Raw genomic sequence first — 72,089 nt, 5'->3', positions numbered from 1 at the left:
TTTCTCCCGTTTTGATTTTGTGGTCTCGTACATTCCAGGTACTAAGAATGTTAAGGCGGATGCCCTCTATGAGTTTTTTTCCTGATTCCCCTGGGGTTCTTGAGCCGGTCGGCATTTTGAAGGAAGGGGTGATTCTTTCTGCCATCTCCCCTGATTTGCGACGGGTTGTTCAGGAATTTCAGGCTGATAAGCCTGACTGCTGTCCTGTGGGGAAACTGTTTGTTCCTGATAGATGGACTAGTAAAGTGATTTCTGAGGTTCATTGTTCTGTGTTGGCTGGCCATCCTGGGATTTTTGGTACCAGAGATTTGGTTAGTATGTCCTTTTGGTGGCCTTCTTTCTCACGGGATGTGCGTTCTTTTGTGCAGGTCTGTGGGATTTGTGCGCGGGCTAAGCCTTGCTGTTCCCGCGCTAGTGGGTTGCTTTTGCCATTGCCGGTCCCTGAGAGACCTTGGACGCATATTTCTATGGATTTTATTTCCGATCTTCCTGTTTTCCAAAGAATGTCGGTTATCTGGGTTGTCTGTGACCGATTTTCTAAGATGGTTCATTTGGTGCCTTTGCCTAAATTGCCTTCTTCTTCTGATTTGGTTCCGTTGTTTTTTCAGCATGTGGTACGTTTGCATGGTATTCCGGAGAATATTGTGTCCGACAGAGGTTCCCAGTTTGTTTCTAGGTTTTGGCGGGCCTTTTGTGCCAAGCTGGGCATTGATTTGTCTTTTTCCTCTGCATTTCATCCTCAGACAAATGGCCAGACTGAGCGAACTTATCAGACCTTGGAGACCTATTTGAGATGCTTTGTGTCTGCTGATCAGGATGATTGGGTGGCTTTTTTGCCATTGGCCGAGTTTGCCCTTAATAATCGGGCTAGTTCGGCTACTTTGGTTTCGCCTTTTTTTGTAATTTTGGTTTTCATCCTCGTTTTTCTTCTGGGCAGGTTGAGCCTTCTGACCTTCCTGGTGTAGATTCTGTGGTCGACAGGTTGCAGCAGATTTGGGCTTATGTGGTGGACAATTTGGTGCTGTCTCAGGAGGAGGCTCAGCGTTTTGCTAACCGTCGTCGGTGTGTTGGTTCCTGGCTTCGGGTTGGTCATCTGGTTTGGTTATCTTCCCGTCATGTTCCTATGAAGGTTTCTTCCCCTAAGTTTAAGCCTCGATTTATTGGTCCTTATAGGATTTCTGAGATTATTAATCCGGTGTCCTTTCGCCTGGCGCTTCCGGCCTCTTTTGCTATTCATAATGTCTTCCATAGATCTTTGTTACGGAAATATGTGGAGCCCGTTGTTCCCTCTGTTAATCCTCCAGCCCCTGTATTGGTCGATGGGGAGTTGGAATATGTTGTTAAGAAGATTTTGGATTCCCGTTTTTCGAGGCGGAAGCTTCAGTACCTTGTCAAGTGGAAGGGTTATGGCCAGGAGGATAATTCTTGGGTTTCTGCCTCTGATGTCCATGCCGTTGATTTGGTTCGTGCCTTTCATCGGGCTCATCCTGATCGGCCTGGGGGCTCTGGTGAGGGTTCGGTGACCCCTCCTCAAGGGGGGGGGTACTGTTGTGAATTCAGCTTTTGGGCTCCCTCCGGTGGTTGTAGAGGGTAATGCAGTTGTGCTTGGACTGCAGGAGTGGACAGGTGTATCTACTAATTGCAAAACTGACTGGGGTATATAGCTTTGCAGGATCCTTTAGTCAGTGCCAGTTGTCCATTGTTCTTGAAGGATTCACTTCCCTGCTGGTCTCTCCAGTTTGCTGTTCTTTTCTACAAAGATAAGTCCTGGCTTTGTTTTTGCTGTCCACCTGCTGTGGACCTTATAGTTCTGTGCATTTTCATGTTTATTGTCTTGTCCAGCTTAGTCTGTGAAGGATTTTTTGCAGCCTAGCTATTTCTCTGGAGATGCAGATATACCCCCCATGTCTTTAGTCAGATGTGGTGATCCGTATTTTCTGCGGTGGATATTTTCTAGTGTTTTTATACTGACCGCATAGTACTCTGTTCTATTCTTTCTTTTTAGCTAGTATGGCCTCCTATGCTAAAATCTGATTTCATATCTGCGTATGTTTTTTCCCTCTCCTCTCACAGTCAATATTTGTGGGGGGCTATCTATCCTTTGGGGATTTTCTCTGAGGCAAGAGAGGTTTCCTGTTTCTGTCTTTAGGGGTAGTTAGATCTTAGGCTGTGCCGAGGGGTCTAGGGAGTGTTAGGTACCCCCCACGGCTACTTCTAGTTGCGCTGCTAGGTTCAGGGTTTGCGGTCAGTACAGGGACCACCTTCTCCAGAGTCCGTCTCATGCTGCTCCTAGGCCACCAGATCATAACAACCCACGTAGTATATAGCGCAGCCACATATCATATAGCACAGTCACATAGTATATAACACAGCCCACGCAGTATATAGCACAACCACATAGTATATAACACTGCCCATGTAGCATAAAGCACAGCCACGTAGTATATATGACAGCCATGTAGTATATATCACAGCCCACGTAGTATATAGCACAGCCACATAGCATATAACACAGCCATGTAGTATATAACACAACCCATGTAGCATATAGCACATCCACGTATTATAAAACACAGCCCATGTTGTATATAAAACAGCCCACATACTAAATAGCACAGCCTCATAGTATATAACAGCCCACGTAGTATATAGCACAGTCAGATAGCATATAGCACAGCCACATAGGATAAAGCACACAGGTGTGGAGGAGAGGAGACTCTCTGTTAGGACTGGCGGAACGCACCAAGAAAGATGTTATAGATGCGTTCGCAGTCCGGGGTCCACCGTGCAGGAGAAACCCTGCTGCTAGTAAATAGCAGACTATATGGCGGTACACTAAAGTATATACACGTGGGTTCAACCTCACCCAGCGTGAAGGGAGCAATCCTGCTGCGTCACAGGATTGCGGCACCGCACCTAAAGCGCGAGCGAGCAGTCAGCGTACTTAACCCCAACTGGGATTAAAGTCCGATTAGACCCTCGCTGGCACTACACCACAACTGGGTGTGTAAGGAAACTAAGAATAAATATATAAATGCACAGGAGTGCGAGCAATGCCGCACTGACGGACGCCACCAACCACACTGGCTTGGGTATGGAAAGCGCAAGGCAAGCGCACGGCGCCGTACAGGCGGACACAGCAAGAGGACGCTGCAATGTGTGTTTCGTGCTGTTGGACAAGTCGGGCGCTAGATAGCAAACATACACCTTCCGCGAACAGACATTCAATAGGGAGGGTTATTTAAAGAGCGACTTTCACTCACAACACACACACATATTTACAAGACAATACTAGCGCATGGCCGTGCGGTCATGCGCAGTTTATATAGTTGCAGCACAGGAAGTGGCCACAGGACTTTTGCCCTTCCAAGACCTGTCAAGAGGACCAATGGAATGTGCCGCAGAGCCTGAGCACATGACCCTCGATCTCCAACGGGAGATCTTACCCTGGGCATGCTCAGTATGCGCAGACAAGGACTTAGTCCCAGAGAAGTCCGCTCGCTGCTGACCAGCACTGGCTTTAATGGCAGAGACTGGAGAAACAGCAGTAACTCTCAGAACAGAGTGAGAATGAGCAAGACGCTGGGACCGACGTCTTTGCTGAGCAGACTCCACTGCGGCTGGATAAGAATGGGAGACCGCAGCGGAGGTGGCTCGAGATTCCCCCTGTGCAGAAGCGGGAACTCGACCCCTAACATTACCCCCCCTCCTAGGGCCCCCCCCTCCTTGGGCCTCGCTACGTTCGAAGGCAGCAATGAGCTGCGGAGCCCGGATGTGCTCAGCAGGCTCCCAGGATCTATCCTCAGGACCGTAACCCCTCCAGTCCACCAAATAAAATTTTTTGCCACGAACCACCTTAAACCCCAAGATAGCGTTCACCTCGTAATCGTCCGTAGACGAACCCGACGTCCCAGTAGAAGACTCAGAAAACCGGGACATGTAGACGGGCTTAAGGAGGGACACATGAAAGGTGTCGGTGATACCAAGGCGTGGAGGAAGGGCCAGACGGTAAACCACAGGATTAACCTGTTCGAGGACCTTAAAAGGACCTAAGTAGCGAGGTGCAAACTTGGTTGACTCAACTCGCAGCCTGATGTTACGGGCGGAGAGCCACACCAAATCGCCAGGAGCAAAGGTTGGAGCGGGGCGCCGATGTGCGTCGGCGGAGGACCTCATTCTCTCCTTGGAAGCCCGAATGGCATCCTGAGTGCGATCCCAAATGTCCCGTGCCTCCACAGCCCAGTCTGCCACCCTGGAATCGGCGGAAGACACGGGCATGGGCACAGGTACCCGCGGATGCTGACCATAGTTAAGGAGGAATGGGGTCTGTCCAGTGGAGTCAGCTACAGCATTGTTAAGAGCAAACTCCGCCCACGGTAGCAAAGATGCCCAGTCATCTTGCTTAGCAGAGACAAAATGTCGCAGATATGTGACCAAGGTCTGGTTGGCTCTCTCCACCAACCCATTCGTCTCGGGATGATATGCCAAAGAGAGATTTAACTCAATAGTGAGAAGATGACAAAGCTCTCTCCAGAACCGAGACGCAAACTGGGGACCCCGATCACTGACAATTTTGTCTGGCATACCGTGAAGACGGAAGATATGTTTAATAAACAACGCTGCCAAGGCCCGTGCAGAAGGTAGCCGAGGAAGCGGCACCAAATGCACCATTTTAGAAAAATGGTCGGTGATTACCCAAATAATGGTACAGCCACGAGACTTGGGCAGACCCACCACAAAGTCCATCCCGACCATCTCCCAGGGCCTGTCTGCCACCGGCAGAGGGTATAACAAACCAGCTGGCCGTTGACGGAGAGACTTATTCTTGGCACAAGAGACACATGCCCGAACGTAGTCTCCGACGTCACGAACCATATGTGGCCACCAGTACATTCTCGCCAGCAACTCTGATGTCCTCTTTGCCCCAAAGTGTCCACCCACTCTAGACGAATGAGCCCAGGAGAGCACCTCCGGTCGCAAATTGATGGGAACAAAAGTTTTGCCCGGAGGCACAGACTCAAGCGAAACCGGAGCTACGGTTCTCAGACTCTCCGAAGGGACAATGAGCCGAGGCTCGTCCTCCTCCTCCTCAGTTGACACAAGGGAGCGAGAGAGAGCGTCAGCACGAATGTTCTTCTCCCCGGCGAGATAATGTAGAGTAAAGTGGAACCGGGAGAAAAACAAGGACCATCTGGCCTGACGAGAATTCAGCCGCTGGGCTGTCTGCAAATAGACCAAATTCTTGTGGTCCGTGAAGACTTGGAATGGGAACCGAGCACCCTCCAAGAGATGTCTCCACTCCGAAAAGGCCAACTTCATTGCCAGCAACTCCCTATCCCCGATGGAGTAATTTCTCTCCGCTGGTGTGAAGGTCTTTGAGAAGAAGAAGCATGGGTGCTTCCGACCTTGAGCATCCTTTTGATAGAGGACTGCTCCAGCACCAACGGATGAGGCATCCACCTCCATAAGGAATGGCTTATCTACATCGGGACGATGTAAGATGGGAGCGCTAGCAAAATGGGACTTTATAGAAGCGAAGGCCTTGGAGACCCCTTCGGACCACAATTTGGGATTCGCTCCCTTCTTGGTGAGGGATACCAAGGGAGCTACCAAAGTTGAGAAGTGGGGGATGAACTGGCGATAGTAATTTATGAACCCCATAAAGCGCTGCACCGCTTTAAGAGAATGGGGTTCCTGCCAGTCCATCACTGCCTGTAGTTTGGCAGGATCCATAGCCAATCCCTGGGCCGAGATGATATAGCCCAGAAAAGGTAAGGACTCCTGCTCAAACACACACTTCTCCAACTTTGCATATAAGGAATTCACCCGTAGGAGTTCGAAGACTCTGCCAACATCTCTCCGGTGGGAGTCAATATCTGGAGAGAAGATGAGAATATCATCCAGATAGCCTACAACCGAGGTGGAAAGCATATCCTGGAAGATATCGTTGACAAAGTCCTGAAAAACGGCTGGGGCATTGCAGAGCCCGAAGGGCATCACCAGGTACTCATAGTGCCCATCCCTGGTATTGAAAGCCGTTTTCCATTCGTCCCCCTCACGGATACGAATCAGATTATAGGCACCCCGCAGATCTAATTGGGTGAATATCTTAGCTCCCCTTAGCCTGTCAAAGAGCTCCGATATCAGGGGCAACGGGTATTTATTTTTAATGGTGATAGCATTGAGACCCCTGTAATCGATGCAAGGACGTAACTCCCCGTTCTTCTTCTGTACGAAGAAGAATCCCGCCCCTGCCGGAGACACCGACTTCCTTATAAACCCTCTTGCCAAATTCTCCTGAATGTATTGAGACATAGCCTCCGTCTCTGGGAGAGAGAGGGGATATACTCTTCCCCGAGGAGGTTCAGCTCCAGGCAAGAGGTCTATAGGACAGTCGTAGGGGCGATGAGGCGGTAGGGTCTCAGCAGCCTTCTTAGAGAATACGTCTGCATAGCACCAATAGCACCTAGGAAGAGATGAAAGGTCTGCGGGTACCTCAGTAGTAGAAACCTGTAGACACTCACTCACACACCTGCCCATACAAGACTTACTCCAACCCAATATTCTCCCTGAGGACCACTCAATATGTGGAGAGTGGAAACGGAGCCAGGGTATTCCCAGCAAAATCTCATCCATTCCCTCGGGAAGAACAAGAAGGGAAATAATCTCCTGGTGGGAAGGGGACATGGACAGCATGAACGGAACTGTCTGGTGTGTGATCTGCAGTGGAAGTGTCGCCCCATTCACAACTCTAACTGTAACTGGTTTGGCGAGCATGACTAGTGGTATAGCATGGCGTAGAGCAAAAGCAGAGGACATGAAGTTTCCCTCTGCTCCTGAATCCACACAAAGCTCGACTGTTAGAGTGGAGGAGCCTAACAGGATTGTCCCTTTAAAGGACAGTTTGGAGGAAAATGCTGCTGTGTCTAGTGAACCTCCCCCAATGGTTACTAGACGCGATCGTCTTCCCGACCGCCGCGGACATTTATTGGCGTAATGTCCAAGTTGATGACAGTTTTTACAAACCACGGGTACTCGAGCTGCCTGAGACTTAGGTCCCGCTCGAGAAACCTCCATGGCCTCATGGGAATCTGACGCCAAGACAGATAAAGTCGGAGCAGGGGTGGCAGCGGACAAACTGGCTGCGGCTACACAAGCAGCCTGAACAGCTACAGCAGTGACATCCACAGCTGAGGTTGTACGCTCAAGAGCTGCCAACCTTCCCTCCAGCTGCTGGATGTACCTCTGTAAACGCTGGTCGTCCGCCATTTACTAGCCAGACCCTGGCGCTAGTATTCTGTTAGGACTGGCGGAACGCACCAAGAAAGATGTTATAGATGCGTTCGCAGTCCGGGGTCCACCGTGCAGGAGAAACCCTGCTGCTAGTAAATAGCAGACTATATGGCGGTACACTAAAGTATATACACGTAGGGTTGAGCGAAACGGGTCGTTCATTTTCAAAAGTCGCCGACTTTTGGCAAAGTCGGGTTTCATGAAACCCGATCCGACCCCTGTGCGGGTTCGGCCATGCGGTACGCGACTTTCGCGCCAAAGTCGCGTTTCAATGACGCGAAAAGCGCCATTTCTCAGCCAATGAAGGTAAACGCAGAGTGTGGGCAGCGTGATGACATAGGTCCTGGTCCCCACCATCTTAGAGAAGGGCATTGCAGTGATTGGCTTGCTGTCTGCGGCGTCACAGGGGCTATAAAGGGGAGTTCCCGCCGACCGCCATGTTACTGCTGCTGATCTGAGCTTAGGGAGAGGTTGCTGCCGCTTCGTCAGAAGCAGGGATAGCGTTAGGCAGGGTCCATTAACCACCAAACCGCTTGTGCTGTAGCGATTTCCACTGCCCAACACCACCTTCGGTGTGCAGGGACAGTGGAAGCTACATTTTTTTTTTTTTCCCCCTCAGCGCTGTAGCTCATTGGGCTGCCCTAGAAGGCTCCCTGATAGCTGCATTGCTGTGTGTACGCCGCTGTGCAAACCAACTGCTTTTTTCAAAGCACAAATCCTCTTGTTCCTTCCTTTCTGCACAGCTATCTTTTTGGTTTGTACACACTTTTTATTTAATTTGTGCATCAGTCCACTCCTTATTGCTGCCTGCCATACCCGGCTGAGATTACTGCAGGGAGATAGTAATTGAAGGACACTCCCTGTTTTTTTTTTTTTTTTTTTTGTGGGAGATTAAGATTGACATTTCTGCTAGAGTGCCATCCCTGTCTGTGTCATCTCTCACTCAGTGGGCCATAGAAAGCCTATTTATTTTTTTGCTTGATTTTGGTTCTAAAATCTACCTGAAAAAATCACTACATCAATCAGTGGGAGAAAAATATTGGCCTCAGGGCTTGTGTGCCACTCTTGACTCCTGTGTGCATCATCACTCACTCAGTGGGCCATAGAAAGCCTATTTATTTTTTTGCTTGATTTTGGTTCTAAAATCTACCTGAAAAAATCACTACATCAATCAGTGGGAGAAAAATATTGGCCTCAGGGCTTGTGTGCCACTCTTGACTCCTGTGTGCATCATCACTCACTCAGTGGGCCATAGAAAGCCTATTTATTTTTTTGCTTGATTTTGGTTCTAAAATCTACCTGAAAAAATCACTACATCAATCAGTGGGAGAAAAATATTGGCCTCAGGGCTTGTGTGCCACTCCTGACTCCTGTGTGCATCATCACTCACTCAGTGGGCCATAGAAAGGCCATTTTTTTTTTTTTTTGCTTTATTTGGGTTCTAAATTCTACCTGAAAAAATCAATAAATCAATCAGTGGGAGATTAATATTGGCCTTTGGGCTTGTGTGCCAGTCCTAAGCGTGCCATCTCTCTCTCACAGATAGTGGGCCATAGAAAGCCTATTTATTTATTTTTTTTTTTATTGGGTTTATAAATTTTCCCTGGAAAAAAAAAAAAAAGTGGGAGATTAATATTGGCCTCTGGGCTTGTGTGCCAGTCCTGAGCGTGCCATCTCTCTCACAAATAGTGGGCCATAGAAAGCCTATTTATTTATTTTTTTTTTGGTTTTATAAATTCTCCCTTAAAAAAAAAAGGGAGATTAATATTGGCCTTTGGGCTTGTGTGCCAGTCCTAAGCGTGCCATCTCTCTCTGTCTCTCAGATAGTGGGCCATAGAAAGCTTATTTATTATTTTTTTTATTGGGTTTATAAATTTTCCCTGGAACAAAAAAAAAAAGTGGGAGATAAATATTGGCCTCTGGGCTTGTGTGCCACTCCTGACTCCTGTGTGCGTCATCTCTCACTCAGTGGGCCATAGAAAGCCTTTTTTTGTTTTATTTGTTTTCTAAATTCTCCCTGAAAAAATCATTTTATTTTATTTGGTTTCTAAATTCTTCCTGAAAAAATCATTTTATTCTATTTTTTTTTTCCTAAAGTCTCCCTGAAAAAAAAAAAAAAAAATCAGTAGGAGATTAATATTGCCCTTTCTGCTTGTGTGCCAGTCTTGACTCCTGGGTGTGCCATCTCTCTCTCTCTCTCCAATTGTGGGCCATAGAAAGCCTATTATTTTTTTAGCTTGATTTGGGTTCCAAAATCTACCTGAAAAAATCACTACATCAATCAGTGGGAGATAAATATTGGCCTCTGGGCTTGTGTGCCACTCCTGACTCCTGTGTGCGTCATCTCTCACTCAGTGGGCCATAGAAAGCCTTTTTTTGTTTTATTTGTTTTCTAAATTCTCCCTGAAAAAATCATTTTATTTTATTTGGTTTCCAAATTCTTCCTGAAAAAATCATTTTATTCTATTTTTTTTTTCCTAAAGTCTCCCTGAAAAAAAAAAAACAAAAACAAATCAGTGGGAGATTAATATTGCCCTTTCTGCTTGTGTGCCAGTCTTGACTCCTGGGTGTGCCATCTCTCTCTCTCTCCAATTGTGGGCCATAGAAAGCCTATTATTTTTTTTTAGCTTGATTTGGGTTCCAAAATCTACCTGAAAAAATCACTACATCAATCAGTGGGAGATAAATAGTGGCCTCTGGGCTTGTGTGCCACTCCTGACTCCTGTGTGCGTCATCTCTCACTCAGTGAGCCATAGAAAGCCTTTTTTTGTTTTATTTGTTTTCTAAATTCTCCCTGAAAAAATCATTTTATTTTATATGGTTTGTAAATTCTTCCTGAAAAAATCATTTTATTCAATTTTTTTTTTTTTCCTAAAGTCTCCCAGAAAAAAAAAAAAACAAATCAGTGGGAGATTAATATTGCCCTTTCTGCTTGTGTGCCAGTCTTGACTCCTGGGTGTGCCATCTCTCTCTCTCTCTCCAATTGTGGGCCATAGAAAGCCTATTATTTTTTTAGCTTGATTTGGGTTCCAAAATCTACCTGAAAAAATCACTACATCAATCAGTGGGAGATAAATATTGGCCTCTGGGCTTGTGTGCCACTCCTGACTCCTGTGTGCGTCATCTCTCACTCAGTGGGCCATAGAAAGCCTTTTTTTGTTTTATTTGTTTTCTAAATTCTCCCTGAAAAAATCATGTTATTTTATTTGGTTTCCAAATTCTTCCTGAAAAAATCATTTTATTCTATTTTTTTTTTTCTAAAGTCTCCCTGAAAAAAACAAAAAAAAACAAATCAGTGGGAGATTAATATTGCCCTTTCTGCTTGTGTGCCAGTCTTGACTCCTGGGTGTGCCATCTCTCTCTCTCTCCAATTGTGGGCCATAGAATGCCTATTATTTTTTTAGCTTGATTTGGGTTCCAAAATCTACCTGAAAAAATCACTACATCAATCAGTGGGAGATAAATATTGGCCTCTGGGCTTGTGTGCCACTCCTGACTCCTGTGTGCGTCATCTCTCACTCAGTGGGCCATAGAAAGCCTTTTTTTGTTTTATTTGTTTTCTAAATTCTCCCTGAAAAAATCATTTTATTTTCTTTGGTTTCTAAATTCTTCCTGAAAAAATCATTTTATTCTATTTTTTTTTCCTAAAGTCTCCCTGAAAAAAACAAAAACAAAAACAAATCAGTGGGAGATTAATATTGCCCTTTCTGCTTGTGTGCCAGTCTTGACTCCTGGGTGTGCCATCTCTCTCTCTCTCCAATTGTGGGCCATAGAAAGCCTATTATTTTTTTTAGCTTGATTTGGGTTCCAAAATCTACCTGAAAAAATCACTACATCAATCAGTGGGAGATAAATATTGGCCTCTGGGCTTGTGTGCCACTCCTGACTCCTGTGTGCGTCATCTCTCACTCAGTGGGCCATAGAAAGCCTTTTTTTGTTTTATTTGTTTTCTAAATTCTCCCTGAAAAAATCATTTTATTTTATTTGGTTTGTAAATTCTTCCTGAAAAAATCATTTTATTCTATTTTTTTTTTTCCTAAAGTCTCCCTGAAAAAAACAAAAACAAATCAGTGGGAGATTAATATTGCCCTTTCTGCTTGTGTGCCAGTCTTGACTCCTGGGTGTGCCATCTCTCTCTCTCTCTCCAATTGTGGGCCATAGAAAGCCTATTATTTTTTTTAGCTTGATTTGGGTTCCAAAATCTACCTGAAAAAATCACTACATCAATCAGTGGGAGATAAATATTGGCCTCTGGGCTTGTGTGCCACTCCTGACTCCTGTGTGCGTCATCTCTCACTCAGTGGGCCATAGAAAGCCTTTTTTTGTTTTATTTGTTTTCTAAATTCTCCCTGAAAAAATCATTTTATTTTATTTGGTTTCTAAATTCTTCCTGAAAAAATCATTTTATTCTATTTTTTTTTTCCTAAAGTCTCCCTGAAAAAAAAAACAAAACAACAAATCAGTGGGAGATTAATATTGCCCTTTCTGCTTGTGTGCCAGTCTTGACTCCTGGGTGTGCCATCTCTCTCTCTCTCTCCAATTGTGGGCCATAGAAAGCCTATTATTTTTTTTAGCTTGATTTGGGTTCCAAAATCTACCTGAAAAAATCACTACATCAATCAGTGGGAGATAAATATTGGCCTCTGGGCTTGTGTGCCACTCCTGACTCCTGTGTGCGTCATCTCTCACTCAGTGGGCCATAGAAAGCCTTTTTTTGTTTTATTTGTTTTCTAAATTCTCCCTGAAAAAATCATTTTATTTTCTTTGGTTTCTAAATTCTTCCTGAAAAAATCATTTTATTCTCTTTTTTTTTTTCCTAAAGTCTCCCTGAAAAAAAAAAAAAAAATCAAATCAGTGGGAGATTAATATTTACATTTGTGCTTCAGTGACAGTCCTGCGTGTGTGGCATCTCTCTCATTTGTTGCCACCAACAACAGAGTGTGTAACATTGTGCCTGATTTTCGTTGTGGTCTCACTCACCTGTAAAGGGGTAGCTAAATCATACTGAAGTTATAGCTCACCGTGTAATTTGTGTGACAGCAACAAATACCGTTAGTTTGTTTACGTTTTTAAAACAATGAGGAAGTATGGTGGAAGAGGTCGTGGCCGGGGGCGATCATTGTCAGCTGGTAATGAGGGTAGTGGTAGTGGTGGAGCATCAGCTGGTCGTGGGAAAAAAAATATTGCACCTAAGTCTGGAGCTGTGGAGCCAGGTTCATCGTCTGGCTACACAAGGCCTCGAACGCTCCCTTTTCTGGGAGTAGGAAAACCGCTTTTAAAGCCGGAGCAGCAAGAGCAAGTTTTGGCTTATCTTGCTGACTCAGCCTCTAGCTCTTTTGCCTCCTCTCGTGAAACTGGTAAATGTCAAAGCAGCGCGTCGTTAGTGGATGTTCACGGTCAGGGACAAGTCGCTTCCTTGTCCTCTTCAGCAAAAACAACAACAGAGAAGAATGCAGCAGGCGACACAACGGGTTACTCCATGGAGCTCTTTACACATACCGTCCCTGGCTTAGAAAGTGAAGCAGTTAACAGTCCATGCCCATTACAAGTTGAATCTGACATGGAGTGCACTGATGCACAGCCACAGCCAGACTACTATGCTGGTCCTTTGACTCAGACCACAACATTGCCCTCGCAGGGTGCTGATCAAGAATCAGACCCTGATGAGACTATGTTGCCCCATCACGAACGCTATACCACCGACCGACACAGTGACACAGACGAAGTTGCACACGAGCTACAAGAAGAGGTAATAGATGACCCAGTTCTTGACCCCGATTGGCAGCCATTGGGGGAACAGGGTGCAGGCGGCAGCAGTTCTGAAGCGGAGGAGGAGGGGCCGCAGCAGGCATCAACATCGCAACAGGTTCCATCTGCCGGGCCCGTATCTTGCCCAAAACGCGTGGCAAAGCTAAAACCTGTTGGAGGACAGCGTGGCCATCCGGTTAAAGCTCAGTCTGCAATGCCTGAAAAGGTATCCGATGCTAGAAAGAGTGCAGTCTGGCATTTTTTTAAACAACATCCAATTGATCAGCGCAAAGTCATCTGTCAAAAATGTTCAACTACCTTAAGCAGAGGACAGAATCTGAAAAGTCTCAATACAAGTTGCATGCATAGACATTTAACCACCATGCATTTGCAAGCCTGGACTAACTACCAAACGTCCCTTAAGGTTGTAGCACCCTCGGCCAATGAAGCTAGTCAGCAACGCAACATCCCTTCCGGCAGTGTAGGGCCACCATTTTCCGCACCACCTGCAGTATCTGTGCAGGTTTCTTTGCCAGGCCAAAGCCGTCAGGGTCAGGGAATCACCAGTTTCGTAGTAGGAAACACTGCATCTAGGGCACCGGTGGCAACAATACCATCTCCCACCGTCTCTCAGTCTGCCATGTCCACCGGCACCCCCGCTAGTTCCACGATCTCCAGCTCTCCAGTCCAGCTCACCCTACATGAGACTATGGTTAGAAAAAGGAAGTACTAAGACTCGCATCCGCGTACACAGGGTTTGAACGCACACATAGCTAGACTAATCTCGTTAGAGATGATGCCCTACCGGTTAGTTGAAAGCGAAGCTTTCAAAGCCCTGATGGACTACGCTGTACCACGCTACGAGCTACCCAGTCGACACTTTTTTTCCAGAAAAGCCATCCCAGCCCTCCACCAGCATGTTAAAGAGTGCATCGTCCATGCACTCAGGCAATCTGTGAGCACAAAGGTGCACCTGACAACAGATGCATGGACCAGTAGGCATGGCCAGGGACGTTACGTGTCCATCACGGCACACTGGGTAAATGTGGTGGATGCAGGGTCCACAGGGGACAGCAAGTTTGGGACAGTTCTGCCTAGCCCACGGTCTAGGAAACAATTGGCTGTAGCCGTTCGCACCCCCTCCTCCTCCTCTTCGTCCTCCTGCAGAAGCGAGAGCTCGTCCACAGACCACAGTCGCACAACCACTCCATCCGCAGCTGCCACTGTTGCACACCAGGTCTCCCATTATGGGGCAGCTACTGGCAAACGTCAGCAGGCTGTATTGGCTATGAAGTGTTTGGGCGACAACAGACACACCGCGGAAGTTCTGTCCGAGTTCTTGCAGAAAGAAACGCAGTCGTGGCTGGGCACTGTAGATCTTGAGGCAGGCAAGGTAGTGAGTGATAACGGAAGGAATTTCATGGCTGCCATCTCCCTTTCCCAACTGAGACACATTCCTTGCCTGGCTCACACCTTAAACCTGGTGGTGCAGTGCTTCCTGAAAAGTTATCCGGGGTTATCCGACCTGCTCCTCAAAGTGCGTGGACTTTGCTCACATATCCGCCGTTCGCCCGTACACTCCAGCCGTATGCAGACCTATCAGCGTTCTTTGAACCTTCCCCAGCATCGCCTAATCATAGACGTTGCAACAAGGTGGAACTCAACACTGCACATGCTTCAGAGACTGTGTGAACAGAGGCGGGCTGTTATGTTTTTGTGGGAGGATACACATACACGGGCAGGCAGTAGGATGGCAGACATGGAGTTGTCAGGTGTGCAGTGGTCGAAGATTCAAGACATGTGTCAAGTCCTTCAGTGTTTTGAGGAATGCACACGGCTGGTTAGTGCAGACAACGCCATAATAAGCATGAGCATCCCCCTAATGCGTCTGCTGATGCAAAGTTTGACGCACATAAAGGATCAGGCGTCTGCAGCTGAGGAAGAGGAAAGCCTTGATGACAGTCAGCCATTGTCTGGCCAGGGCAGTGTACAGGACGAGGTAGCGGGCGAAAAGGAGGAGGAGGACGAGGAGGATGATGGGGATGATTATATTTTTAATGAGGAAGCTTTTCTGGGGCCACTGGAAATTGGTGGCGTGGCAAGGCCGGGTTCTGGTTTTTTGAGGGACACAAGTGACGTGGATTTGCCTGAAACTGCCCCTCAACCAAGCACAACCGCAGATTTGAGAACTGGAACTTTGGCCCACATGGCGGATTATGCCTTACGTATCCTCAAAAGGGACACACGCATAACTAAAATGATGAATGATGACGATTACTGGTTGGCCTGCCTCCTTGATCCTCGCTATAAAGGCAAATTGCAAAATATAATGCCACATGAGAACTTGGAACTAATATTAGCAACCAAACAATCAACTCTTGTTGACCGTTTGCTTCTGGCATTCCCTGCACACAGCGCCCGTGATCGTTCTCACACGAGCTGCAGGGGCCAGCAGACCAGAGGAGTTAGAGGGGCAGAAATCAGAAGTGGCGTTGGCCAGAGGGGTTTTCTGACCAGGTTGTGGAGTGATTTTGCTATAACCGCAGACAGGACAGGTACTGCAGCATCAATTCAAAGTGACAGGAGACAACATTTGTCCAGTATGGTTACAAACTATTTTTCATCCCTTATCGATGTTCTCCCTCAACCGTCATTCCCATTTGATTACTGGGCATCAAAATTAGACACCTGGCCAGAATTGGCAGAATATGCATTGCAGGAGCTTGCTTGCCCGGCAGCTAGTGTCCTATCAGAAAGAGTATTCAGTGCTGCAGGTTCAATACTAACAGAAAAAAGGACTCGTCTGGCTACCCAAAATGTAGATGATCTAACCTTCATTAAAATGAACCACAACTGGATTTCGAAATCTTTTGCCCCACCTTGCCCGGCTGACACCTAGCTTTCCTATGAAAAGGTCTTGCCTGTGGACTATTCTGAATGCCTTTTCCAATCTCGTAATTTTCTGCACCTGATTGTCCAGCATACGACATGTTTACACCTCACTAAATGGCCAAACTCCCCACACGGGGCCGTGGTATCGACACTTGGCGACAGCACCCGTGAGAGTGCAGTTTGTCTGAAGAGGTGGGTGAGCCCGCTTTTGGTTGACGGCACTGCCACTGGGTCCCTCCTAGTACAATAAAGTGTCTCTGGCGGTGGTGGTGCGCACCCAACGTCAGACACACCGTTGTAATATGAGGGGCCCTGGGCCTGTACCGCCGGCCACAAGACAGTTTCCCCCCACCCCAGCTCAAACAGTGCTCTACCACTTGCAAAATTATCTCACAGCTCCACCAATGTTTAGTCTATGCGCTGACATCCTTCAATGCCTGCCACTGACAATACCATTGTATTGACATTTTTGTTATGTTAGGCCTTCGATGCCTGTCTGCGGTCACTCCTTCCACTAGGCCTCCACTGACCACACCACTGCTGCCCGTGTACCCCTGTAACCAATTTAAAATTGCCTACAGCCATGTGTTATTATTTTAGGCCTTCGATGCCTGTCTGCGGTGACTCCTTCCACTAGGCCTCCACTGACCACACCACTGCTGCCCGTGTACCCCTGGAACCAATTTAAAATTGCCTACAGCCATGTGTTATTATTTTAGGCCTTCGATGCCTGTCTGCGGTTACTCCTTCCACTAGGCCTCCACTGACCACACCACTGCTGCCCGTGTACCCCTGTAACCAATTTAAAATTGCCTACAGCCATGTGTTATTATTTTAGGCCTTCGATGCCTGTCTGCGGTGACTCCTTCCACTAGGCCTCCACTGACCACACCACTGCTGCCCGTGTACCCCTGGAACCAATTTAAAATTGCCTACAGCCATGTGTTATTATTTTAGGCCTTCGATGCCTGTCTGCGGTTACTCCTTCCACTAGGCTTCCACTGACCACACCACTGCTGCCCGTGTACCCCTGTAACCAATTTAAAATTGCCTACAGCCATGTGTTATTATTTTAGGCCTTCGATGCCTGTCTGCGGTGACTCCTTCCACTAGGCCTCCACTGACCACACCACTGCTGCCCGTGTACCCCTGGAACCAATTTAAAATTGCCTACAGCCATGTGTTATTATTTTAGGCCTTCGATGCCTGTCTGCGGTCACTCCTTCCACTAGGCCTCCACTGACCACACCACTGCTGCCCGTGTACCCCTGGAACCAATTTAAAATTGCCTACAGCCATGTGTTATTATTTTAGGCCTTCGATGCCTGTCTGCGGTGACTCCTTCCACTAGGCCTCCACTGACCACACCACTGCTGCCCGTGTACCTCTGGAACTAATTTAAAATTGCCTACAGCCATGTGTTATTATTTTAGGCCTTCGATGCCTGTCTGCGGTTACTCCTTCCACTAGGCCTCCACTGACCACACCACTGCTGCCCGTGTACCCCTGTAACCAATTTAAAATTGCCTACAGCCATGTGTTATTATTTTAGGCCTTCGATGCCTGTCTGCGGTGACTCCTTCCACTAGGCCTCCACTGACCACACCACTGCTGCCCGTGTACCCCTGGAACCAATTTAAAATTGCCTACAGCCATGTGTTATTATTTTAGGCCTTCGATGCCTGTCTGTGGTCACTCCTTCCACTAGGCCTCCACTGACCACACCACTGCTGCCCGTGTACCCCTGTAACCAATTTAAAATTGCCTACAGCCATGTGTTATTATTTTAGGCCTTCGATGCCTGTCTGCGGTCACTCCTTCCACTAGGCCTCCACTGACCACACCACTGCTGCCCGTGTACCCCTGTAACCAATTTAAAATTGCCTACAGCCATGTGTTATTATTTTAGGCCTTCGATGCCTGTCTGCGGTTACTCCTTCCACTAGGCCTCCACTGACCACACCACTGCTGCCCGTGTACCCCTGTAACCAATTTAAAATTGCCTACAGCCATGTGTTATTATTTTAGGCCTTCGATGCCTGTCTGCGGTCACTCCTTCCACTAGGCCTCCACTGACCACACCACTGCTGCCCGTGTACCCCTGGAACCAATTTAAAATTGCCTACAGCCATGTGTTATTATTTTAGGCCTTCGATGCCTGTCTGCGGTCACTCCTTCCACTAGGCCTCCACTGACCACACCACTGCTGCCCGTGTACCCCTGTAACCAATTTAAAATTGCCTACAGCCATGTGTTATTATTTTAGGCCTTCGATGCCTGTCTGCGGTCACTCCTTCCACTAGGCCTCCACTGACCACACCACTGCTGCCCGTGTACCCCTGGAACCAACATCAGAAAATATAAAAATAAGTATTTTGCTTATAAAAAAGAAAATACTGGAGAGATATCAAATGCAGACATTTTAACATTAAAAACAAACACATACAACAAAAATCTGGTAGAGTACTAAAAATGGCCACCAGCTACAATAACTTTCTCCTGCAAGTAGTTAACTGAAAGGTTTTTTCAATTTTAACCACAGATATGGCATCCACCGAGTGTTGTCCTGTCGCGTCTTCTTTATATTATTGCCAAGAAGATGCAAAACAATGAAAATAATAAAATCATTATTTACCAAAAAAATAGAGTAAGTCAAAACCACATTGCAAATAAACATTCATTACAAATAAAGAAGCAGGGCGCGTCCGAGGGTGAGTATATACCTAATAAGAATATAATCACCCTCGGACGCGCCCTGCTTCTTTCCGACAGCCTTCCTTCCTAAGAATCAGCCCTTCCGTGGTGTAGAGAGAGGGTTTGTTACACTCTAAGGTGTTCCCCAGGTTGCCTTTCGTGAGCTTCGATCTTCCGGCTCTCGTTTAGTAGTTGTTGGAAACTACGCTGCATTGGGCCTACAAATTGGGTATGGGGTGTAGAGAGATGGTGTGTTCCACTCCAAGGTGTTCCCCAGGTTGCCTTTCCTGAGCTTCGATCTTCCGGCTCTCGTTTAGTAGTTGTTGGAAACTACGCTGCATTAGGCCTACAAATTGGGTATGGGGTGTAGAGAGATGGTGTGTTCCACTGTAGAGAGATGGTGTGTTCCACTCCAAGGTGTTCCCCAGGTTTCCTCTCCATTGCTTCGATCTTCCGGCTCTCGTTTAGTAGTTGTTGGAAACTACGCTGCATTAGGCCTACAAATTGGGTATGGGGTGTAGAGAGATGGTGTGTTACACTCCAAGGTGTTCCCCAGGTTTCCTCTCCATTGCTTCGATCTTCCGGCTCTCGTTTAGTAGTTGTTGGAAACTACGCTGCATTAGGCCTACAAATTGGGTATGGGGTGTAGAGAGATGGTGTGTTCCACTGTAGAGAGATGGTGTGTTCCACTCCAAGGTGTTCCCCAGGTTTCCTCGCCAATGCTTCGATCATCATGCTCTCGTTTAGTAGTTGTTGGAAACTACGCTGCATTAGGCCTACAAATTGGGTATGGGGTGTAGAGAGATGGTGTGTTCCACTCCAAGGTGTTCTCCAGGTTGCCTTTCCTGAACTTCTATCTTCAGGCTCTCATTAAATTGTGGTTAAACGGAACAACTGCATTTGGCGTACTAGTTGGTTTGGGGCCTACTATCGGTGTCTGCCGCTCCTTGCTGTTCTCCTGGTTTCCTGTCCTGAAATTCCGTTTTCAGGCGCTCGTTAAGTAGTTGTTAATGTTAGACTGCATTTGGCCTACTAGTTGGGTTGGGGCCTACTATCGGTGTCTGCCACTCCTTGCTGTTCTCCTCCACTGAACAAAGCTGTGCCGCCTGTTTACTACTGTTGCCAATTTTGAACTGCATTTCGACTACTTACTGATTTGGGCCTACTCTCTGTGTCAGCCTCTCATTCCAGTTGTCCTCCACTGCAATGCCCCCTGATTAGTCCTGTGTTACCAATTTTGAACTGCATTTAGCCCACTTTATTCTTTGGGCCTATATCTGTGTTTCCTCCTCATCCTGCCCATTGCCCAGCCAGTGATAGATGAGTCTGCTGGTACATTGACCCATAACGCAACATTTCCCGTGCACGCTACACTGCAAGATTGTGACCCTGCTGAAAGTCAGGTCCCCCTTCCCGCATACCATACCACCTTACACGGGGACAAACAGGAAGGTGCAGATGAAAGTGCAGGTTCCTTCATCAGGTGGGGGGAGGAATACTAGTTGGCGACGTCACTGGCACAGGGCCTCTCATGGTACGCAAAAGTGTTGCTGCCGGTGGGAGGCGCCCCCGCCGTGCAAACACACCGCTGTACTTTGAGGGGCCCTGTGCCAGTGCCAATGCCAACGAGTGGGCCCCCCCTGCTTGCTCAGGTTCACAGCACTTGCAAAGTTGAAATACTTACCTCTCCCTGCTCCACTGCCGTGACGTGGTCCAGATTTCCTGGGCCCACTAATTACTTGAACCAGCCCTACCCACCACAACTTTAGCCAAATGACCCCCAATTTCAAATGCCTTCCAATTATTATAAGGTAAATTACGCTTGACAAGCTTCATTAAGAAGAATGGATGGTTTTGACATTAAAATGGGCACTCTAGGTGTTTTCCTGGCCCCCACTCACTGCCGACTATGCTGCCCCATTGACTTGCATTGGGTTTCGTGTTTCGGTCGATCCCGACTTTACGTCATAATCGGGCGATTTCACTCGACCCAACTTTTGAGATAGTCGGGTTTCGCGAAACCCGGCTCGACTCTAAAAAGGTCAAGGTCGCTCAACTCTATATACACGTGGGTTCAACCTCACCCAGCGTGAAGGGAGCAATCCTGCTGCGTCACAGGATTGCGGCACCGCACCTAAAGCGCGAGCGAGCAGTCAGCGTACTTAACCCCAACTGGGATTGAAGTCCGATTAGACTCTCGCTGGCACTACACCACAACTGGGTGTGTAAGGAAACTAAGAATAAATATATAAATGCACAGGAGTGCGAGCAATGCCGCACTGACGGACGCCACCAACCACACTGGCTTGGGTATGGAAAGCGCAAGGCAAGCGCACGGCGCCGTACAGGCGGACACAGCAAGAGGACGCTGCAATGTGTGTTTCGTGCTGTTGGACAAGTCGGGCGCTAGATAGCAAACATACACCTTCCGCGAACAGACATTCAATAGGGAGGGTTATTTAAAGAGCGACTTTCACTCACAACACACACACATATTTACAAGACAATACTAGCGCATGGCCGTGCGGTCATGCGCAGTTTATATAGTTGCAGCACAGGAAGTGGCCACAGGACTTTTGCCCTTCCAAGACCTGTCAAGAGGACCAATGGAATGTGCCGCAGAGCCTGAGCACATGACCCTCGATCTCCAACGGGAGATCTTACCCTGGGCATGCTCAGTATGCGCAGACAAGGACTTAGTCCCAGAGAAGTCCGCTCGCTGCTTACCAGCACTGGCTTTAATGGCAGAGACTGGAGAAACAGCAGCAACTCTCAAAACAGAGTGAGAATGAGCAAGATGCTGGGACCGACGTCTTTGCTGAGCAGACTCCACTGCGGCTGGATAAGCATGGGAGACCGCAGCGGAGGTGGCTCGAGATTCCCCCTGTGCAGAAGCGGGAACTCGACCCCTAACACTCTCCTCCAGGGACTGGGCACCATTTCCCTGCAATTAAAATAAAAAATAGTTATATACTCACCATCTGCCGGTCCCCGGATCCAGCTCTGGCCTTAGCGATGGTCCCATCAGCCTATGCCTGCTGCCACTAATAACACGTGCCTGCACTCTAAATAAATAATAAAAAATAAAAAGGGTGTGGGTTCCACTGTGTTTTTGATAGCCAGCCAGGCAAAACTGACAAATCCAGCTCCCCAGCTGTCAGCGTTAGCAAGGCTGGTTATCAAGAATAGAGGGGCCTCCACACTATTTTTTAAAAATTATTTAAATAAATAATGTTAAAAAACAGCATGGGGTCCACTAATTTTTAGCAACAAGCCATGCTAAAGCAGACAGCTGGGGGCTGGTACTTTCATGGAGATTGCTCCATCAATCTAAAAATATCAGACCACAGCCACCCAGAAAAGTCGCATCTAGTGTAATATTCTGGTGCTTTGTCCGGCTCTTCCAAAAAATGGAAAAGTGTGTTTTGTTTTTATTTCAAGTAAAGGACTTTATACTTGCTGTGTGTTTATTTGTAATATAACTATAGGATTAGTAATAGATAGGTGTCTTATAGATGCCTCTCTATTACTAAGCTGTGGGCTTGATGTAACCGGACAATATAAAGGTGACATCAACCTAACAAATATGAACCCCACTTGCTACCACCACAGGGTAAATGGGAAGAGCACGGCAAAGCACCAGAATTGGCACATCAAATAGCTGCGCCTTTTCAGTGTGGCTGCGGGTTGCTATTTTTAGGATGTAGGGGGTCAATATCCATATTAATGAATTTTAAAACAATATAGCTATGAATAAAGAAAACTAAAGTAAAGTTTATTATAGCAAAGAAAAGGGAAAGAGAATGAACATTCTTAGTATTCCGGTTTTATTTTCAGTACAAGCAAAAGTACAATTTCTATACTTGCCTATTCTGTTTTTTTAGAGCTGCCAGAAAATGTGACTGATTCTAGTAGTTGCTTCCAATTCACTAAAATGAGGAGATGAAATCATGGGGCGTGGGTGAACAGTGCTGACAATTAAAAGATGGCGCCAGCTTCCTCTGGAGTTATTAAGTATCAAATCAGGGTGAGTAAGCACGCTTCACTAAACCATACATCATAACTGTATATGTTTCTGAGAATAAGGATAAATATTTAAACTTACATATAAAGCTGAAAGCAAAATTAAGTTAGAATTCATGTTAACTATTTAAAGTATACTTTAATATTAACCTCTTAGCAGCACAATCATCTATCACCTCAACCTATTCCCGACATTGGAAGTATTAATACGCCCATTGTCTGATCCCTGTATATAATGCAGCCAGCATCTGCCTGTCACAGTGGGAAGCAAACCAAGCTCTGCTGTCTTCTCTTAGCTCTTTAAATGCTACTGTCAATATTTGACGGATATGTTTACAGCTCTCAGACAGGGGGTTGCATCAATCCATTGGCCAATAGGCGGTCTTTGCAATGCAATTGCACCATGTTGATTGTTTCCCATGGCTGTCAGGGCTGTTGTGAATTCTGTGGCTGAATTCACTCCTGTGGTCACAAGTGGTACTGCAGCTTCTGAGCTTCCTCCCTCAGGTGTTCTGGTGAGCTCGTTAACTGCTTCATTACTTAACTCCGCCTGATGCTGCTATCCTTGCTCCTTGTCAATGTTTCAGTGTTGGATCTGAGCTTCTCCTGATTTTTCCTGTGACCTGCTGCTCTGTATAGCTAAGTGCTTTTTGCTTTTTTGTTGCTTTTTTTCTGTCCAGCTTGTCTTTTGTTTTTGGAAGCTCTGAGACGCAAAGGGTGTACCGCCGTGCCGTTAGTTCGGCACGGTGGGTTTTTTTTGCCCCCTTTGCGTGGTTTTGCTTTAGGGTTTTTTGTAGACTGCAAAGTTTGCTTTACTGTCCTCGCTCTGTCCTAGAATATCGGGCCCCACTTTGCTGAATCTATTTCATCCCTACGTTTTGTCTTTTCATCTTACTCACAGTCATTATATGTGGGGGGCTGCCTTTTCCTTTGGGGAATTTCTCTGGGGCAAGTCAGGCCTATTTTTCTATCTTCAGGCTAGCTAGTTTCTTAGGCTGTGCCGAGTTGCCTAGGTAGTTGTTAGGCGCAATCCACAGCCGCTTTTAGTTGTGTTTAGGATAGGATCAGGTGTGCAGTCTACAGAGTTTCCACGTCTCAGAGCTCGTTCTTGTATTTTTGGGTATTTGTCAGATCACTGTGTGCGCTCTGATCGCTAAGCACACTGTGTTTCTAGATTGCCTTCATAACACCTGTCATTAGCAAACATAACAGTACAATGAGCCTAACTAATGATTCTCAATATAGGGAAAGAAAAAGTTCTGACATAATTTTTTTTTTTTTTTCTGCTCTGTGTTCACTTTTTTTTTTTCCCCTAGACATTTGGGTGATTCTGGACACAGGTGTGGACATGGATATTCAGGGTCTGTGCTCTTCAATGGATAATCTCGTTATAAATGTACAAAAAATTCAAGATACTATTGATCAGAAATCTATGTTAGAACCAAGAATTCCTATTCCTGATTTGTTTTTTGGAGATAGAACTAAGTTTCTAAGTTTCAAAAATAATTGTAAGCTATTTCTGGCCTTGAAACCTCATTCTTCTGGTAATCCTATTCAACAGGTTTTGATTATTATTTCTTTTTTGCGCGGCGACCCTCAAGACTGGGCATTTTCTCTTGCGCCAGGAGACCCTGCATTGAGTAGTGTCGATGCGTTTTTCCTGGCGCTCGGATTGCTGTACGATGAGCCTAATTCAGTGGATCAGGCTGAGAAAAATTTGCTGGCTTTGTGCCAGGGTCAGGATGATATAGAAGTATATTGTCAGAAATTTAGGAAATGGTCAGTACTCACTCAGTGGAATGAATCTGCGCTGGCAGCTTTGTTCAGAAAGGGTCTCTCTGAGGCTCTTAAGGATGTCATGGTGGGATTTCCTATGCCTGCTGGTTTGAATGAGTCTTTGTCTTTGGCCATTCAGATCGGTCGACGCTTGCGCGAGCGTAAATCTGTGCACCATTTGGCGGTACAGCCTGAGGTTAAACCTGAGCCTATGCAGTGCAATAGGACTATGACTAGAGTTGAACGGCAGGAATACAGACGTCTGAATGGTCTGTGTTTCTACTGTGGTGATTCCACTCATGCTATTTCTGATTGTCCTAAGCGCACTAAGCGGTCCGCTAGGTCTGCCGTCATTGGTACTGTACAGTCCAAATTCCTTCTGTCCATTACCTTGATATGCTCTTTGTCGTCGTTTTCTGTCATGGCGTTTGTGGATTCGGGCGCTGCCCTGAATCTGATGGATTTGGATTATGCTAAACGTTGTGGGTTTTTCTTGGAGCCTTTGCGGTGTCCTATTCCATTGAGAGGAATTGATGCTACACCTTTGGCCAAGAATAAACCTCAATACTGGGCCCAGCTGACCATGTGCATGGCTCCTGCACATCAGGAAGTTATTCGCTTTCTGGTGTTGCATAATCTGCATGATGTGGTCGTGTTGGGGTTGCCATGGCTACAAACCCATAATCCAGTATTGGATTGGAATTCCATGTCGGTATCCAGCTGGGGTTGTCAGGGGGTACATGGTGATGTTCCATTTTTGTCGATTTCGTCATCCACCCCTTCTGAGGTCCCAGAGTTCTTGTCTGATTCTCAGGATGTATTTGAAGAGCCCAAGTCCGATGCTCTACCTCCGCATAGGGATTGTGATTGTGCTATCAATTTGATTCCTGATAGTAAATTCCCTAAAGGTCGATTATTTAATTTATCCGTGCCCGAACACGCCGCTATGCGCAGTTATGTGAAGGAATCCCTGGAGAAGGGACATATTCGCCCATCGTCATCACCACTGGGAGCAGGGTTCTTCTTTGTAGCCAAGAAGGATGGTTCGCTGAGACCGTGTATTGATTACCGCCTTCTTAATAAGATCACTGTTAAATTTCAGTATCCCTTGCCATTGTTATCTGACTTGTTTGCTTGGATTAAGGGGGCTAGTTTTTTTCACTAAGATAGATCTTCGTGGTGCGTATAATCTGGTGAGAATCAGGCAAGGAGATGAATGGAAAACTGCATTCAATACGCCCGAGGGTCATTTTGAGTATCTAGTGATGCCGTTCGGACTTGCCAATGCTCCATCTGTGTTTCAGTCTTTTATGCATGACATCTTCCGTGAGTATCTGGATAAATTCCTGATTGTTTACTTGGATGACATTTTGATCTTCTCAGATGATTGGGAGTCTCATGTGAAGCAGATCAGAATGGTTTTTCAGGTCCTGCGTGCTAACTCTTTGTTTGTGAAGGGATCAAAGTGTCTCTTCGGTGTGCAGAAAGTTTCATTTTTGGGGTTCATCTTTACCCCTTCTACTATCGAGATGGATCCAGTTAAGGTCCAAGCCATCCAGGATTGGATTCAGCCGACATCTCTGAAAAGTCTGCAAAAGTTCCTGGGCTTTGCTAATTTTTATCGTCGCTTCATCTGTAATTTTTCTAGCATTGCCAAACCATTGACCGATTTGACCAAGAAGGGTGCTGATTTGGTTAATTGGTCTTCTGCTGCTGTGGAAGCTTTTCAGGAGTTGAAGCGTCGTTTTTGTTCTGCCCCTGTGTTGTGTCAGCCAGATGTTTCTCTTCCGTTCCAGGTCGAGGTTGATGCTTCTGAGATTGGAGCAGGGGCGGTTTTGTCACAGAGAGGTTCTGATTGCTCAGTGATGAAACCATGTGCTTTCTTTTCCAGGAAGTTTTCGCCCGCTGAGCGTAATTATGATGTGGGCAATCGAGAGTTGCTGGCCATGAAGTGGGCATTCGAGGAGTGGTGTCATTGGCTTGAAGGAGCTAAGCATCGCGTGGTGGTATTGACTGATCATAAGAACTTGACTTATCTCGAGTCTGCCAAGCGCTTGAATCCTAGACAGGCCCGTTGGTCGTTATTTTTTGCCCGCTTCGACTTTGTGATTTCGTACCTTCCGGGCTCTAAAAATGTGAAGGCGGATGCTCTGTCTAGGAGTTTTGTGCCCGACTCTCCGGGTTTATCTGAGCCAGCGGGTATCCTCAAGGAAGTAGTCATTGTGTCTGCCATCTCCCCTGATTTGCGGCGGGTGCTGCAAAAATTTCAGGCGAATAAACCTGATCGTTGTCCAGCAAAGAAACTGTTCGTCCCTGATAGGTGGACTAATAAACTTATCTCTGAACTTCATTGTTCGGTGTTGGCTGGTCATCCTGGAATCTTTGGTACCAGAGAGTTAGTGGCTAGATCCTTCTGGTGGCCATCTCTGTCACGGGATGTACGTACTTTTGTGCAGTCCTGTGGGATTTGTGCTAGGGCTAAGCCCTGCTGTTCTCGTGCCAGTGGGTTGATTTTGCCCTTGCCGGTCCCAAAGAGGCCTTGGACACATATTTCGATGGATTTCATTTCTGACCTTCCCGTTTCTCAAAAGATGTCAGTCATTTGGGTGGTCTGTGATCGCTTTTCTAAAATGGTCCATCTGGTGCCCTTGGCTAAATTGCCTTCCTCCTCTGATTTGGTACCTTTGTTCTTTCAGCATGTGGTTCGGTTGCATGGCATTCCTGAGAATATTGTTTCTGACAGAGGTTCCCAGTTTGTTTCAAGGTTTTGGCGAGCCATTTGTGGTAGGATGGGCATTGACCTATCCTTTTCCTCGGCTTTCCATCCTCAGACTAATGGCCAGACCGAACGAACCAATCAGACCTTGGAAACATATCTGAGATGTTTTGTTTCTGCAGACCAGGATGATTGGGTGTCCTTTTTGCCGTTGGCTGAGTTCGCCCTTAATAATCGGGGCAGCTCGGCTACCTTGGTTTCGCCATTTTTTTGCAATTCTGGGTTCCATCCTCGTTTCTCTTCAGGACAGGTTGAGTCTTCGGACTGTCCTGGTGTGGATTCGGTGGTGGATAGGTTGCAGCAGATCTGGACTCAGGTAGTGGACAATTTGATCTTGTCCCAGGAGAAAGCTCAACTTTTCGCTAATCGCAGACGCCGTGTGGGTCCCCGACTTCGTGTTGGGGATCTGGTTTGGTTATCTTCTCGTCATATTCCTATGAAGGTTTCCTCTCCTAAATTTAAACCTCGTTTTATTGGTCCGTATAGGATTTCTGAGGTTCTCAATCCTGTGTCTTTTCATTTGGCCCTCCCAGACTCCTTTTCCATACATAATGTATTCCATAGGTCGTTGTTGCGGAGATACGTGGCACCTATGGTTCCATCTGTTGAGCCTCCTGCCCCGGTTTTGGTGGAGGGGGAATTGGAGTATATTGTGGAGAAGATTTTGGATTCTCGTGTTTCTAGACGGAAACTCCAGTATCTGGTTAAATGGAAGGGTTATGCTCAGGAAGATAATTCCTGGGTTTTTGCCTCTGATGTTCATGCTTCCGATCTTGTTCGTGCCTTTCATGCGGCTCATCCTGGTCGGCCTGGGGGCTCTGGTGAGGGTTCGGTGACCCCTCCTCAAGGGGGGGGTACTGTTGTGAATTCTGTGGCTGAATTCACTCCTGTGGTCACAAGTGGTACTGCAGCTTCTGAGCTTCCTCCCTCAGGTGTTCTGGTGAGCTCGTTAACTGCTTCATTACTTAACTCCGCCTGATGCTGCTATCCTTGCTCCTTGTCAATGTTTCAGTGTTGGATCTGAGCTTCTCCTGATTTTTCCTGTGACCTGCTGCTCTGTATAGCTAAGTGCTTTTTGCTTTTTTGTTGCTTTTTTTCTGTCCAGCTTGTCTTTTGTTTTGCTGGAAGCTCTGAGACGCAAAGGGTGTACCGCCGTGCCGTTAGTTCGGCACGGTGGGGTTTTTTTGCCCCCTTTGCATGGTTTTGCTTTAGGGTTTTTTGTAGACTGCAAAGTTCGCTTTACTGTCCTCGCTCTGTCCTAGAATATCGGGCCCCACTTTGCTGAATCTATTTCATCCCTACGTTTTGTCTTTTCATCTTACTCACAGTCATTATATGTGGGGGGCTGCCTTTTCCTTTGGGGAATTTCTCTGGGGCAAGTCAGGCCTATTTTTCTATCTTCAGGCTAGCTAGTTTCTTAGGCTGTGCCGAGTTGCCTAGGTAGTTGTTAGGCGCAATCCACAGCCGCTTTTAGTTGTGTTTAGGAAAGGATCAGGTGTGCAGTCTACAGAGTTTCCACGTCTCAGAGCTCGTTCCTGTATTTTTGGGTATTTGTCAGATCACTGTGTGCGCTCTGATCGCTAAGCACACTGTGTTTCTGGATTGCCTTCATAACACCTGTCATTAGCAAACATAACACAGGGCATTCTAAACGCCTCTATCACAGCTATGATGGTACTCCTGTGAAGACTAGTCTGTGGCTTCATAAAAGATTCAGATTTTTTTCTATATATTGTAAATCTGTGGTATTGCAGTATAAAGACCAAATGATCAGAGGAATGAGGATTTACGTAAAAAAAAACTCATAAAAATATAACAATTTTAATAATTGCATGTTTCTAATTTTGAAAGTAAAAAATACAACCCCATTTCCCAAAAAGGTGGGATGCTCTGTAAAATATAAAGAGAACAGGACAATTTGGAAATGTCTCATAGCTATTTTTGATTTTTTTAAAATTTCATTTAAAAAAATTTACTCATGTAGAAATTTATGGCAGCAAGACATCTCAAAAGTGTTGGGAGAGGGCTATGAAAATGCTGAAAATATAAAGGGGTACAAATGAAAAACAGCAGGAAATTATGTTTTCAACTAGGTCACGTGGCGTATAAAAAAAAAGTTAGACGGGCAGAGTCTCTCAGAAAGCAAATAAAGTCAGAGGTTCGCCAATCTGAGAACAACTGTGTCTAAATATTGTGAAACTATTTCAGAAAAATGTTCCTTAGCATAAAATTGCAAATACTTTGAATATCCAACTATCTACAGTACATAATACAGTTTTTTTGAGTCATGAAAATCAATGTTATTATGAACATGAAGATGAATGATCTCTGAAAGGTCTAAAGTTAAAGATGACACAACACACTGTTAGGGCTGGCGGAACGCACCAAATAATAGAAAGGTAGTAATAAGGTGCATTCGCAGCCCAGAGTCCTCAGTGCAGTGATGTTACCTGCTGCCCGGTAAAGGCGGATGCTATATGGTGAATAGATGAACACATGCGGGTTAACGTCACCCGTTGTGGTGTTGCTTCACAGAATCGCACCACTAAGGAATATAAATGCCGTAGCCTGTTAAAGCTCACAGAGCACGGCAAAGTGAGCACTAGTATACAGTCACAGAACTCTGCCCCAAGGACACAGGGTTAGAGTCCCTCGAGACCAACTAACATTCGGCACCACAACTATGGTGCCAGGGAGATGCTGAACTAATAATTTACTGCAGTAAGTGCATGCAGCGCTGCTCTGGCGGACGCCACTAACCACCCTGACTAGGGCCTGGAAAGTGCACTAATTGCGCACAGCGACGCACTGGCGGTTGCTGCTATTGTGACGCAGTATACTCATGCTTAGTGCTGGAAGGCCCAGTCTGGCAGTAGTTAGCTCAAACACCCAACAACATGCAACAACGCTAGGGAGTGGAATGATTAGGAGCTTTCACCAGATATCAGTCACATATCCACACACATATGCGTTCAGTTTCATACTAGCGCATGGCCGAGCGGCCATGCGAGCCTTTTATAGATCTAGCCTTCCGGGACCTTCCTAGTGGTCCAATTGGAGCCACTACAGGACCTGCGCATGTGACCTCCAACCTCCAATGAGAGGTTGTCCCACTGGCATGCTCAGTAGACAAAAAGCAGGACATATTCCCTGGAACGTCTGCTCGCTGCTGACCAATGCTGGTTATAAAGGCTGAACCTGGGATGGCAGCTGTAACCAAACACACAGTATCAGTTTGATCCGACGTCTCTGCTGAGCAGACTCCTCTGCAGCTGGAGAAGAATGGGGGACCGCAGAGAACATGGTTTGAGATTCCCCCTTTGCAGCGGTGGGAAGTTGACATCTAACACACACTTCCTTTGTATTGTAAGCAGCAAAAAAATATATATATATATACATTGTTGTTTTGTTTTCATTTTATGAATTACAAAAAGGAAAATTGGTAGTTGCAAAAGTTTGGGTATCCTATGAGATTTGTGTGCTCAGATAACTTTGACCAAGCTTTCAGACCTTAATTAGGCCGTTAGGGTTATGGCTTGTTCACTATCATTGCTAGGAAAGGCCAGGTGAGGCAAATTTCCCAACTTTCCCAGTTTTAAAAAAAAAACTCTGCCTCATATCACCTTGTTCCAAAAAACAGCAGCCACGGGTTATTCTAAGCAGCTGTCTTACACTCTGAGAATAAAAATGGTGAAGGCCCACAATGCAGGATAAGGCTTTAATAACATAGCAAAGTGTTTTCAAGTTTCCTCAGTTTTGAAATGTAAATAAGAAATGGCAGTTAACAGGAACAGTGAAGGTCAAGATAATGTCTGGAAGACCAAACAAAATTTATGTGAGAGCTGCTCATAAGATTGCTAGAGAGGCAAATCAAAACCCCTGCTTGACTGCAAAAGACTTTCAGAAAGATTTAGCAGACTATGGTGATGCGGTATATTGTTCTACTGTTCAGGGACACAGCACAAATATGGCCTTCATGGAAGAGTCATCATCAATAGTGTTGAGCATTCTGATACTGCAAGTATCGGGTATCGGCCGATATTTGCTGTATCGGAATTCCGATACCGAGTTCCGATATTTTTGTGATATCGGAAATCGGAATCGGAAGTTCCTATAAGTTCCCAGTCATCTTCGGCATGTGCGGTGCCTATGGTTCCCAGGGTCTGGAGGAGAGGAAACTCTCCTTCAGGCCCTGGGATCCATATTCATGTAAAAAATAAAGAATAAAAATAAAAAATATGGATATACTCACCCCTCCGACGAACCCTGGCTTTCACCGCTGCGAGCGTCTGCCTCCGTTCCTGAGAATGCAGAGAGTGAAGGACCTTCGATGACGTCGTGGTCACGTGAGCGGTCAGGTGACCGGTCACCTGACCGCGACATCATCGAAGGTCCTTCACTCTCTGCATTCTCAGGGACGGAGGCAGACGCTCGCAGCGGTGACAGCCAGGGTTCGTCCGAGGGGTGAGTATATCCATATTTTGTATTTTTATTCTTTACTAACTGAAGAGCCCGGCGTTGCCTGGGCATAGTAAATATCTGTGGTTAGTTATAGCACCTCACTTCTCTTATTTTCCCATCACGCCTCTCATTTTCCCAATCACATCTTTCATTTTCCCCCTCACATCTCTCATTTTCTCCCTCACACCTCTCATTTTCTCCCTCACTCCTCTCATTCCCCCCTAACACTTGTCATTTCAACCACACATCTGTCATTTTCTGATCACTCCACTATTTTTCCTCACTTCTCTCATTTTGCACTCACACCTTTTCATTTTCACCTCACACCTCTCATTTTCACCTCATCACCTCAGTATATACAGTTAGGGCAAGAAATATTTGGACAGTGACACAATTTTCGCGAGTTGGGCTCTGCATGCCACCACATTGGATTTGAAATGAAACCTCTACAACAGAATTCAAGTGCAGAATGTAACGTTTAATTTGAAGGGTTGAACAAAAATATCTGGTAGAAAATGTAGGAATTGTACACATTTGTTTACAAACACTCCACATTTTAGGAGGTCAAAAGTAATTGGACAAATAAACATAACCCAAACAAAATATTTTTATTTTCAATATTTTGTTGCAAATCCTTTGGAGGCAATCACTGCCTTAAGTCTGGAACCCATGGACATCACCAAACGCTGGGTTTCCTCCTTCTTAATGCTTTGCCAGGCCTTTACAGCCGCAGCCTTCAGGTCTTGCTTGTTTGTGGGTCTTTCCGTCTTAAGTCTGGATTTGAGCAAGTGAAATGCATGCTCAATTGGGTTTAGATCTGGAGATTAACTTGGCCATTGCAGAATGTTCCACTTTTTGGCACTCATGAACTCCTGGGTAGCTTTGGCTGTATGCTTGGGGTCATTGTCCATCTGTACTATGAAGCGCCAACCAATCAACTTTGCAGCATTTGGCTGAATCTGGGCTGAAAGTATATCCCGGTACACTTCAGAATTCATCCGGCTACTCTTGTCTGCTCTTATGTCATCAATAAACACAAGTGACCCAGTGCCATTGAAAGCCATGCATGCCCATGCCATCACGTTGCCTCCACCATGTTTTACAGAGGATGTGGTGTGCCTTGGATCATGTGCCATTCCCTTTCTTCTCCAAACTTTTTTCTTCCCATCATTCTGGTACAGGTTGATCTTTGTCTCATCTCTCCATAGAATACTTTTCCAGAACTGAGCTGGCTTCTTGAGGTGTTTTTCTGCAAATTTAACTCTGGCCTGTCTATTTTTGGTATTGATGAATGGTTTGCATCTAGATGTGAACCCTTTGTATTTACTGTCATGGAGTTTTCTCTTTACTGTTGACTTAGAGACAGATACACCTACTTCACTGAGAGTGTTCTGGACTTCAGTTGATGTTGTGAACGAGTTCTTCTTCACCAAATTAAGTATGCGGCGATCATCCACCACTGTTGTCATCCGTGGACGCCCAGGCCTTTTTGAGTTCCCAAGCTCACCAGTCAATTCCTTTTTTCTCAGAATGTACCCAACTGTTGATTTTGCTACTCCAAGCATGTCTGCTATCTCTCTGATGGATTTTTTCTTTTTTTTCAGCCTCAGGATGTTCTGCTTCACCTCAATTGAGAGATCCTTTGACCGCATGTTGTCTGCTCACAGCAACAGCTTCCAAATGCAAAACCACACACCTGGAATCCACCCCTGACCTTTTAACTACTTCATTGATTACAGGTTAACGAGGGAGACGCCTTCAGAGTTAATTGCAGCCCTTAGAGTCCATTGTCCAATTACTTTTGGTCCCTTGAAAAAGAGGACGCTATGCATTACAGAGCTATGATTCCTAAACCCTTTCTCCGATTTGGATGTGGAAACTATCATATTGCAGCTGGGAGTGTGCACTTTCAGCCCATATTACATATATAATTTTGTTTCTGAACATGTTTTTGTAAACAGCTAAAATAACAAAACTTGTGTCACTGTCCAAATATTTCTGGCCCTAACTGTACATGTTTGTCATCTCCCTTATATATAGTATACATCTGTATGTCATCTCCTGTATATAGTATATACCTGTATGTCATCTCCCCTGTATATAGTATATACCTGCTGTGTGTCATCTCCCCTATATATAGTATATACCTGAATGTCATCTCCTTCTATATATAGTATATACCTGTATGTCATCTCCTCCTGTATATAGTATATACCTGTGTGTCATCTCCCCTGTATATAGTATATATCTGAGTGTCATCTCCTCCTGCATATAGTATATACCTGCATGTCATCTTCTATATATAGCATATACCTGTATGTCATCTCCTCCTGTATATAGTATATACCTGTGTGTCATCTCCCCTGTATACAGTATATATCTGAGTGTCATCTCCTCCTGCATATAGTATATACCTGCATGTCATCTTCTATATATAGCATATACCTGTATGTCATCTCCTCCTGTATATAGTATATACCTGTATGTCATCTCCTCCTGTATATATATGTACCTATATGTCATCTCCTCCTCTATATAGTATATACCTGTGTGTCATCTCTCCTGTATATAGTATATATCTGTGTGTCATCTCCCCTGTATATAGTATATACCTGTGTGTCATCTCCTTCTGTATTAGACCTCATTCACACGTTATTTGCTCAGTATTTTTACCTCAGTATTTGTAAGCTAAATTGGCAGCCTGATAAATCCCTAGCCAACAGGAAGCCCTCCCCCTGGCAGTATATATTAGCTCACACATACACATAATAGACAGGTCATGTGACTGACAGCTGCCGTATTTCCTATATGGTGCAATTGTTGTAGTTTGTCTGCTTATTAATCAGATTTTTATTTTTGAAGGATAATACCAAGTTGTGTGTGTTGAGTTGCGTGTGGCGACATGCATGTAGCGACTTTTGTGAGATGAGTGTTGTGTAGCAACATGCGTGTAGCAACTTTTTGTGTGTCGAGTTACATGTGACAGGTTAGTGTAGCAAGTTGTGTGCAGCAAGTTTTGCGCATGGCGAGTTTTGCGCGTTGCGAGTATTATGTGTGGTGCCTTTTGAGTATGTGCAAGTTTTGTGTGAGGCAACTTTTGCATGTGTTGCAACTTTTGTGCATGTGGCAATTTTTCCGCGTGTGCAAGTTTTGCGTGTGGCGAGTTTTTCATGAGGAGAATTTTGCACTTGTGGTGAGTTTTGCAAGAGCCTAGTTTTTGCATGTGGCGAGTTCTGCGCGTGGCGAGTTTTCAGTGGCGACTTTTGTGTTTTGACTTTTATGTGGCGAGGTTGGTGTATTTGTGGTGAAATGTGTGCTGAGGGTAATATGTGTTCAAGCACGTGGTAGTGTGTGGCGCATTTTGTGTGTGTTCATATCCCTGTGTGTGGTGAGTATCCCATGTCGAGGCCCCACCTTAGCAACTGTACGGTATATACTTTTTGGCGCCATCGCTCTCATTCTTTAAGTCCCCCTTGTTCACATCTGGCAGCTGTCAATTTGCCTCCTACACTTTTCCTTTCATTTTTTCCCATTATGTAGATAGGGGCAAAATTGTTTGGTGAATTGGAAAGCGCGGGGTTAAAATTTCACCTCACAACATAGCCTATGACGCTCTCGGGGTCCAGACGTGTGACTGTGCAAAATTTTGTTGCTGTAGCTGCGACGCTTCCAACACTTTTCCTTTCACTTTTTCCCCATTATGTAGATAGGGGCAAAATTGTTTGGTGAATTGGAAAGCGCGGGGTTAATATTTCACCTCACAACATAGCCTATGACGCTCTCAGGGTCCAGACGTGTGACTGTGCAAAATTTTGTTGCTGTAGCTGCGACGCTTCCAACACTTTTCCTTTCACTTTTTTCCCCATTATGTAGATAGGGGTAAAATTGTTTGGTGAATTGGAACGCGCGGGGTTAAAATTTCGCCTCACAACATAGCCTATGACGCTCTCGGGGTCCAGACGTGTGACTGTGCAAAATTTTGTGGCTGTAGCTGCGACTCCTCCAACACTTTTCCTTTCACTTTTTCCCCATTATGTAGATAGGGGCAAAATTGTTTGGTGAATTGGAACGCGCGGGGTTAAAATTTCGCCTCACAATATAGCCTATGACGCTCTAGGGGTCCAGACGTGTGACTGTGCAAAATTTTGTGGCTGTAGCTGCGACGCTTCCAACACTTTTCCTTTCACTTTTTTCCCCATTATGTAGATAGGGGTAAAATTGTTTGGTGAATTGGAACGCGCGGGGTTAAAATTTCGCCTCACAACATAGCCTATGACGCTCTCGGGGTCCAGACGTGTGACTGTGCAAAATTTTGTGGCTGTAGCTGCGACTCCTCCAACACTTTTCCTTTCACTTTTTCCCCATTATGTAGATAGGGGCAAAATTGTTTGGTGAATTGGAACGCGCGGGGTTAAAATTTCGCCTCACAATATAGCCTATGACGCTCTAGGGGTCCAGACGTGTGACTGTGCAAAATTTTGTGGCTGTAGCTGCGACGGTGCAGATGCCAATCCCGGACATACACACATACACACACACACACACACACACACACACATTCAGCTTTATATAGTAGATTTTTTACATGAATATGGATCCCAGGGCCTGAAGGAGAGTTTCCTCTCCTTCAGACCCTGGGAACCATCCAGGATACATTCCGATATTTGTGTCCCATTGACTTGCATTGGTATCGGGTATCAGTATCGGCGATATCCGATATTATTTGGATATCGGCCGATACCATCTGATACCGATACTTTCAAATATCGGAAGGTATCGCTCAACACTAGTCATCAGAAGAAAACCTTTCCTTTTTCCTCATTATAAACATTTAAAGGGCACCTGTCACCCCGAAAATCGCGGGTGAGCTAAGCCCACCGGCATCAGGGGCTTATCTGCAGCATTCTGTAATGCTGTAGATAAGCCCCCGATGTTACCTGAAAAAGGAGAAAAAGACGTTATATTATACTCACCCAGGGGCGGTCCCGCTGCTGGTCTGGTCAGATGGGCGTCTCCGGTCTGCTGCGGCGCCTCCCATCTTCTTTCCATGACGTCCTCTTCTGATCTTCAGCCACGGCTCCGGCGCAGGCGTACTTTGCTCTGCCCTGTTGAGGGCAGACAAAGTACTGCAGTGCGCAGGCGCCGGGCCTCTGACCTTTCCGGCGCCTGCGCACTGCAGTACTATCCTCTGCCCTCAAGAGGGCGGAGCAAAGTACGCCTGCGCCGGAGCTGTGGCTGAAGATCAGAAGAGGACGTCATGGAAAGAAGATAGGAGGCGCCGCAGCGGACCGGAGATGCCCATCTGACCAGACCAGCAGCGGGACCGCCCCTGGGTGAGTATAATATAACGTCTTTTTCTCCTTTTTCAGGTAACATCGGGGGCTTATCTACAGCATTACAGAATGCTGCAGATAAGCCCCTGATGCCGGTGGGCTTACCTCACCCGCGATTTTCGGGGTGACAGGTTCCCTTTAACATCAGAGGTATGCAAAAGAACATCTAAACAAGACTGATGCATTTCAGCAACAAGTTCTATAGACTGATGAGGTCAAAATAGAACTGTTTAGCCACAATGATCAAAGGTATGTGTGGAGAAAAAAGGGCACTCAATTTCTAGAAAATAAAATGTGCGTGGTCAATCATTATTTTGGGTTGTGTTGCAGCCAATGGCACAGGGGACATTTATCAGGTAGAGGTAAGAATGGATTCAATTAAATTTCAAAAAAATTATTGATGCAAACATATCACCATGTGTAAAAAAGCTGAAGTTGAAAAGAGGGTTGCTTCTACAAATGGATAATTATCCCAAATACACAACAAAATCCACAATACTCTACCTCAAAAGGTGCAAGCTGAAGGGTTTACAATGGCCCTCACAGTCCCCTGATCTGAACATCATTGAAAATCTGTGTCTAGACCTCAAAATAGCAAAATATACACCCCACATCATTTTTCTTAAAATTATTTATTTATAGCAGAAGCACCAGTTGATGAAAACTCCCATCAGCGGTGTTAGGAGTCGAGTTTCCTCTGCTGCACAGGGGGAATCTCGATCCGTCTCCGCTGCGGTCTCCCATTCTCCTCCAGCCGCAGTGGAGCCTGCTCAGCAGGGACGTCGATCCCAGCGTCTCGCTCAGTCTGACTCTGTGAGAAGAGTTACTGCTGCTTCTCCAGCTTCTGCCTTTAAAGCCAATACTGGTCAGCAGCGAGTGGACTTCTCTGGGACTAAGTCCTTGTCTGCGCACACTGAGCATGCCCAGGGCAAGATCTCCCGTTGGAGATCGAGGGTCATGTGCTCAGACTCTGCAGCGCATTCTATTGGTCCTCTTGGCAGGTCTTGGAAGGGCAAAGTTTCTGTGGCCGCTTCCTGTCTTGCAGCTATATAAACTGCGCATGACCGCACGGCCATGCGCTAGTGTACAACTTTATACGTGTGTTTGTTGTGAGTGCAAGTCGTCCTTTAAATATCCCTACCCTACTGTATGATTGTTCGCGTATGTTGTATGGCTGCTATCTAGCGCCCGACTTAACACTCAACGTGTCACACACGTGTCCTCTGCTGTGACCGCCAGTGCGGCGCCACGCGCCTGTGTGCGCTTCCTGACCCATGTCTGGGTACTTAGTGGTGCCTGCCAGCACGGCACAGTTTGCACTTCGGTGCCTCTATTGTATATACTTTTCACACCCAGTTGTGGTGTAGTGCCAGCAAGGGTCTAATCGGACTACTATCCCTGTTGGGGTCTAGTTCGCTGACCACTTGCTCGCGCTCTATGTGCGGTACCGCGATCCTGTGACGCAACAGGATCGCTTTCTTCACGCTGGGTGAGGTTTAACCCACGCGTGTATACTTATGAGTACCGCCATATCGTCTGTCATGTCCTAGCAGCAGGTTTCACCTGCACGGTGGACCCCGGACTGCGAACGCATCCATTACATCTCTCTTGGTGCGTTCCGCCAGTCCTAACATTACACTAGCGCCAGGGTCTGGCTAGTGATGACAGACATACAGCAATCTCTGCGGCATATCCAGCAGCTGGAGGGTAGGTTGGCGGCTCTCGAGAGCGCGACCTCAGCTGTGGATGTTACTGCAGTAGCTGTACAGGCTGCCAGCGTGGCTGCAGCTACTATGTCCATTACCACCCCTGTTCCGACATTATCTCACCTCCCGCTGCCAGAAAAATTTTCTGGTGATAGCAAGTTTTGTAGGGGATTTGTGAGTCAGTGCTCTATTCATCTCGAGCTCCTGGCTACACGTTTTCCCACAGAGCGAGCTAAGGTGGGATTTATTTTGTCTCTATTGTCGGACAGGGCGTTGGAATGGGCTACGCCGCTGTGGGAGCGTGGCGATCATGTGGTGCAGAGTGCTCCGCTGTTTCTGAGCGCTCTGAAACAGGTCTTTTTAGGACCTCAAGTCACCCATGATACTGCGCTCCAATTGCTGGCATTAACTCAGGGTGAGTCCTTGGTCAGTCATTTTGCCGTCCAATTCCGCACCTTAGCATCTGAGCTGGATTGGTCGGATAAAGCTCTTATCCCCATATTTTGGAGGGGCTTGGCTGACCACGTAAAGGACGCTCTGGCCACTAGGGAGATTCCTGCCACACTGGAGGAGTTAATAACTGTCTCCACTCGAATTGACCTCCGTTTTAACGAGCGGAGGTTAGAGCGAGCCCAGTGTAGGCAGAGGTTTCGGCTGGCTCCTACTTTTGCCAAACCTCTTGAATTTCCAGTCCTGGTTCCTGAGTCACATGAGGCCAGGGAGGTGTCACAAGCAGGATCTAAGTCCCGGACCGCTTGTGCACTCAGGGTCTGTCATGTTTGCCAGCAGTCAGGACATCTAGCCACCAGATGTCCTCAGCGGTCGAGGAAACGTCAGCGTCTAGTGGTAGTTGGTGGAGGTACACTAGACACGGCGACGTTTGCCTCTAAGTTGTCCTTTAAGGGGACAATTACTATTGGCTCATTTTCCCACTCGGTAGAGCTCTGCGTGGATTCTGGGGCGGAGGGCAACTTTATGTCTTCTGCCTTCGCCCAACGTCACGCAATACCCTTGGTTATGCTTGCTCAACCAGTAACGGTGCGAGTGGTGAATGGGTCGACATTGCCCTCACAGATAACACACCAGACCATCCCTTTTACTCTGTCCATGTCGCCATCTCATCAGGAGATAATTTCTCTGCTCGTCATTCCGGAAGGAATTGATGAGATCCTGTTGGGAATACCTTGGCTACGGTACCACTCTCCTCATATCGAGTGGTCCTCAGGCAGAATTCTGGGTTGGGGTGAATCTTGTGGGGGTAGGTGTCAGAGGGAGTGCGTTCAGGTTGCTACTACTGAGGTATCCGCAGATCTATCCTCTCTCCCCAAGCAGTATTGGTCATATGCAGACGTATTCTCCAAAAAGGCGGCGGAGACACTTCCGCCCCATCGCCCCTATGACTGTCCTATTGACCTCTTGCCTGGTGCTGAGCCTCCCCGGGGTCGAGTCTATCCGCTATCTCTCCCGGAGACGGAGGCAATGTCACAGTACATACAGGAAAATCTGGCAAGAGGGTTCATCAGGAAGTCAGTGTCACCTGCTGGGGCAGGATTCTTCTTCGTGCAGAAGAAGAGTGGGGAATTGCGTCCATGCATAGACTACAGGGGTCTTAACGCCATCACCGTTAAGAATAAATACCCTTTGCCTTTGATATCTGAACTGTTCGATAGGCTTCGGGGAGCAAGGGTATTTACTAAATTAGATCTGCGGGGTGCTTACAACCTGATTCGCATCCGTGAGGGGGACGAATGGAAGACGGCTTTTAACACCAGGGATGGGCACTATGAATATCTGGTGATGCCCTTTGGGCTCTGTAATGCCCCAGCCGTTTTCCAAGACTTTGTGAACGATATCTTCCGGGATATGCTTTCCACCTAGGTCGTAGTCTATCTGGATGATATTCTCATCTACTCTCCAGATATTGACTCCCACCGGAGAGATGTTTGCAAAGTCTTCGACCTCCTACGGGCAAACTCCCTCTATGCCAAGTTGGAGAAGTGCATGTTTGAGCAGGAGTCCTTACCTTTCCTAGGCTACATCATCTCAGCCCAGGGATTGGCTATGGATCCTGCCAAACTACAGGCTGTGATGGACTGGCAGGAACCTCATTCTCTTAAAGCGGTGCAGCGCTTTATGGGGTTCATCAATTATTATCGCCAGTTCATCCCGCATTTCTCAACTTTGGTAGCTCCCTTGGTTGCCCTCACCAAGAAGGGGGCAAATCCTAAATTGTGGTCTGAGGAGGTCTCCAAGGCCTTTATCTCTATAAAGTCACACTTCGCTAGTGCTCCCATACTTCATCGCCCCGATGTTGATAAGCCATTTATCATGGAGGTGGATGCCTCTTCTGTTGGTGCTGGAGCAGTCCTCTTCCAAAAGGATGCTCAAGGTCGGAAGCATCCTTGCTTCTTTTTCTCCAAGACCTTCGCACCAGCAGAGAGGAATTATTCCATCGGGGACAGGGAGTTGCTAGCCATGAAGTTGGCTTTCTCGGAGTGGAGACATCTCTTGGAGGGAGCACGTTTTCCCTTCCAAGTCTTCACAGATCACAAAAATTTTGTGTATCTGCAGACAGCTCAGCGGTTGAATTCTCGCCAGGCCAGATGGTCCTTGTTCTTCTCCCGGTTTCATTTCACCCTCCATTTCCTTTCTGGGGAGAAGAACATTCGGGCCGATGCTCTCTCTCACTCCGTTGTGTCATCTGCGGAGGAGGAGGAGGAGCCTCGGCTTATTGTCCCCACCGAGAGTTTGAGAACCGTGGCCCCGGTTTCGCTGGAGTCTGTGCCCCCGGGCAAGACTTTTGTTCCATCTAGTTTGCGGCCGGAGGTTCTCTCTTGGGCGCACTCGTCCAGGGTGGGTGGACATTTTGGTACTAAAAGGACATCTGAGTTGCTGGCGAGGACATACTGGTGGCCGCATATGGCTCGTGATGTCGCGGAGTACGTTCGGGCGTGTGTCTCTTGCGCCAGGAACAAGACTCCTCGGCAACGGCCAGCTGGTTTGCTTTACCCTCTGCCCGTGGCTGACAGGCCCTGGGAGATGGTCGGGATGGACTTTGTGGTGGGCTTACCCAAGTCTCGTAATTGCACCATTATCTGGGTGATCACCAACCATTTCTCCAAAATGGTGCATTTGGTGCCTCTTCCACGGCTACCATCTGCACGGGCGTTGGCTGTCTTGTTTATCAAGCATATCTTTCGCTTACACGGTATGCCAGAAAAAATTGTTAGTGACCGGGGTCCCCAGTTTGCGTCTCGATTCTGGAGGGAGCTATGTCGTTTACTCAGTATTGAGTTAAAGCTCTCTTCGGCATATCATCCCGAGACGAATGGGTTGGTAGAAAGGGCCAACCAGACCTTGGTCACATATCTGCGACATTTTGTTTCTGCCAGACAGGATGACTGGGCATCCTTGCTACCGTGGGCAGAGTTTGCACTTAACAATGCCGTAGCCGACTCCACCGGTCAGACTCCATTCCTCTTAAATTACGGCCAGCATCCGCGTGTTCCAGTGCCCATGCCAGTGTCTTCCGCTGATCCCAGGGTGGCAGACTGGGCTGTGGAGGCACGGGACATTTGGGATCGCACGCAGGATGCCATTCGGGCCTCCAAGGAGAGAATGAGGTCCTCCGCCGATGTTCATCGGCGCCCTGCTCCGACTTTTGTCCCTGGCGACTTGGTGTGGCTCTCCGCCCGTAACATCAGGCTGCGAGTTGAGTCCACTAAGTTTGCTCCTCGCTACTTGGGTCCCTTCAAGGTTCTCGAACAGGTTAATCCTGTGGTCTACCGCCTGGCTCTTCCTCCACGCTTGGGTATCACCGACACCTTTCATGTGTCCCTCTTGAAACCCGTATACATGTCCCGGTTTTCCGAGTCATCTGCCGGGACATCGGGTTCGTCTACGGACGATTACGAGGTGAACGCTATTTTGGGGTGTAAGGTGGTACGCGGCAAAAAGTTCTATCTGGTGGATTGGAAGGGTTATGGTCCAGAGAACAGGTCATGGGAGCCTGCTGAAAACATTCGGGCCCCACAGCTCATTGCTGCCTTCGAACGTAGCGAGGCCCAAGGAGGGGGGGGCCATGTTAGGAGTCGAGTTTCCTCTGCTGCACAGGGGGAATCTCGATCCGTCTCCGCTGCGGTCTCCCATTCTCCTCCAGCCGCATTGGAGCCTGCTCAGCAGGGACGTCGATCCCAGCGTCTCGCTCAGTCTGACTCTGTGAGAAGAGTTACTGCTGCTTCTCCAGCTTCTGCCTTTAAAGCCAATACTGGTCAGCAGCGAGTGGACTTCTCTGGGACTAAGTCCTTGTCTGCGCACACTGAGCATGCCCAGGGCAAGATCTCCCGTTGGAGATCGAGGGTCATGTGCTCAGACTCTGCAGCGCATTCTATTGGTCCTCTTGGCAGGTCTTGGAAGGGCAAAGTTTCTGTGGCCGCTTCCTGTCTTGCAGCTATATAAACTGCGCATGACCGCACGGCCATGCGCTAGTGTACAACTTTATACGTGTGTTTGTTGTGAGTGCAAGTCGTCCTTTAAATATCCCTACCCTACTGTATGATTGTTCGCGTATGTTGTATGGCTGCTATCTAGCGCCCGACTTAACACTCAACGTGTCACACACGTGTCCTCTGCTGTGACCGCCAGTGCGGCACCACGCGCCTGTGTGCGCTTCCTGACCCATGTCTGGGTACTTAGTGGTGCCTGCCAGCACGGCACAGTTTGCACTTCGGTGCCTCTATTGTATATACTTTTCACACCCAGTTGTGGTGTAGTGCCAGCAAGGGTCTAATTGGACTACTATCCCTGTTGGGGTCTAGTTCGCTGACCACTTGCTCGCGCTCTATGTGCGGTACCGCGATCCTGTGACGCAACAGGATCACTTTCTTCACGCTGGGTGAGGTTTAACCCACGCGTGTATACTTATGAGTACCGCCATATCGTCTGTCATGTCCTAGCAGCAGGTTTCACCTGCACGGTGGACCCCGGACTGCGAACGCATCCATTACATCTCTCTTGGTGCGTTCCGCCAGTCCTAACAAGCGGTGCCTCCACTCACTGCAACAAGCTGATGGGAGAAGTACTTACATCAGCTGACGCATCTCTGACCAATGGTAACATTTTTACAGCTGCTGGCTCATGCTGTCATCTGACAATGTGAGAACCACAGCGCTCAAACCGATGGTAATGATCTTACCACCAATCAGAGCCACCAGTCTTTCTTGCACTGTCATGCAGATGACAGCGTGCGAAACAGTCTATGTTCAGAGTAATGAACCCGAACAGTAAAGCCAACTTCCTGGAGAAGATTGTGTTTGGGGTCCATGCCCGAGCAGTAGGTACGGACCCCGAACTTTACTGTTCAGTTTCGCTCATCACTATTAATGAACAATGTAAAAATAAAATCCTAAAAACAATGGCTGAAATTAAATTTTCTTTTCATGATTTCATACACCTAGATTTTTTTCTCACTTCCTAATTATACAGCTCTGGCAAAGATTAAGAGACCACCACATCAAAACTCTGTCATGGGCAGCCCAATCTCCAGACCTGAACCCCATTGAAAACCTCTGGAATGTAATCAAGAGTATGATGGATAGTGACAAGCCAACAAACAAAGAAGAACTTTTGAATTTTTTTTGCGCCAGAAGCCAGTGTGGAAGACTGGTGGAAAGCATGCCAAGAGACAGGAAAGCTGTGATTAAAAATCATGGTTATTCCACAAAATATTGATTTCTGAACTCTTCCTGAGTTAAAACATTAGTATTGTTGTTTCTAAATGATTATGAACTTGTTTTCTTTGTATTATTTGAGGTCTGAAAGCACTGTTTTTTTTAATTGTAACCAGTTTTATTTGTCAGAAAAAAGGACAACATTTTATGCTAGGAAATTCGGAGACATGTTGTCAGAAGTTTAAAAACCCTGCTGTGCTGTTCGGTCAAAAATGACCATTTTTGAACTTTGATATTTAAAAAAAAATTTATTATACAGTTCTGAAACTTGTGGTTACTTCTATTTTCCTAATTGGAGGGGTTCTTTCTAAGGGTACTTTTTTTTTTGGTTTAGTTTTTGCACCACATTTTTTTTTACGCTTGTACTGTTCCCGGTCAAAAATGACCGAATAGCATTTTATGCTATTTCAGCCATTTTTTTGAGTGAAACAGATGAGCTATAATTTCTTTTGAGACTTCTTATTGCATCTACTATTGTTTATGAAATAAACAGTTGCTTTAGGTGCAGATTTACATATGCTTTCAGTACAAACCATAAGCATTGGCTTTCAGTACAGTTCTGTCCAATTTTTTTTCTCTGTATGTTATTTACCCTGCTTTTTTATTTTCCTTGTGTTGGTTCTCTGTGCAAAGCAGACCTGAAAAGCTAATGAGTCATGTCTGCCAAACATGTTTTCTTCTCTGCTAGATCAACATCCCAGGGGGTGGTGTCTCTTTTCTTATCATATCAGTAAGTAAGCAGTTCAGCCAGCCATTTCAAATTCAAATGCAAATGAGCTTTATTGGCAGGACTAAGTACATGTTAGCATTGCCAAAGCATATGGTAAAAATACGGGGAGGGGGGGAGACATATAGAGGTCCAGGATATATCAGACTCCTTTGTTGAAAAAGCAAGCCTGAGCTTCCACAAGGTATTCTCAGCAAGAGAGGTGTACATAGTGGTTTTATTATTATTTTTACTATTTATTACTACTATTTTTTTCAAAATGTTTGCACGCAGTTAAATTTTATACTATAGTTAATTCTAGTTATAGTTACAGTTAGTTATAGTTGTTATAGTAGTAGTAGTAGTTGTTATAATTAGTTAGTTAAGCTCAAATTTGTAATTTCTGTGCTGAATTCAATAAGCCCTTGTAACCTTTATGAACACAAAATAAATTAAATATATGAGTTTTTTACGTATTTTTTTATAATGACCAATCATTTTCACATACAGTATAATAATGCAACAGGTATTCAAAAAAAAATTTTAAGTAGCTAAAACAGCATTTTAATAGGTCCGGTCAAAAATGACCAGAACAGTACAAGTGTATAGTGGAAACGAATAGAGCAGCAGGGTTTTTAAAGAATAAAAGAACAATTTACATTTTCCTCAAAAATATAACTATAAAGAGAAAAATCAGACAAACTGAACATTTTGCAGTGGTCTCTTATTATTTGCCAGAGCTGTAAATTAAACAAAGTAGTGTCTTTTAATTCCCCAGCTTGTCCTGCAAAAAAATAAGCCCTTCTATTGATTTTTTGATTGAAAAAAGTTATGGCTCTTAGAAGAAGGAAAGAAAAAGTGCAAAAACAGAACACCATAGGTTTATGAAGGCGTTAGAGTTAAAATTCAGTTACATTTTCATGGGGTTAATCATCTTAACACTCAACTGCTTCTTTACAGATTTTAGCTTTTTGGACACCATTATCAGGAGATAGAACAATGAAATAGTCTCTGTACCAGAAGCCATTTGACCGTCCAGCATACCTTAGGTGGGACAGTTTTCATCCAAAACACATAAAAAACTCTGTTGTCCACAGTCAAGCTATCAGATTCAATTGGATATGTTCCAACCCTACAGATAGAGACAAACAGCTTTGTGGCCTCAGAAAGACCTTTTTAAATCAGGGCTACCATCCAAGAACAATATAAAACCAGATGGCAAGAGCTGCCAACATATCAAGGAATCATCTGCTTTCAAAACTAAAGAAGAAAACACCCGGATCCCTCTAGTAGTCACCTAGGTTATAATCCAAATATGGAAGTTCTAAGGGGAGCTGCACAGAAAGCTACTACTTTTATTTAAAAAAAAAGCCTGATTAAAATATATACAGTATTTCCAGATCCACACTTCTGTGTTTTAGGCAGCCCCCAAATCTAAAAAAGCATAATTGTCAAAAGCTCCTCTCCAACAACAGGAAACTTTCCCTGCAAGCAAAAAAATGTAAACCTGTAAATTTATAATAAGAATGGACAAGACAAAGATTCCCAGCTCACATCAGGATTACAAGAGTCCAGGTACTTCCAGTTGCACTACAACTAATGTAGTGTACTTAATAGCGAGGAGCGAGCATGCTTGAATAAGGTGCTGTCCAAGCAAGCTCGTGGGCTAATAGAGTATCGTCGGCAAGCTCAATACTATGTTCAAGTCACAGTGGCTGCATGTCTCACAGCTGTTCAGCAGCCGCTACACATCCGGGGATTGCCTGTTGTTAATTTTTCTCATTTCCATTAGGTCTATGACATCATGTAATTAAAGACAGACTAGCCGAATTCTTCTAAGCTCTATCTAGAAACAGAATTTATCTTTTCCTGCATGAGTCTTCATTGCAAAAGTCCCTGGCAGGGGGAAGCGGGAGCAGCTGGGTAAGGAGTTGAAAAGGTGTTTGACTCATGCAGAGAAAAGAGACTTCCTGTTTCTATATAGAGCAGAGAAAAGAGAATAATTAACTGGGTAGAAAAGCAAAATGAGCAAATGTAATTACAAGGCGCTAGATAATATGATGATTGCAAAATATTGAGAGGATAAAAACTTTGATGGGAGATTTTTATTAAGATTATTCTTTTTTAATTGGAGTAAAGCGTTATCAGTATGAATAGTATTATGTGTAGACTTGAGGCAAGAGTTTCACACACCACTAAGGCTACTTTCATAGACTTATATTAGCGCCGGATGACCTTACGTTTCGTCTGGTTTTCGCCAGATCCAGCAAAAATGTCATTTCCGGCATCTGGTAAAAACACAGTAACGTTTTTTGTCTCCAGCTAAATGGAAGCCTATAGGAGAATGGAAGCCTATAGGAGCCGGAAGGTGCCGGATCCAAAAAATGACGGATTTCACCGCCGGATTCCGTTTTTTTAAACTGAGCATGCTCCAATTTTTTTTTAATCCAATTAAAACCAGCATTTCATCAATTTATTTCACTGATGAAACATCTTTTAAAACACTCACCTCATTTCCTGTGGATGACGGATTTTTACAGTTTGCTGCTATAGAATTATATATATTTTTATTGGAAAATATTCAGTATGAAGCCTTATTTACACGTCAGTTTTTCACATATGAGTGCTATCCATTTAGGATAGTACTAGTACCTATGCCAGTCTATGGGGCTGTTCACATGTTAATTTTTTTTCCCTCAAACTGTGTGGTTCATACGCAACGGCAGAGACAAATTGATCTAAGTGTGGGATCAAAATCAGCTATGCAAGATTATTGATCAGTGAAAAAAATCTGTGAGTATTTGGATTCCATGCTTGTGCTTTCCGTTTTTCACTGACTAATAGAAAGGAGAAGGTGGAGAAACTTTTTTTCTCATCAACAGTTGGTGAGCCTATATATCATACAACTTTTCTATTCTTTGTATATATAATTCTGTGCAGCTTCTCCTTCTCCAACTGATCAGACTGCATGTACAATGTAACAGGGTCACTTTAATTTAAAATTATTTTGGCTATTTTTGGTGAACAACGCCAGTCTTGATAAGCGGGGCATTTTGGAGTATAAAACTCCTGATTCTTTTAATGAATCAGGCACGTCTGAAAAGTGGATTGCACCTACTGTACATGCGCTTTGTCTCAAATCTTACTCCAGTCCATGAATGGAGTAAGACGTCTGCTGCAAGGTACACCACAGGATGTCATGAATTAGATGAGCTGTGCCGTCACGCCCCCATGAAAACATGATAAATTGAGGGCAATGATTAAATCTTTATTTTTTCTATAGAACTGACATTTTATGGAAGAAAAAATATTTAAAATGAACACTACAGGGGTCCCAAATATTATGCAGTTAAACAGAAATGATAATCATTCTAAAATACATATTAATAAAATTATTATAGGAGATGTAGTTTTTGCCCATGCTTAACAACAATTGTCACAGCTTAATTCGCTTGCTGAGTAAAATGTCATATTTGTGGAATATATGTTAAAACGGCATGCTTAATCACAATCGAGGAAATGTCCCATACTTAAGGATTTCAGATGAGTACACAGATTACACTGTTGACTGCTTATTTTGCATTACCGGGAACTTCTTGAATTACGTAAATAGTAGGAATCCATATGACTTTAAAGCTTTAAAGGAACCATAAATGTTTTTTTCATTTATTTTAAGAATTTAGTCAGAAGAACTGTCCCATTGTAATGCTCACAATATTCTATGTCGTTTTGCAGAGGAATTTCCCATCCAGGAGATTGAAACCCCAAGCCTTAGCAGAATCTACACAAAATGTGTTTTTATTGGCACTAATTATGTTTAGTCTGACAGCTGGATAGAAATTCAGCCTGAGAGACAATATTTCAAGGTGAGGAATTCTTGACCTGAATAAATTAGAAAAGAACATGCTTTTGACAGTAATTGAGATTGTATTGGTTTTGCCTAGTGCATAGAATGAAGTGTTGTAAACAGATGTTTTTATTTGTTGAATAGTGTTGAGCGATACCGTCCGATACTTGAAAGTATCGGTATCGGATAGTATCGGCCGATACCCGAAAAGTATCGGATATCGCCGATACCGATATCCGATACCAATACAAGTCAATGGGACACCAAGTATCGGAAGGTATCCTCATGGTTCCCAGGGTCTGAAGGAGAGGAAACTCTCCTTCAGGCCCTGGGATCCATATTAAAGTGTAAAATAAAGAATTAAAATAAAAAATATTGTTATATTCACCTCTCCGGCGGCCCCTGGACATCAGCGCGAGGAACCGGCATCAGGCACGGCTTCTTTGTTCAAAATGAGCGCCTTTAGGACCTGCGGAATGACGTCGCGGCTTCTGATTGGTCGCGTGCCGCCCATGTGACCGCCACGCGACCAATCAGAAGCCGCGACGTCATTTCTCAGGTCCTTAAGGCGATCATTCTAGGAATTTATCTGAGGAATGACGTCGCGACTTCTGATTGGTCGCGTGGCGTTCACATGGGCGGCACGCGACCAATCAGAAGCCGCGACGTCATTCCGCAGGTCCTAAAGGCGCTCATTTTGAACAAAGAAGCAGTGCCGGACGCCGGTTCCTCGCGCTGATGTCCAGGGGCCGCCGGAGAGGTGAATATAACAATATTTTTTATTTTAATTCTTTATTTTACACTTTCGATACCGATACCCGATATCACAAAAATATCGGATCTCGGTATCGGAATTCCGATACCGCAAGTATCGGCCGATACCCGATACTTGCGGTATCGGAATGCTCAACACTATTGTTGAATGATACTTTTTTTTTATCACTGGCTAAATGACTGGAATGCAGTACTTACATTTTAGTTGTCTATGCGCTTGTGATTCTGTACCTACTGGGAATTTTTGGGAATTCCCAATATTTTGTTACATTAAATGAGAGCCATATACTAACGATTTCAGAAGGATGTGATTAATGGATGACCAGAAAGAGGTTCTGGACAACCACCCTCTTTATTCTGGACAACAAACCCATGAGTTTATACAACAAATAGGCAATCAATCAATCTATGCCATGATCTGTAATCTTGGCTGCACTTCTGTTGCAAAAGTGCACAACTGTTCATTGTCAACTTTCCAAGTCTTGTCAATGACTGCACTCAACATTGCATTAAATAACACCACTTTTTTAATCTGCATTGTCTACAACGAGCATTTTATTCTCTAATGCATGTAATGAAAATTTGTTAACTGTTTCTGTTAAATGTGATTGAAATGTCTCATTTGAAATCTTATTTTGCATGACCATTTGCTAATCACAATCTTTGTATCTTTTGAACATCATCTGAAATCTATCTGGTAGACATGAACACTTTAAATGGAACTTGTCATGTAAAAAAATGCTACTGACCTGCAGATAGGGGGTTAATCTGCAGGTTAATAGAGTTCAGGTTCCAAACTCACCTGATATCCGCACTTTGTGCCCTGCTGCAGGGAGAAAATAAACGTTATTACTCCTGAAGCCATGCAGCCACTGAAGAACTTTATTCCTCCTGACAGGCATTTAGTCATAGAGTTGTGGGCCGGGTGTCTTCATTCAAAGATAGGTGCATAGTGAGCGGCTGCTGGAGGCTATGTGCACACGTTGTGGATTCGTGTGCGGATTGTTCCGCACTGTTTTTGCAAAATCCGCAGGTAAACTGCACTGTGGATTACCAGCAGATGTACAGGTTTTTGTGCAGATTCGACATGCTATGGAAAAAAAAACACTGCTGCGTTTCCGCGCGTTTTTTTTCCACATCACGTGCACTGCGGATTTTGTTTTCCATACGTTTACATGGTAATGTACAGTGCATGGAAAACAGCTGCAGATCCACAGCAAAATCCACAACATGTGCACATAGCCTTATAGTCAACTCAGAATTAAAGTAAGGCTTTCCGAAAGCTGTTAACCTCCAGTTTAACCCCATATCTGCAAGTTAATAGCATTTGTTTTACATGACAGGTGGAAAAGTGTTCAAAATCTCCCATATGTCAAAATTAGGATTGAGTGGACCCGGGGATGTTCGGGTTCTTCAGGATTACCCGAAATGTAGTTCAAAGTTAAATTTGGCATCCAAACTTGACCTCAAACCAAAACCTAATAGAAGTCAATAGGTACCTGAACTACAGTGCTTTAACTGCTTCACCAGGATGCCTGTTTTCATCTTTATGACCAAGCCAATTTTTTCAATTCTGACCACTGTCAATTTATGAGATCATAACCCTGGAACGCTTCAATAGATCCCATTGATTCTGAGACTTTTTTCGTGACATATTGCACTTCTTGATAGTAATAAAATGTATTTGATATGACTTATGTTTATTTGAGAAAAAAAATCAGAAACTTGGCAAAAATATCTAAAATTTAGCATTTTTCAAAATTTTATTTTTATGCCCTTAAATTAAAAAGTAGTTCACAAATAAGATTTCCCTCATGTCTACTTACAGCAGCACAATTTTTGAAACATAATTTTATTTTATTAGGAAGTTATAAGGGTTAAAATTTGACCAGTGATTTCTCAGTTTTACAACAAAATTCACAAAACCTTTTTTGGGGACAACATCATATTTTTTCATAAGTTCACAAAAGTGACACCATTCTAAAAACTGCATCCCACGAGGTGCTGAACAAAACACATTCCAGAAGTTTCTTAACCTTTCAGGTGATTCACAGGAATTAATGGAATGTGGAAGGAAAAATAGAAAAATATTAAGCTTTGAGAGCTCTCAGTGGTTGATACCTTTTCATGGCTAACTGAAAAGATGGTAACAAATTGCAAGGTTTTGACACTACTCAGGTCTCTTCATCTTATGTGCTCCTCACATCATTTGGGGGCATCAGGATCATGGATGGAGTCAAATACAGGACCATTCTTGAAGAAAACCTATTGGAGTCTACAAAAGACCTGGGACTGGGACGGAGATTTGTCTTCCAACAATACAATGATCCCAAATATAAAGCAAAGTCTACAATGGAATGACAAATGAGAAGTATGAAGAGCACTCACGGTCCTTAAAAATTCCAATCCTTTATTGTTACATACGAGTTATGAGCAAGGAAACAAGGGAGAACGTGAACTGCAAACGGACGACGGCCATTTCGCGCTATCATGCTTCCACGGGTGCTATTGAAATTTTTAAGGACGGTGAGTGCCCTTCATTCTTTTCATTTGTCTGGACACGTACTTTTATTTTCATGAATGAGCACCTGGTCTCCTTTTGGGCATAGACAAGTAACCAGCTGGCTGATATTGTGTGTGTGTTTTTGTGGCCCATTCATTGCAGGAGTAACATAGTAACATAGTAACATAGTTAGTAAGGCCGAAAAAAGACATTTGTCCATCCAGTTCAGCCTATATTCCATCATAATAAATACCCAGATCTACGTCCTTCTACAGAACCTAATAATTGTATGATACAATATTGTTCTGCTCCAGGAAGACATCCAGGCCTCTCTTGAACCCCTCGACTGAGTTCGCCATCACCACCTCCTCAGGCAAGCAATTCCAGATTCTCACTGCCCTAACAGTAAAGAATCCTCTTCTATGTTGGTGGAAAAACCTTCTCTCCTCCAGACGCAAAGAATGCCCCCTTGTGCCCGTCACCTTCCTTGGTATAAACAGATCCTCAGGGAGATATTTGTATTGTCCTCTTATATACTTATACATGGTTATTAGATCGCCCCTCAGTCGTCTTTTTTCTAGACTAAATAATCCTAATTTCGCTAATCTATCTGGGTATTGTAGTTCTCCCATCCCCTTTATTAATTTTGTTGCCCTCCTTTGTACTCTCTCTAGTTCCATTATATCCTTCCTGAGCACCGGTGCCCAAAACTGGACACAGTACTCCATGTGCGGTCTAACTAGGGATTTGTACAGAGGCAGTATAATGCTCTCATCATGTGCATCCAGACCTCTTTTAATGCACCCCATGATCCTGTTTGCCTTGGCAGCTGCTGCCTGGCACTGGCTGCTCCAGGTAAGTTTATCATTAACTAGGATCCCCAAGTCCTTCTCCCTGTCAGATTTACCCAGTGGTTTCCCGTTCAGTGTGTAATGGTGATATTGATTCCCTCTTCCCATGTGTATAACCTTACATTTATCATTGTTAAACCTCATCTGCCACCTTTCAGCCCAAGTTTCCAACTTATCCAGATCCATCTGTAGCAGAATACTATCTTCTCTTGTATTAACTGCTTTACATAGTTTGTATCATCTGCAAATATCGATATTTTACTGTGTAAACCTTCTACCAGATCATTAATGAATATGTTGAAGAGAACAGGTCCCAATACTGACCCCTGCGGTACCCCACTGGTCACAGCGACCCAGTTAGAGACTATACCATTTATAACCACCCTCTGCTTTCTATCACTAAGCCAGTTACTAACCCATTTACACACATTTTCCCCCAGACCAAGCATTCTCATTTTGTGTACCAACCTCTTGTGCGGCACGGTATCAAACGCTTTGGAAAAATCGAGATATACCACGTCCAATGACTCACCGTGTGTTATGACCCCAATGGCGAGGGTCTCAGAGGAACGTGGAAGTCTGCAAGATACAAAAATCCAGCTCATAGGGCAGTGGTAACTGGGTTGACCATATATCTACTCCTAACGCCAACACTAGAAGTAGCCGGGGGTCATACCTACGTTGATCCTAGATGACTCGCGCCAGCCGGAGAATCTAAATACCCCTAGTAGAGGAAAACAAAGACCTCTCTTGCCTCCAGAGAAAGGGACCCCAAAGCAGGATAGAAGCCCCCCACAAATAATAACGGTGAGGTAAGAGGAAATGACAAACACAGAAATGAACCAGGTTTAGCACAGAGAGGCCCGCTAACTAATAGCAGAATATAGAAAGGTAACTTATATGGTCAACAAAAAACCCTATCAAAAATCCACACTGGAAATTCAAGAACCCCCGAACCGTCTAACGGTCCGGGGGGAGAACACCAGCGCCCTAGAGCTTCCAGCAAAAGTCAGGATACAGATTTGGAACAAGCTGGACAAAAATACAAAACCAAAAACAAATAGCAAAAAGCAAAGTAAATGACTTAGCTGAATAACCGGACCAGGATCAGTAGACAAGAGCACAGCAGATTAGCTCTGATAACTACGTTGCCAGGCATAGAACTGAGTGTCCAGGGAGCTTATAAAGCAACGCCCCTAACTAACGACCCAGGTGCGGATAAAAGGAAAGACAGAAAAACCAGAGTCAAAAAACTAGTAACCACTAGAGGGAGCCAAAAAGCAAATTCACAACAGTACCCCCCCCTTAGTGAGGGGTCACCGAACCCTCACCACGACCACCAGGGCGATCAGGATGAGCGGCATGAAAGGCACGAACTAAATCGGCCGCATGAACATCAGAGGCGACCACCCAGGAATTATCCTCCTGACCATAGCCCTTCCACTTGACCAGGTACTGAAGTCTTCGCCTGGAGAGGCGAGAATCCAAGATCTTCTCCACCACGTACTCCAACTCGCCCTCAACCAACACCGGAGCAGGAGGCTCAGCAGAAGGAACTACAGGCACAACGTACCGCCGCAACAAGGACCTATGAAATACATTGTGAATAGCAAACGACACAGGAAGATCCAGACGAAAAGATACAGGATTAAGGATTTCCAATATCTTGTAAGGACCAATAAAACGAGGTTTAAATTTGGGAGAGGAGACCTTCATAGGAACAAAGCGGGAAGAAAGCCATACCAAATCCCCAACGCGTAGTCGGGGACCCACACCGCGGCGGCGGTTGGCAAAGCGCTGAGCCCTCTCCTGTGACAACTTCAAGTTGTCCACCACATGATTCCAGATCCGCTGCAACCTATCCACCACAGAATCCACCCCAGGACAGTCAGAAGACTCCACATGACCTGAAGAAAAGCGAGGATGGAAACCAGTGTTGCAGAAAAAAGGCGAAACCAAGGTGGCGGAACTAGCCCGATTATTAAGGGCAAACTCAGCCAACGGCAAGAATGTCACCCAATCGTCCTGATCAGCAGAGACAAAACACCTCAAATAAGCCTCCAAAGTCTGATTGGTTCGCTCCGTCTGTCCATTAGTCTGAGGATGGAAAGCAGAGGAAAACGACAAATCAATGCCCATCCTACTACAAAAGGATCGCCAGAACCTGGAAACGAACTGGGATCCTCTATCTGACACAATATTCTCAGGGATGCCGTGCAAACGAACCACGTTCTGGAAAAACACAGGAACCAGATCGGAAGAGGAAGGCAGCTTAGGCAAAGGAACCAAATGGACCATCTTGGAGAAGCGATCACATATCACCCAGATAACAGACATGCCCTGAGATAGCGGAAGATCAGAAATGAAATCCATGGAGATATGTGTCCAAGGTCTCTTCGGGACAGGCAAGGGCAAGAGCAACCCGCTGGCACGAGAACAGCAAGGCTTAGCTCTAGCACAAGTCCCACAGGACTGCACAAATGACCGCACATCCCTTGACAAAGAAGGCCACCAAAAGGACCTGGCCACCAGATCTCTGGTGCCAAAAATTCCCGGGTGACCTGCCAACACCGAGGAATGAACCTCGGAAATGACTCTGCTGGTCCACTTATCCGGAACAAACAGTCTGTCAGGTGGACAAGACTCAGGCCTATCAGCTTGAAATCTCTGCAACACACGTCGCAGATCCGGAGAAATAGCTGATAAGATAACTCCATCCTTAAGAATACCAACAGGATCAGCGACTCCAGGAGCATCAGGCACAAAGCTCCTAGAAAGAGCATCGGCCTTCACATTCTTTGAACCTGGTAAATACGAGACAACAAAATCAAAGCGGGAGAAAAACAATGACCAGCGGGCCTGTCTCGGATTAAGGCGTTTAGCAGACTCGAGATACATCAGATTTTTGTGATCAGTCAAGACCACCACACGATGCTTAGCACCCTCGAGCCAATGACGCCACTCCTCAAATGCCCACTTCATGGCCAACAACTCCCGATTGCCCACATCATAATTTCGCTCGGCAGGCGAAAACTTCCTAGAGAAAAAGGCACAAGGTTTCATAACAGAGCAACCAGGGCCTCTCTGCGACAAAACGGCCCCTGCTCCAATCTCCGAAGCATCCACCTCAACCTGAAAGGGAAGTGAGACATCGGGCTGGCACAAAACAGGCGCCGAAGTAAACCGGCGTTTCAACTCCTGGAAAGCCTCCACGGCAGCAGGAGCCCAGTTAGCTACATCGGAGCCCTTCTTGGTCATATCCGTCAAAGGTTTCACAACGCTAGAAAAATTAGCGATAAAACGACGGTAGAAGTTAGCGAAACCCAAGAACTTCTGAAGACTCTTAACTGACGAGGGCTGAGTCCAATCAAGAATAGCTCGGACCTTGACCGGGTCCATCTCCACAGCAGAAGGGGAAAAAATAAACCCCAAAAAGGGAACCTTCTGTACACCAAAGAGACACTTTGAGCCTTTGACAAACAAAGAATTTTCACGCAAAATTTTAAAGACCAACCTGACCTGCTCCACATGCGAGTCCCAATCATCAGAAAAAACCAAAATATCATCCAGATAAACGATCAAAAATTTATCCAGATACTTCCGGAAAATGTCATGCATAAAGGACTGAAAAACTGAAGGCGCATTGGAGAGCCCAAAAGGCATCACCAAGTACTCAAAATGACCTTCGGGCGTATTGAATGCGGTTTTCCATTCATCACCTTGCTTAATGCGCACAAGGTTGTACGCACCACGAAGGTCTATCTTGGTGAACCACTTGGCACCTTTAATTCGGGCAAACAAGTCAGACAACAGCGGCAGAGGATACTGAAATTTGACAGTGATCTTATTTAAAAGCCGATAATCAATACAAGGCCTCAAAGATCCGTCCTTTTTAGCCACAAAAAAGAATCCTGCACCAAGAGGGGAAGAAGACGGACGAATATGTCCTTTCTCCAAAGACTCCTTGATATACGAACGCATAGCGGTATGTTCAGGTACCGACAGATTAAAGAGTCTTCCCTTAGGAAATTTACTGCCTGGAATCAAATCTATAGCACAGTCACAGTCCCTATGAGGAGGCAATGCACTGGACCTGGACTCGCTAAAGACATCCTGATAATCAGACAAATACTCCGGAACTTCCGAAGGCGTAGAAGAAGCAATAGACACAGGCAGGATATCCCCATGAATACCACGACAGCCCCAACTAGAAACTGACATAGCCTTCCAGTCCAGGACGGGATTATGGGTCTGTAACCATGGCAGCCCTAAAACAACCAAATCATGCATTTTATGTAAAACAAGAAAACGTATCACCTCGCGGTGTTCAGGAGTCATGCACATGGTAACCTGTGTCCAATACTGCGGTTTATTTGCTGCCAATGGCGTAGCATCAATACCCCTAAGAGGAATAGGATTTTCTAATGGTTCAAGAGTAAAACCACAGCGCTTAGCAAATGACAGATCCATAAGACTCAGGGCAGCACCTGAATCTACAAACGCCATGACAGGATAAGACGACAGTGAGCAAATCAAAGTTACAGACAGAATAAATTTAGGTTGCAAATTTCCAGCGGTGACCGGACCAACAACCTTAGCTATACGTTTAGAGCATGCTGAGATAACATGTGTAGAATCACCACAGTAGTAGCACAAGCCATTCCGGCGTCTATGAATTTTCCGCTCATTTCTGGTCAGGATTCTATCACATTGCATTAAATCAGGTGTCTGTTCAGACAACACCATGAGGGAATTTGCGGTTTTTCTATCACATTGCACCGAATTAGGTGTCTGTTCAGACAACACCATGAGGGAATTTGCGGTCTTGCGCTCCCGCAATCGCCGGTCAATTTGAATAGCCAGTGCCATAGCATCATTCAGACCTGTGGGAATGGGAAAACCCACCATAACATCTTTAATGGCATCAGAAAGACCATTTCTAAAATTAGCGGCCAGTGCACAGTCGTTCCAATGTGTCAGCACGGACCATTTCCGAAATTTTTGGCAATACACTTCAGCCTCGTCCTGCCCCTGAGACATAGCCAGCAGGGCCTTTTCTGCCTGAATCTCAAGATTGGGTTCCTCATAAAGTAAACCGAGCGCCAGAAAAAACGCATCAATATCAGCCAATGCCGGATCTCCTGGCGCCAGCGAAAAAGCCCAATCTTGAGGGTCACCCCGTAAGAACGAAATAACAATTTTTACTTGCTGAGCGGAGTCTCCAGATGAACAGGGTCTCAGGGACAAAAACAATTTACAATTATTCTTGAAATTCCTAAACTTAAACCTGTCTCCGGAAAACAGTTCAGGAATCGGTATCTTAGGTTCTGACCCAGGACTTCTGATAACATAATCTTGTAAGCCCTGCACACGAGTAGCCAGCTGGTCCACACTTGTAATCAAGGTCTGGACATTCATGTCTGCAGCAAGCATAAGCCACTCTGAGGTAAAGGGGATGAAGAAAAAAAAAAAAAAAATGAGAGAGGAGAAAAAAAAAAACTCAGAATCTTCTTTCTTATAATCCCTCTTTTGCAATGCATTAAACATTTAATATAGGCCTGGCAAACTGTTATGACCCCAATGGCGAGGGTCTCAGAGGAACGTGGAAGTCTGCAAGATACAAAAATCCAGCTCATAGGGCAGTGGTAACTGGGTTGACCATATATCTACTCCTAACGCCAACACTAGAAGTAGCCGGGGGTCATACCTACGTTGATCCTAGATGACTCGCGCCAGCCGGAGAATCTAAATACCCCTAGTAGAGGAAAACAAAGACCTCTCTTGCCTCCAGAGAAAGGGACCCCAAAGCAGGATAGAAGCCCCCCACAAATAATAACGGTGAGGTAAGAGGAAATGACAAACACAGAAATGAACCAGGTTTAGCACAGAGAGGCCCGCTAACTAATAGCAGAATATAGAAAGGTAACTTATATGGTCAACAAAAAACCCTATCAAAAATCCACACTGGAAATTCAAGAACCCCCGAACCGTCTAACGGTCCGGGGGGAGAACACCAGCGCCCTAGAGCTTCCAGCAAAAGTCAGGATACAGATTTGGAACAAGCTGGACAAAAATACAAAACCAAAAACAAATAGCAAAAAGCAAAGTAAATGACTTAGCTGAATAACCGGACCAGGATCAGTAGACAAGAGCACAGCAGATTAGCTCTGATAACTACGTTGCCAGGCATAGAACTGAGTGTCCAGGGAGCTTATAAAGCAACGCCCCTAACTAACGACCCAGGTGCGGATAAAAGGAAAGACAGAAAAACCAGAGTCAAAAAACTAGTAACCACTAGAGGGAGCCAAAAAGCAAATTCACAACACCGTGGTCCAGTCTATAGCTTACCTCTTCATAAAAACTGATTAGATTGGTTTGACAGGAGCGATTTCTCATAAACCCATGCTGATATGGAGTTAAACAGTTATTCTCATTGAGATAATCCAGAATAACATCCCTCAGAAACCCTTCAAATATTTTACCAACAATAGAGGTTAGACTTACTGGCCTATAATTTCCAGGTTCACTTTTAGAGCCCTTTTTGAATATTGGCACCACATTTGCTATGCGCCAGTCCTGCGGAACAGACCCTGTCGCTATAGAGTCACTAAAAATAAGAAATAATGGTTTATCTATTACATTACTTAGTTCTCTTAGTACTCGTGGGTGTATGCCATCCGGACCCGGAGATTTATCTATTTTAATCTTATTTAGCCGGTTTCGCACCTCTTCTTGGGTTAGATTGGTGACCCTTAATATAGGGTTTTCATTGTTTCTTGGGATTTCACCTAGCATTTCATTTTCCACCGTGAATACCGTGGAGAAGAAGGTGTTTAATATGTTAGCTTTTTCCTCGTCATCTACAACCATTCTTTCCTCACTATTTTTTAAGGGGCCTACATTTTCAGTTTTTATTCTTTTACTATTGATATAGTTGAAGAACAGTTTGGGATTAGTTTTACTCTCCTTAGCAATGTGCTTCTCTGTTTCCTTTTTGGCAGCTTTAATTAGTTTTTTAGATAAAGTATTTTTCTCCCTATAGTTTTTTAGAGCTTCAATGGTGCCATCCTGCTTTAGTAGTGCAAATGCTTTCTTTTTACTGTTAATTGCCTGTCTTACTTCTTTGTTTAGCCACATTGGGTTTTTCCTATTTCTAGTCCTTTTATTCCCACAAGGTATAAACCGCTTACACTGCCTATTTAGGATGTTCTTAAACATTTCCCATTTATTATCTGTATTCTCATTTCTGAGGATATTGTCCCAGTCTACCAGATTAAGGGCATCTCTAAGCTGTTCAAACTTTGCCTTCCTAAAGTTCAATGTTTTTGTGACTCCCTGACAAGTCCCCCTAGTGAAAGACAGGTGAAACTGCACAATATTGTGGTCGCTATTTCCTAAATGCCCAACCACCTGCAGATTTGTTATTCTGTCAGGTCTATTAGATAGTATTAGGTCTAAAAGTGCTGCTCCTCTGGTTGGATTCTGCACCAAATGTGAAAGATAATTTTTCTTGGTTATTAGCAGAAACCTGTTACCTTTATGGGTTTCACAGGTTTCTGTTTCCCAGTTAATATCCGGGTAGTTAAAGTCCCCCATAACCAGGGCCTCATTATGGGTTGCAGCTTCATCTATCTGCTTTAGAAGTAGACTTTCCATGCTTTCTGTTATATTTGTTATAGGAGGTGTGGTATACTTTTTTTTATCTACAATGGAATGGTTCACAAATAAATGTATCCAGGTATTAGAATGGCCAAGTCAAAGTCCAGATCTCAATCCAATTGAGAATCTGTGGAAAGAGCTGAAACCTGCTGTTCACAAACAATCTCCATCAAACCTCACTGAGCTCGAGCTGTTTGCCAAGGAAGAATGGGCAATAATTTCAGTCTCTCGATGTACAAAACTGTTAGAGACATACCCCAAGCAACTTGCAGCTTTAATTTCAGTAAAAGGTGGTGCAACAAAGTATTAAGTAAAAGGGGCCGAATAATATTGCACGCCCCACTTTTCAGTTTTTGATTTTCCACAAAAATTTAAAAGAACCAATAAATTTCGTTCAACTTCACAAATGTGTTCCACTTGTTGTTGATTCTTCACCAAAAATGTACATTTGGTATCTTTATGTTTGAAGCATGATATGAGGGAAAAGGTTGAAAAGTTCCAGGGAGCCGAATACTTTCACAAGGGACTGTATGTCCCTTCACAATTTATACTATGTGGTTGCTCTTGATGCAATTGCCACTCACAAAAGACAGCCACACATTTCCTGCCTAAACATTTTGTTTTATAGATATATTGTACTACTACCAAGAACCCTACCCTAAACGGGGTAAATGAACCTTAAGCTGCTTCCATAAAAGAGATCATTTTTGGATGACTGTTTAAAAAGTCAATGTTTTTTTACTTTTCATAAAACAATCCTCCTTTTGCTGCCAAAAAATAAGAGATAATTTTTGGAAGCCTTGTTAAAAAGTTGTCACTTATTTTTCCAAAGAGCTAACAATTTGATTTAAAAAAGTATAGTTTTTGTATATATATATATATATATATATATATATATATATATATATATATATATATATATATATATATTGTAAGGATTTCACTCACTCAGCTGCGACGGCTGACACTCAGGAGACGTGTTCCTTTAAAGTTCACTGGGTTTATTGCTTCATAAACCATGTGGCAAATAACAGAAAGCAAAATGGGCCTTTGGTTCAGGCAAAGAAAAGCAAGTGTCCAGTTCATCCGGCTCAGTCCTGAAGCCGTAACACACTCAGGAGGGTTTCGCCTCCACACATATCTGCTGTGTAAAGGATTAGCCAGTCTTATAAAGAGCTAACCCCACCCAGTAACCCATCACATGATTAGCCATGTGGTCTGACATCACCACAGGTCCTGAAACACATATACAAGATTATGTGCAAGAAAGGAATACTCCGGGCTACATTACAGCAACCAGGCACTTATGTGGCACATACCTCCCATCGACTACAAACCCTTTTTGCCATGCTACATACCTCCCCCCTCTGCCTAAAGCCGTGGGGCTTGGCACTTTCCCCCACTAAACAAGGGATTCTCGATAGGGCATCCGCATTACCGTGCAGCTTTCCGGCCCTATGTTCCACATGGAAACTGAAGTCCTGCAGGGCTAAGAACCAACGGGTGACTCTGGCATTTCTCCCTTTCGTTTCTCTCATCCACCTAAGCGGGGCATGGTCGGATATCAGTCTAAATTTACGTCCCAGCAGATAGTACCGCAATGTGTCCACTGCCCATTTTATGGCCAAGCACTCCTTCTCAACGACTGAGTAGTTCTTTTCAGATGAGGACAGCTTCCTACTCAGATAGAGAACAGGATGCTCCTCCCCATGTAGTTCTTGGGAAAGGACTGCTCCCACCCCAACATCTGAGGCATCTGTCTGAAGAATAAACTCTTTCTTGAAGTTTGGGGCCATCAGAACGGGTTGCTTACACAAAGCGTTTTTCATTTCTTGGAAGGCTGACTCTGTTTCTTCGGACCACTTAACCATTACTGATTTTGTCCCTTTTAGCAGGTCAGTCAGAGGCGCAGCCATCGTGGCGAAGTTTGGGATGAACCTCCTGTAATATCCCACGATTCCCAGGAAGGCTTTAACTTGTTTCTTGGAAACTGGTTTTGGCCATGTTTGGATTGCCTCCACTTTATTGATTTGGGGTTTTATTTCTCCATGACCCACTATGTATCCAAGGTACTTAGCTTCTTCTTTACCCAAGGCGCACTTCTTCGGGTTTATAGTAAATCCGGCCTCTCTTATAGCATCCAACACCGCTTGGACTTTCTCCAGATGACTCTCCCAGTCCGGGCTAAAGATGACGATATAATCTAGGTACGCAGCAGCGTAGGCCTTATGGGGTGCAAGGACTCTATCCATAGCCCTCTGGAAGGTCGCCGGAGCTCCCTGTAGGCCAAACGGCATCCGGGCATATTGGAAGCATCCATCAGGTGTCGAAAAGGCCGTCTTCTCCTTGGCTTCCTGTGCCATGGGGATCTGCCAATACCCCTTTGTCAAATCCAAGGTGGATATATATCTGGCGTGCCCAAGCCTTTCGATGAGCTCATCAATACGGGGCATGGGATAAGCGTCGAACTTGGAGACTTCATTCAACTTCCGATAGTCGTTGCAAAACCTCCACTCTCCATCAGGTTTTGGGACCAGGACAATTGGGCTCGACCAACCGCTCTTGGATTCCTCAATGACCCCAAGCCTCAACATACGCTCCACTTCCTTGGAGATAACTTCTCGACGAGCCTCAGGAATACGATAAGGTTTCACATTCACCCGCACATGTGGCTCTGTTAGGACCTCGTGCTCTATGACCTTCGTGTATCCTGGCAATTCTGAAAACAGGTCCCTGTTTTTCAAGAGTAACTCCCGGCACTGCTGTTTCTGGGTCTTTGATAGCGTCTCTGCTATAGTAACCGCTCCAACCTCACCTTCTGGGTTGCTTAACAATGACGGAGTTGCTGTCGGCTCTCTATCTTGCCATGGCTTGATGAGGTTGACATGGTAAACTTGGAATGGTTTCCGTCTTCCTGGTTGGTGAATTTTATAATTTACCTCCCCAAGTTTCTCGACAACCTCATATGGCCCTTGCCATTTGGCCAAGAACTTGCTTTCCACCGTTGGAACTAACACAAGAACTCGGTCTCCCGGATTGAACTGCCTCACTCTTGCAGACCGGTTGTAGACCCTGGCTTGAGCTTCTTGTGCTTGGAGAAGGTGTTCTTTCACGATAGGCATCACCTTTGCAATCCTCTGCTGCATCAGGGCCACATGCTCAATGACGCTTCTGTGGGGTGTGACTTCGGCCTCCCAGGTTTCCTTGGCTATATCCAGGAGTCCTCGTGGATGTCGGCCATATAGAAGCTCAAACGGTGAGAACCCTGTGGAGGCCTGTGAAACTTCACGAATGGAAAACATCAGATAGGGTAAGAGACAATCCCAGTCTCTACCGTCTTTCTCTATAGCTTTTCTCAGCATGCTCTTTAGTGTCTTGTTAAACCTCTCAACAAGGCCATCTGACTGGGGATGGTACACCGAGGTCCTCAACTGGGAAATCTTCAGGGCTTTGCATAACTCCCTCATCACCTTGCTCATGAAAGGTGTACCCTGGTCAGTCAGGATCTCCTTTGGCAGACCTGTCCGGGAAAAGACATGGACCAACTCGCGGGCTATGCTTTTTGAGGAAGAATTTCTCAAGGGAATTGCCTCAGGATAGCGTGTGGCATAGTCCAGGATGACTAATATATACTGATGGCCCCGAGCTGATTTAACTAAGGGACCGACCAAGTCCATGGCAATTCTCTCGAACGGTACCTCAATAATGGGCAGTGGAACAAGGGGGTTCCGGAAATGAGGAGTAGGAGCAGTTAGCTGACATGTAGGGCAGGACCTGCAATAGTTCACTATTTCCCGGTGACACCCAGGCCAATAGAACCTCTGCACAACCCGTTCCTGCGTTTTTTCCACCCCCAGGTGTCCACCCAAGATGTGTGAATGGGCCATGTCCAACACTTTCCGTCTATACGGACCCGGCACTATCAACTGCTCTACCAACTCCTCCCGTATTTTCGTGACACGGTACAACAACTCCCCCCTCAACAGAAAATGGGGAAATCTTGTGTCTGCCCCCGGCTCCTGTACCACCCCGTCAATAACTGTGACATTATTAAAGGCTTCCCTCAGAGTGGGGTCCCTATGTTGGGCAGTCCCAAAATTTTCACCGGTAACTTCTAACTCCAGAATGTCAGATGTAGGGGATACTTCCTCCTCATCCCCAACCAGAACACAAAAAGGAAAACTGTCTGCCTCTGGGTGTGGCGATACCCTTCCAGGGTTCACTGGTTCCCTGCCAGGCAGCTCAGAACCATTTCCCCACAAATCCCAAAACAAACAGAAATCCCGGCCAATAATTATAGGGTGCAACAAGTCCTGAACCACACCGACTATGTGGGACTCAGTGCCACATGCCGTTTCAATGTCCACCCTGGCCATAGGGTAGTCCTTTGCATCACCATGTATGCACCGCACTCCGACCATCTTTCCTGGGAGCAGGTGGAGAGGAAAAGTGGCCCTCACCAGGGTCACTAGGCTCCCCGAGTCTAATAGTGCCGTTACTGCTCGACCGTTCACCTTTACGGGACACGCTTGAGGTCCCTCGTTGGATGGAGAGTTCACACTACAGGCTGGATACGCATAGTATGAACAACGGCGTCCCATGCTGCAGTCCATCTGCTCAGTGGTTTGGGAACAACGGGCAGCTATATGTCCTGGCTTGTGGCACCTCCAACAAATAATATCACCCGTGGGGACCTTGGGCACCACCTCCCCCGCCCTTTGTGACCTTGGACGCACCACCCCTTTTTGGGACTCAGCTGCCTTCTGGGACCCCCAGTACGGCATGGGCTGCCTCCCGAAGGAGCCTTCCAACCCTTGGTATCTCTCAACCAGTCCGATCAGCTCGTCGGCATTCTGGGGATCACCCTGGGCAACCCAAGACTGTATAGGCCTCGGGAGGGAATGGACAAACCGATCCATCATCACCCGTTCTACCATCTGTGCAGGCGCAGAGGATTCTGGCTGCAGCCATTTCTGGACCAGGTGCAACAGATCAAACATTTGGGAACGAGGTGGTTTGTCCCGGTGATAGCCCCAGGAGTGAACTCGCTGTGCCCTGACAGTCAGTGTCACCCCCAAACGTGCGAGAATCTCGGCTTTCAATTTGTGATACTCTTTGGCATCCTGCAAGGTCAAATCATAGTACGCCTTCTGGGGTTCTCCCGTCAGGTATGGCGCAAGTACCTCTGCCCACTGCTCTGGCGGAAGTTTTTCCCTCTCAGCGACCCTCTCAAACACCGTCAGGAAGGCCTCAACATCATCCCCGGGAGTCATTTTCTGCAATGCGCGTCTTACCGTCTTCCGGACGTGGGTGTCATCAGCCAAACCTGGGGTTGGGGCGCTCGCCTTGCCCTGGATGGCGGTTGCCAGAAGCTGCATCTGCTGCTGATGCTCCTGCTGGCTCTGCTGCATCTGCTGCCGTTGCTCCTGCTGGTTTTGCTGCATCTGCTGCCGTTGCTCCTGCTGGCTCTGTTGTATCTGCTGCATCAACAGCCTGTTGGTCTCTTGCTGCCTTTGCTCCTGCTGGCTCTGCCTTTTCTCCTGCTGTGACTGCATCTGGACCAAGTGTTTCAGCAGGTCCTCCATTTTCTCCGGCAATGCTTGCTGGCTTGCAACAGCCTTGACCCATGACATTCAAAAATAAACTCACGTCTCCGCTGGGAACGCTGCTCGCACGTCTACCACCAATTGTAAGGATTTCACTCACTCAGCTGCGACGGCTGACACTCAGGAGACGTGTTCCTTTAAAGTTCACTGGGTTTATTGCTTCATAAACCATGTGGCAAATAACAGAAAGCAAAATGGGCCTTTGGTTCAGGCAAAGAAAAGCAAGTGTCCAGTTCATCCGGCTCAGTCCTGAAGCCGTAACACACTCAGGAGGGTTTCGCCTCCACACATATCTGCTGTGTAAAGGATTAGCCAGTCTTATAAAGAGCTAACCCCACCCAGTAACCCATCACATGATTAGCCATGTGGTCTGACATCACCACAGGTCCTGAAACACATATACAAGATTATGTGCAAGAAAGGAATACTCCGGGCTACATTACAGCAACCAGGCACTTATGTGGCACATACCTCCCATCGACTACAAACCCTTTAGCCATGCTACAATATATATTTAAAAAGGTATTTCTTCTTAAGTTTTTAAGTTTCCAAATAACAAAACTGTTGCTCATCCCTAACATGGAATATTTTTGAGGGGTGGCTTGTTAAAATAAAAGCTGTTGCTTCTTCGTTTTCCAAACAACAAACCTTTTTTATCCTAAAAAGGGAAAACTTTATGAAGGCTTGTTAAAAACTATTACTTCTTAATTTTCCTAGCAACAAACCTAGAGTTAGTCATCATAAAGAGATAATTTTTGGACCACCACTTTTCAAACATCTTTGGCTTCTTCCATATAAGCCACATGTGAATAAACATGCACATGGAAAGCATCTGACCCCGAAAAAAGGATAATTTTTGGGCTACTTTTATATTTTAAAAAGCATTAAAAGTCCTGTGTGTTATTGAACAGACTGCTGAATACCACTGTTTTACTCATAGCCATATATAGTATCTTGAGGTCACTTTGATATTACTAAAATTATGTTTGCATTAAATAGCTTGACGGGTTGTATACAGTTCTAAGAGATATCAGAGTGTGATGCTGTATTTTCAGGGCAAGTGGACGATTTGCAGTACATGCTATTCACAATGTATTGCTTTTGTTGTAAGCCAAAGTTTGGGAAATCATTTTTGGGAAGCTCATGAATTTGAAATAATGACATTCTCGCTCATCTCTATATTCCTCGTTGATTTGTATATTGAAGTAAGTGAACAGGTTATGCTTCATTTTAACTGCTGGCATGTGAATTACGCAAGTTCATACTTTATTTTAAGTAATCAAAAATCTACACTTTTAGCAATCAATGTCTGAAACTGTTTTAAAGTAAATACATCATTAAATAGTGACAAAAATCAAACAGAGGTGAGGGAGACATACTCCTTTATATTGTTCGGAGCTTGTACATAAGGATAACATTAAGCTATGCCATGCCTTCATTTGATCCTTCTTCAATATAAACCAATAAAAGAAACTATGGCAAGAGTTGAAAAACCAATAATGGATGTGATATTTTTAACTCTCTCATATTCCCCCATTTTCTCATGTGTGATAATCCTTTAGCAATATATCAGCTTGGGTGTGGGCTAACTGTAAATGGAAATGTTTGACGTAATTGGGATTATGCCAGGTCAGGTTTGAAAATACTGAGAATAGTAAATTATAACACCAAATTAAATGACATGTTCACAAGAAAAGCGTTTAAACATAAATTCATGGCCATGTGTCTATATGTAAATAAATCCAACATGAATGTGCGATTATTCTCTATATAAACCAGTAAATGGCAAAGTATAAATTAGTATATTTGATTATTTGTAGTTGATATTAGTATGTGCTTTTATGATATTCATATCAATAATAATTAATCAGCAATATTTTTTAAAGCTATTAATGGGTCAACGGGAAAGCCGAATATTTTTCTGCTGGACCCAAGGAACAGGTCTGGGGGCCTGAGAAAAAAGATGAAATGGATGGGAAATAGGTAAAACTAAATGGGAACAGCATGGAGAAGATGTTTGCATGCCTTTCTGACTCACATACAGTATCTGGAAATAATGTTGTCAGACTATTGCGCTGGTTTTATGGATTTTTAAAAAGACCTACCAAACAAATTTTTTTTTAAAAGGGAAAAATGCTAAGAAACATTATTTCCTTTATAATTACATGTACATAATGCAAAAAAAATCATATATCTTCCCTTTAGCATATGTTCACACAGAGCGTTTTGGCTTTACTTTTTACTTTACCATTTATGAGGGCTCTCACTCCTACATTTGAGAGGTCCCTCTCTCATTCCAAATTGTTCACAAGAGAGTGGAATACATATTCCCCATCCCTTTACAATGCCATTTCAAACATGCCTATTTGAATTTTGGGGCTTCGTCCACCACCACCATGTCCACCACCATATCGTTATGTGGCCCTTGCTGACAACTAGCAGAGTGCCACCATGTGCTGTGAAACCTGCGCTTTGTAAGGTTCACAGTTCATTTTTGCCATCGGATCCCAATGGAACTACTGTCATAGCGGGTGAAGCTTCTGTAAGGTGAATATAATACAAGAGTTGGGGGAGCTGTATGATCAATACTAGTAAATTGGATTCTACCAGACACCAAAAGCATTAGAATTAAATTCGTAATAAAGTGTATGCAAGCGAGGGTCTGTATTGTGGTCAGTCAGACAAGCCTGAAACCCATGTCAGGAGCATGTACAAGCCTCAGTTTACTTGGAAGCAGCCTCCTTAAGGGAAAGAGACAGGAGTGCTATTAACTAGTGTTGAGCATTCCGATACCGCAAGTATCGGGTATCGGCCGATATTTGCGGTATCGGAATTCCGATACCGAATTCCGATACTTCCCGCTTATCGGATACCGGAATCGGAAGTTCCCAGAATTCAAACTGAACGCAGCAGCCAATGAGGAATGATTGGAAGTGTGGGCACATCCTGTTTAGCATGGTGGGCATGTAAGTACTGGCAAGGCTGTGATTGGCTGCTGAAATGATGTCACTCTGCACTATAAAAAACGCTGCCGCCATTTTGCGCTCACTCTGCTGTGATTTCAGTTAGGGACAGGACGCTGTGTTCTAACTGAGGGCCAGTTGAGATCGCTAATTGCTTTATTTTCCTTTCCAAAGGCAAATTTAGCAAAACGCTGTGTGTTCTTCACTGTTCACCTTGCTCTTGCCTTGCAGCGCTGTTTTAACAGCGTTCTGCAAGGTCTCTGTGTGTGTGTGTGTGTGCAGCTCACTCTGTAGTCTGTGTGCAGCCATATACCCGGTTGTATTCAGCTCAGGGGGGGTTCACACTGCCTCACACAGTTGTCCTTTTTTGCTCATAGTGCAGCCTGCTGCACATTTTTTCTCAAATTTCCTATTAGTGTTTTTCCACCCGTCTCCAGCTAAATTGTGGAAAAACACTACATAGGATAACCTAGAGGGGGGTTTTTGGGCCTTGCAGCGTCGTTTACGGCTGTCTGCACGGTCTCCGTGTGAGCGCAGCTTGCCCTGTAGTCTGTGTGCAGCCATAGCCAGTTGGATTCAGCTTAGGGTTCGTTACTGCCTCATACCTTGAGAAAAATTTTCCTTTTTTTCAAATAGTGCAGCCTGTTTAAAATTTTAAAAAAAAATTCCTATTAGTGTTTTTCCACCCGTCTCCAGCTAAATTGTGGAAAAACACTACATAGGATAACCTAGAGGGGTTTTTTTGGGCCTTGCAGCGCCGTTTACGGCTGTCTGCACGGTCTCTGTGTGAGCGCAGCTTGCCCTGTAGTCTGTGTGCAGCCATAGCCGGTTGGATTCAGCTCAGGGTGCGTTACTGCCTCATACCTTGAAAAAAAATTTCCTTTTTTTCAAATAGTGCAGCCTGTTTAAACTTTAAAAAAAAAATTTCCTATTAGTGTTTCTCCACCCGTCTCCTTCTAAATTGTGGAAAAACACTACATAGGCTAACCTAGAGGTTTTTTTTTGGGCCTTGCAGCGCCATTTACGGCTGTCTGCACGGTCTCTGTGTGAGCGCAGCTCGCCCTGTAGTCTGTGTGCAGCCATAGCCGGTTGGATTCAGCTCTGGGTGCGTTACTGCCTCATACCTTGAAAAAAAATTTACTTTTTTTCAAATAGTGCAGCCTGTTTAAAATTAAAAAAAAAAAATTCCTATTAGTGTTTTTCCACCCGTCTCCAGCTAAATTGTGGAAAAACACTACATAGGATAACCTAGAGGGTGTTTATTGGGCCTTGCAGCGCCGTTTACGGCGGTCTGCAGGGTCTCTGTGTGAGCGCAGCTCGCCCTGTAGTCTGTGTGCAGCTATAGCCGGTTGGATTCAGCTCAGGGTGCGTTACTGCCTCATACCTTGAAAAAAAATTTACTTTTTTTCAAATAGTGCAGCCTGTTTAAAATTTAAAAAAAAAATTCCCTGTTAGTGTCTTTCCACCCGTCTCCAGCTAAATAGTGGAAAAACACTAAATAGGATAACCTAGAGGAGGTTTTTTGGGCCTTGCAGCGCCGTTTACGGCTGTCTGCACGGTCTCCGTGTGATTTAAACTAGCTCTGTAGCCCGATCTGCAAAAAAAAAAAAAGTAAAGTTCACCAAACACAACTTAACACTTGTGTAGGCCACATTTGAAAAATAATAAAGTTTAGTCCACACTTTACAACATTAGTGTTTCTTACACCTGTTAGGAGGAGCATTTCAGGAATAAGCACACTAAGGCCTTAGTACTTTTCTGCTTATCTTTATCTGTCAACCAAGATGAAGAGGGCAGGGAGTAAGGCACGTGGGCGTGGGCGCGGAGCAGGGAGAGGAGCAGGGAGAGGACGTGGTGATTCTGTGCCTGCTGCGGGCGCCGGTGACTCGTCGTCACTCAGTTTCAGCAGGGAACAGTCCTTCATGCGCAGCTTTGTCGGAGAGCGCCGTGCACCGCTGCTGCGTGAAGACCAAATTGAAGCCGTTGTCGGGTGGATGGCAGCTAACGCCTCGGCATCGACTTCAGTTAGTGCCACATCCTCTCAGGCACAGACCACTGGAGAGCAGCCATCTGTCTCTTCACCACCTGCCAAATTCGCCAGGCAGTCAGAGAGCCCAGGACAGGAGCCGTCTCTACTTCTGTTCTCTGAATCTCTTGGCTTGGAAACAGGGGGCCAGCCAAGCAGCATTGGAGAAATGGAAGAAGAGGCAGTGTGCAGTGATGCCCAACAGCTTTGTCTCTCTGACTCTGAAGAGGCGGGTGGGCCAGTGTCTCCGGTGACCACAGCGCAGTACGCATCTGATGATGAAACTCAGGTGACGCTTTCTGGTGCGTACTGTGCTGCCGAGACTACCCAGGAGGAGCAGTTGGTGGCAGAGGGTAGTGGAGATGATGAGGTCGTAGACCCATCGTGGCGTGAGGAACAGGAAGGTGGTGGGAGCAGCTCTGAGGAAGAGATTCCCCTTATGGGCCAAAGAGGGAGAGGGAGGGGGAAGACTGCGGAGCCTGTAGCCTCCACTTTGGCACCCGTTAGGAGCCTGTCTCTTTCCAAAGCCAAAAAGGGCGCTCCCAAGACTTGCAGTGCCTGGTCCTTTTTTGACACAGTTGCAGATGACATTTGTTTTGTCAAATGCAAGCTGTGTCATCAGAAAGTAAAAAGAGGGAAAAATGTCAGCAACCTCAATACCACAAATATGTGGAAACATGTGCGGACCAGGCACGCGGTGGAGTTACAGAAACAGACTGAAGA

This window comes from Ranitomeya imitator, chromosome 1, assembly GCF_032444005.1.
Source record: "Ranitomeya imitator isolate aRanImi1 chromosome 1, aRanImi1.pri, whole genome shotgun sequence".
In the NCBI taxonomy this organism is placed as follows: Eukaryota; Metazoa; Chordata; class Amphibia; order Anura; family Dendrobatidae; genus Ranitomeya; species Ranitomeya imitator.
This window is presented reverse-complemented; position numbering follows the sequence as displayed.